This window comes from Mirounga angustirostris, unplaced genomic scaffold (genome assembly GCF_029215605.1).
Source record: "Mirounga angustirostris isolate CCGP_5_RB_7025 unplaced genomic scaffold, mMirAng1.0.hap1 SCAF_12, whole genome shotgun sequence".
Taxonomy (NCBI): domain Eukaryota; kingdom Metazoa; phylum Chordata; class Mammalia; order Carnivora; family Phocidae; genus Mirounga; species Mirounga angustirostris.
The window spans coordinates 13,911,198-13,982,541 of NW_026991720.1; the positions used below are offsets into that span (position 1 = coordinate 13,911,198).

The 71,344-nt window shown below is 47.3% G+C and overlaps 2 long non-coding RNA genes across 3 annotated transcripts; one reads left to right on the top strand and one right to left on the bottom strand.

Annotated features, from left to right (window-relative positions):
* Positions 1 to 33,207: 33,207 nt before the first annotated feature.
* Positions 33,208 to 45,360, top strand: LOC135362051 (uncharacterized). The gene is made up of 3 exons (XR_010406342.1): positions 33,208 to 33,311; positions 41,517 to 42,031; positions 42,578 to 45,360. It is a non-coding gene; the product is annotated as an uncharacterized LOC135362051 (long non-coding RNA).
* Positions 39,010 to 41,768, bottom strand: LOC123835247 (uncharacterized). Of its 2 annotated transcripts, XR_008505224.2 has the most exons (4): positions 41,628 to 41,768; positions 39,926 to 41,134; positions 39,421 to 39,773; positions 39,010 to 39,229 (listed from the first exon to the last, which is right to left on the bottom strand). It is a non-coding gene; the product is annotated as an uncharacterized LOC123835247 (long non-coding RNA). The 2 variants fall into 2 exon arrangements; XR_008505223.2 differs by having other exon boundaries at positions 39,421 to 41,134.
* Positions 45,361 to 71,344: the final 25,984 nt, after the last annotated feature.

Here is a 71,344-nt window from a genome sequence, read left to right on the forward strand (position 1 = left end):
AGTTACGGTCCTGCCTAAGGTAATCAGTCCTGACCATCAGATGAAATTGGGTTGCTACTACACCACGTGGATAAGAAGTGTTTATGCCTGGAATATAGGCAGTCCCTTGGGGACTGTCTCAGTACCTCATGTCCTATGATTAAAGTGGATGGAAAACTACAACAACCCAACTTAGGCAAGACTGCTATTGGCCCAGACCCTTCCAGAATAAAGGTTTGGGTCACCCTGACAGACAGGAAACCACCATCTGCTGAGGTGCTTGCTGAGGGCAAAGGAGATACGGAATAGATGTGGAAGGTAATTAAAAATGCTAGCTATGGGGCAAGCTATGCGTGGCTCAGTCAGTTGAGCGTCCGACTCTTGGTTTTGGCTCCTGTCGTGATCTCAGGGTCCTGGGATCGAGTCCCCCATTGGGCTCCACACTCAGCGGGGAGTCTGTTGAGATTCTCTCCCTCTCTCCCTCTCTCTGTGACCCTCCCCTTGCTCGTTCACTCTCTGTCTCTCAAATAAATAAATCTTAAAAAAAAAAAATGCCAGCTATGACCACATGACCAGTGGTAGAAAAGAGAACTGGAATCATTATAGTTGCATATAAATTAACCAGATATTTTTGTTTTCTTCCCCTCTCCTATGCTCTTCACATCTAACATAAGACATGTTAAGAGTAATTAGCATTAGAGTTCACTATTTTGGTTTTACAGGATCACAAAGCGGGAGTGTGAATCAGTTACCAGAGGGAATACCACCTAAAGACAAAAAGGGGCTCAGCGTCTATTCTGGGGAAGGGCTAGTGTGTTTTGGGTGCTGTGTGGGTGGAGTCATTATTTTGTTATTGTCTTTATCTGGCAGTGAAGGACGGTTTAAAAGAGGCCCCAACTTGAGAAGAAAGAGGGTCCTGTGTCAGTCTGGTGGGCTGAACTACGTGTCCCAGAATCCCTTCCCTGCATGTTTCCAGCTAGGGTGGGCCACAAGACAGAACTGGAAGGTGGGAGTGAAGTCATAGCCATTTCGTAACTTACCTCTTTTCACTTACCTGCTGGCTCACCCCATTAGCCCGGGGCGGCAGCCAGGACTGCAACCGCTCACCTTCCCCAACTCCCTTCAGCTCCTCCAACTCCTGGGCCAGATGCGCAGTTAGCTCCCTGACAAAGGGCACTGGCTTCTTCTGCAGGACACCCAGACCCTCAAGGTTGGGGCAGTGAGAACAGACACAGGTTTCAGTCCATTCTAGTGGGTTCCAACTTGTGCTGTGGGTTACAGCCTGTCTTTACTCTCTTGTATTTTACATTTACTTCCTTCCTAATTTCCTGCCCTTCAGACTTCAGGCTCCAGCATCTGACCTCATGTATGTGAAGATAAAACACACACATGATTGTTAACCAGCTCCCATGACTACTAAGATCAAATCTCTGCAAAATTACACACACACACACACACACACACACACACCCCCTAATGGATCTGTGTCAGTGATTAAACCTCTGCCATCTAAATAACATCTAAATTAGACATGCTAATAAGTTAACTTGATATTTTGTTTTATTTTATTTTTTTAAAGATTTTATTTATTTATTTGACAGAGAGAGAGAGACAGCGAGAGAAGGAACACAAGCAGGGGGAGAGGGAGAGGGAGAGGGAGAAGCAGACTCCACGCCGAGCAGGGAGCCCGATGCGGGGCTCGATCCCAGGACCCTGGGATCATGACCTGAGCCGAAGGCAGACGCTTAACGACTGAGCCACCCAGGCGCCCTAGGGAATGAGCTAGAAGAGAAATGAACATTGTCCAAAGGGACTATGTGGCTTCATATTCTCTTTTGGAAAGAGGGTTAGCGTGTTTTGGCTGTATAAAGAGTAATTGTATTATGTTAGGTGAATGCATGATTTTGCTGTGGTTTTTTGTTTGTTTGTTTTGTTTTTTTGTGTGGGAGTTAAATGTGATTTAGAGAGGCATGTATGGATGATAAGGGGTGGACTCTGGTGGTTTGTATTGTGTCAAATAGGCTGAGCCAGAACTACACTTCCCAGAATCCTCTTCTCTGTAGAGCTTGCCCCAAAGTGGGATTTAAATGATTTTGGAAGGCAGAACATAGCAATGGCCAATCCAACATCAGTGGGGTAGGGGAAAAGAAAATATTCTGCCTCTTGTGAGAAGTAGTGACAAGATACAGGGCATGGGTGCAGGGAAGGTTGAAGAATTAGGAAAATAAATGCCCTCTACCACATGCGCTAATTTAAATCTAAAGCCTATTTAATTTTATCCAAACTTAACAGAAGAAAGTAAAACTGAAGAAATTGCTGAACTTATGAAAAATGTTTCTTCACCACAAGAGATGTTAGTTCCTAAAATACTCCAAGTCTAAAATAAAAGGATTATGAATTCTGAAAAGCATTAGAAGTTGAATTCATTACAGTTTTTGAAATCACACTTCAGTTGTAGGCAGAACTGTTTTGCTCCAAACTGTAGAGACAAAGCGGCTGGTACTGCTCCGTTGCCTTCCTTCTCCCCTCTCCCCACGCCTGGTTTTGCTGACGCTATTTTTCCTGTAGTCCGAACTCTCTCTCTAACTGGGTTCAAAGCCTACCATGTATTCCTCTTTGCACCTCCTCCATTCTAGAGTTCTTTATCTTGATTTGTTGCACGGCTAGATTTCATCACCTATTTTTTTTCTTTCTTTAAAGAAGGGCTCATGGTGACTATAGTTCCTGAATTATTTCATGTGTGAGAGTGTCTGTTGCTTCAGTGTTGGCTTGACCCGCTGGGACATTCTGAGGTCGGAGTTTTCCCCCTCAGACCTTTTTTGTGTCCTCTGGCACTGAATGTTGCTCTAAGGGGAGTCTGAGACCAGCTTGATTCCCCCCCCCTTAAGAGTGATCTGTTGGGGTGCCTGGATGGCTCAGTCAGTTGAGCGTCCGACTCTTGGTTTTGGCTCGGGTCATGATCTCAGGGTCCTGGAATCGAGCCCACACTGAGCTCTGCACTGGGTGCAGAGTCTCCTTGGGGTTCCCTCTCCCTCTGCCCCTCCCCCTGCCCGTGCACTCTCTCTCTCTCTCTCAAATAAATAAATAAATCTTTTAAAAAAGTAAAAGCGATCTTTTTTTTTTTTCCTTCTACCACTATATCTGAATGATTCTTTTTTTTTTTTTCTTTAAACCTCTGAAACTCAGAATCTTAAACAGGTATGTCTCCTGTTGGTTTTACTAAAACAGTTTTCCTGGCCTATGCACTATCTCTTCAGTCTTCAAACTGAATGTTTCATTCAAGTCAGAGAAACTTTCCTATATCATATCTCTGTGTAATTTTAAGTTCCTTTTGTTGAGCTCTGTACACAAGGGACACTGATTATCCTTAATTGATAGAACAGCTCTGACTTCTATACCTGTCACATTCTAACTTCTTCCATCTCTGTCTTTTCCCTCTACCTCCACCCTCATCTTGTCTCTCCTTCATGATGGTGTTAATCTGATTTTTAGCCATGATTCTTTTATTACTTACTTTTCTGATTTATTTATTATATCTGTCATCATGGAATTTTGGTTTTCAATTTATTTCCTTAGCTCTGCAGCCTCTCTTTTGATTCATTCTCTTGTTTTATTATTTCATTTTTGAGTTTTGGTTTTATTATTATTATTTTTAAAGATTTTATTTATTTCTTCATAAGAGACAGAGAGAGAGAGAGAGGCAGAGGGAGAAGCAGGCTCCCCGCCAAGCAGGGAGCCCGATGTGGGGCTCAATCCCAGGACCCTGGGATCATGACCTGAGCCGAAGGCAGACGCTTAACCATCTGAGCCACCCAGGCACCCTATTATTATTATTTTTTAAGTAGGCTCCACACTGAGTGTGGAGCCCCACACGGGGCTTGAACCCATGTCCCTGAGGTCAAGCCCTGAGCTGAGATCAAGAGTTGGATGCTTAACTGACTTAGCCTCCCAGGCACCCCAAGTTTTTGTTTTATTAAATTAAACCCATATTACGTTGTTCTAAAATGTAAAACACTTGTATAGAGTCTGTGTCTCTTATTTGGGTCCCGGCCTCCAGAACTGTGAGACACACATTTCTGTTGTCCCAGCTGCCCACTTTGTGGTGCTCTGTTACGGCTGCCCAAGCAAACCAACACCTTATTTAACCTCCCAGCCAGCCCCCAGCACTCTGTCCCTCTTTGCTTTATTTTCTTCTTTACAACCTATCCCCTTCTAATATATGCTATCATTGTTAAATTCATTTTGTGTATCGCCTGTCTCTCCCCCACTGGAAGGAGGCCAAGGATACTTGCTTTGGTTCACTGATTTATCTCTAGGGCCTCGCACATAGTAGAAGCTCAATAAACAGTTGTTGAGTGAACGCATACAACCAAACCTGATGCTTCCCATATGCTCAGGAATGACCCAGTGTCAGGCCTGTTGAGAACTAATGGAATCACACTGACGATTGCTTTATGATTTTTTTTGGAAAATGTTTTTGGAGTCATTCATCCTTTCGGAGAGTATTTATCGAGAGCCTGCTACACACCAGGTGCTGCTCTTGGTGGTAAGAGTAAAACAGTAAACAGAACCCAGAGGGAGAAAGAGATAATAACCAAACACTGTCGAGATAATGTCAGGTAGTGATAGGTGCTGTGAACATTAATTAAGCAGGGCGAATGTTCCAGAACATTAATTAAGCAGGGTGAATGTTCCGGGTAACCATTGCCGTGAACCAAACCACCCTGAAACCGAGGGGCCAACAACAACCATTTCGTGTTATTGCTTGTGGTCCTTTGGCGGACTGGGCCCATCAGAGTGGTTCTTGCTGGGGTCTCTCGTGCAGTGGAGTCGGCTGTTGACCAGGCCACGGGTCATCTGAAGGACTGGCTGGGTTGGACGCTGAGGACGCTCACTCACTTGGCCGCCGTTGATGTTGACTGCCAGCCGGGGGCTCAGCTGTGCTGACGACCAGAGTGCCCACTTGTAGCCTCTCCAAGTGGCCTGGGTTTCTCAGCCGAGTGGCTCGGTTCTGGAAGGAGCTCTCTAAGAGCAAGTGTTCCAAGCAGCAGGAAGCAGAGGCCGCCGGGCTGCGAAGATCACTGTCACTTCTATCGTATCCTGTTGGTTAAGTCAGCTGCCGCGGGGCCCCCCATTTTCAAGGGGCTGGTGAAAGAACCCATGGGCTGGGCCTGATTGCTGCACACTTTTGGAAAACACAATTGGTGCCGTCTGGGTCTTGTATGTAGGTGGGCAAGCAGGAGAGAGAGCTGTTCTTCGTGCGGAAGTCCTCTCTGCTCAGGGGACCTGTGAGCGCAGGCCTGAGGGGAGTGAGGAAATGAGCCATGTGGGTATCTGGGGAAGAGTGTTCCAGCCAAGCAAGGCAGGTACAGAGGCCCTGAGGCAGAAACCTGTGTGGCATGGTGAGGAATGGCTGAGGCGGGGTGGGAAGGCAGCCCTGGAACCCACACTTAGAAGACTCCGTGGGGGAGATACATGCAGTGTCTTACCCCCAGGACGGAACAGTGCACAGATGCATGAAGGATTTTCCTTGGGCAGGGAGCCCTTGATGATGCTTCTATCCACGCCTGCCCCATGCTCCTCGCCTTCTCCCACCCCACCCTGACCCTGAACCCCCTGGTGCCCTTCTCTTCTTGGTCTCCACCAGCCCATGAGGCCTTGTCAGGAAGTCACTCTTCCTGCCCAGAAGCCTGGTGCCTGGCACCAGGTCACCCATTTTGTTCTGTTTGCTGCTGTGTGACTTAGGATCGGGCGTCCCAGAGCAAGCCCTGGCTCGTGTCTTAGCTCTGGTGGCACAGCACTCTTCCTTTCAGGTCAGGGCCCCTCCCAGACATAAAGCAATGGCTCAGAGCCAAGGGGGCCTAGGTGCCCCTTGGCTGGGACTGCAGCCTGCCCTGTCCCTTGCCCAGCTCTGGCCAGGCCCCTTCTGGGGGTCTGAACTCTTAGCCCACCACCCAACCCACTGGCTGGCTGAGCCCTGCCTCACACCATTGATTATCTGGAACTGTGACAACCCCAGCCTGAATCTAGACTCTCCTGACTCCCCCACTGTGGGGTCATCTGGTTTGTTGGTTTGTTTGTTTGCTTGTTTGTGTTTTGGACCTAAAGACTGGCAGCAGGGGGACGAGTTGCATGGTGAGGGTGCCAATTCGGAAGGCTGCCTGCCTGGGTTTGGATCTGGCTCTGCCACACACTCATGGTGTTACCTTGGACAAGTAGTTTAATCTCTATGTGCTTTTTTTTTTCTTCAATAGAGGGCTTTCACTGCATCTTTAAAATATTATAAATAGGTCTTAAGAATGAGCTGTCGTTTTGTTATTTCCCTGGCTGGACAGCCCTTAGATCTTTTTTTCTTTTTTTTTTAAGATTTTATTTATTTATTCATAAGAGACAGAGAGAGAGAGAGAGAGGCAGGCTCCCCGCTGAGCAGGGAGCCCGATGCGGGGCTCGATCCCAGGACCCTGGGATCATGACCTGAGCCGAAGGCAGATGCTTAACCATCTGAGCCACCCAGGCACCCGCCCTTAGATCTTCTTCATCAGCCTGCTAAACTGTTCCTTTTTCAGAGACTTGGACACCATCCCAAAATATCCTGGTCTGTTTTTAACTTTTGTGGCTTGCAGAATCGATGCAGCAACCTGAATTTGATACAAGTTCAGTGTCTTTTCCTTTAAGCACTGACTCATCTTCCTGGGCTTGAAATTGTGCATAAGCAATGCCTGACTTCATTCAAACGTTGCTGATGCATTTCTCACCCAAGGAATTTCAGATTTCAACAAGAGCCTCACGCTCCAGAATGACAGTGTTGACCAGGAAGTGAGCACACAGATCTCATCTTGTCACAGAAGCCAGGATAACACCTTCCATCATGTTCTTTACACACCACCAGCCAACACAACCTGTAGGGAGTTCCTTACTATTTCCCCACCGTTTGTCCACCCAGAGCCTCTTCTTTTTCTTTCCAAGGAGACAGTTCTACATTGATGTGATTGAAGTCCCTTTGGGGCCCTTCACGATACCTGTGCATCCCTTCCCAGTGATGTCTACATTTTCTAGAATGTCAGTAGTCTGTGTGCTGAGGATGGTCTTTATGCTCACAGTAGATGTGGTGGAGACCCCCTCGACATGCTTTTGTTTCTGCATCTATAAAGTGGGATGTATAACATTACTGACGCCACAGGCTTGCTGTGAGTATTTACTGCGTTCCTGCATGTCAAGGGTTTAGAAAGATGCTCGGCACACAGCAGGTGTTAAGCATTGGCTCTAGTTACTTTACTCTTATCAGAGTCTGGGACTCCTTGCATGATGCTCCAGACCTTTCCATGCTGCTCTCCAGAGCGAGGTCCTGTAGCTGGACCTCATCTCGAAGTCCCACATCCACTGGGCCTCTCAGATTATTTTCCCCTCCCAGCTGGTCTCGCTGTCCTGATAACCCATCACGCCCCCTACCTGGATCAGTTACTCAGAGAACTGAGAAGAGTATAAAATTTCATTTTGTGATAGAATTTGGCAGGAGCCCATTTGAATTTCCAGAGCTTGGACCAGGGACTCCAGATAGGCTTTGGTACGTTTGGAGATAAAACAGAAGTCTTAGCCATTGATAGGCTTCGGCAGTGGCCACACAGTGGGAGCATTGGCTGACTAGCTGGGGAGGGTGGCGTAGGTGCTGGGCAGGAAGGGGGCAGTGTGGTTGCAGGTTGCTAAGAGACCTGGCTTGGGTTTTTCTGTCTACCAGCATGCGGTATTTCGGGGTGCTTATGGATAAGTAGGGGGCCGGGAGGGGGGAGGCAAAGTCTCTGATGTTCCAGTGGTGATGAGCAGACACTGTAGCTTTGTCCCTATTTGGGAATGCTGGTCCGCTGAGTCCAGCTATCACAAAAGGGTAAAGAATCAAGGAACATTTGAAACCTTGAAATAGGCTCTGGTTTCTGTGTTACTTTTTTTTTTTTTAATTATTTTTTATTGTGGGAAAAATTCATAACATTAAATTTGCCATCTTAACTATTTCTAAGTGTTCAGTAGTGTTAAGTATAGTCACACTGTGGTGCAACCAATCTCCATAACTTTTTCATCTTGCAAAACTGAACTCTATAGTCATTAACAACTCCTGCTTTCCCCCTTCCAGCCCCTGGTAGACATCATTCTTTGTTTCTATGAGTTCCACTCTAAATACCTCTTCTAAGTGGAATCACACAGGGTTAGTTTCTCACTGAAAGCCTAGACTTCCTTTTTTTTTTTTTTTTTAAGGTTTTATTTATTTATTTGACAGAGAGAAACACACAGAGAGAGGGAACACAAGCAGGGGGAGCGGGAGAGGGAGAAGCAGGCTCCCCACGGAGCAGGGAGCCCAATACGGGGCTCGATCCCAGGACCCTGGGATCATGACCTGAGCCAAAGGCAGACACTTAACGACTGAGCCACCCAGGTGCCCCGAAAGCCTAGACTTCTTGAAACCTTTATGATGATCGCCAATGCATACACCACCCTCTTACTTCTGCAGCCTCTTCTTCCTCAATCTTCCCCTTCCTGCCTGTGCTCAGCCCACAGGTACTACCTTCCTCCCTATCCAATCTTTGGCCAGCATATCCGCCTGTACACTTTTCCTGGGTGGGCTCCCCCAGCCATGGCTCCAACCACCCCCTAAGAGCTAATGGCTTCTAACCTCCCTATAAGGCTTTATCCTCCCTAAGCCTCTGTCCTAAAGCCCCTTCCCCTGGTTCACTCGTGCAGACACCATGATTTCAGACTTCTAGCCCCTGGAACTGGGAGAGAATAACTTTCTTTTGTTTTAAATCACCCAGTTTGTGATAATTTGTTATAGCAGCCTCAGGAAACCAATACAAGCCCCAAAGCTTTACTAATGCTATATTTCTTGACCTGGGTTAGAAGTACACGGGAGTTTCTTTATTATGGTTTTTAAACTGTACATATAAGTTATATATACATATATGATTTCAATAACAAAATAAAAAAACAGCAAAAAGAACATCTAAGGAGTATCTGGGCTTTGAAAGTGTGTTCAGATTGGGCCCATTTGGCTTGGGGGTTTGCTGGGTATGCCAAGATAGAGGCAGGTCTGTGGGGCACGTGTGGGAGGGGACATTCTGTAGTTGAACTTGAACGTCATAGATAATGGGATACAGCAATAGCCTGAGGGGCTGTGGAAGGTTCATGTATTACAAGCAAGAACTTCATGTGATCATGGACCAGATGCCATTCCAGCAGGTGCGATGTCAACAGGAGGATGAGATGCCCTCCTTCTCGGGTGAAGCAAGCTATGCCCCGTCACAGGGAGGGTCCTAGACGCAGGAGCTTAAGTGGAAGGGCCGTCTGTTGGGCTGGGTGTGCAGTATGTAGCCAGACGGTTTCTTTCTTTGATCAGATGGGGGATGTTTGGGGAATAGCTAAGCAAGAGCCCGGTCTCCCTTGGAGTGGCCAAGGTCTGAGTACCCCCACCATCTCCAAGATGCTCATTACAATGCCGGGCACACCTGGCTCTCTGTTGCGGCCCCTGTGGACCTTCCAGGGAGAGGGGCTCATCAAGGGCCAGAAGCCAACCCCCCACCCCCCCGCCGCTGCAGACACAGTGGCCAGTGGTAGGCCAGCACAGCCCCCACCCACCCCTGGTGTCACGGGACTTCCTCTTGACGTGCCTCCTTCAAAACCCCGTTGGCTTTGTGAAGCTGACCTTCCGGGCAGCTTTCCTCTTCCCTTTTCTCCGCCAGGGGTATCAGGACTGTGTGACTTTTCTCTCTGCTTGGTTCCCTGCCTTGTAGTTAGAGGAGATAATAGCTATCCCAGGAATTGTCAATAAATGTATATTATTTTAGGTGAAAAAAGTTTTTTTAAAAGATTCAAAAGTGAATATGGAATACCTTATGGAACTATGCTAAACAAATAGACGCTGGTTCTGAGTGTACAATAAAAGTGCCCTTTGGAAAGTGGGTAGAGATGGGAGAAAATCACTTTATACCCCTCTTAAAGCTCTGCTAAGTTCTGTTTAATGGATATTCTCGGAAGAGCTGGGCTGCCTTGCGGCTGCAGCCAAGTTGTAAAACTGTTTGGGATGTGGAAAGGTTAGTAAAGAGACCAATTGTACGGTCATTTCTAACGATCTGATGGGAAGGGTATTTGGAATGGCTTAAATGCTGGCTGCCGAGGAAACCAATGATCGGAAAAATAACATCACGGGGCTTTTTATAAGGCCCACTGGTGTCATGATGCAATGTGATTATTTTTTCTGACTTTCTGTTTTTGCCACAGGAAAAGGAAGAAGGGAGGGAATCAGAGGAGTGCTCAGATGCTTAATTACCAGTGCTTTTCCCAGATAAATTATAAACAGGCAGTTAAAGAATTCTCTTGCTACAGCGAAGACAAAAAGCAGCCTTTAAACACTTTGGATATCAACATGCCCTAATTTAAAAGCACTAGAGCTATGTATAACCCCAAAGATAATCCTTTTCTCCAAGGAATTATTAAGCAGAGTATTAAAAAAAAAAAAAAAAGTAACCCCTACTGTCCATTCCTGGGCCTATAGCAGACATCATTAATCAATCAAGGCAGATTCCACCCCCCCTTCCCCCATGGAACTGAGATGCTGCCCCAGAATTCTTCTCAACAATGTGTGCCTGACAGCTACTCTAAAGAGATCAGAATTGGCATGTGAGCTGAGCCAACTAAAGAGGCACCTAGTCTGGTGGTTAAAAGTGTTGTCTTTGGAGCCAAATCTCAGTTCAGCCACTTAAACTTTCAGATAAGTTTCCTGACCTGCAAAATGCAGATAAGAATAGTACCTATCTCATTGGATTGTTGTAAGGATGAAATTAAGTGCCACACCTAAAGAGCTTAGAACAGGACAAAGAGTAAGTGGAAGTAGTCAGTAAAAATTTTTAAAAATTTTTTTCAGGATAAAAAGTTGAAGATCATTTACTGTGTAACCCTAGAGGAAGAACTCGATTAAGATTTAGTTGTAATCTATAAATTAAAGAATTATTCCACAAAGGTATATTTAGCAACTATGAAATGCCCAAGCATGTATAAAATGTTGGGAATTCTGTGGCTAGCAAGACAAGTAAGGCATCATTTTCAGCTAGGTGACATAAATCTTGCTCTGAGTTGGCATCCTTTGAAATGCAATGATATACTGGCAAGTCCTTGGTTTATATTCAGTTGTTTTACTTATTTATTTATTTTATTTATTTATTCGACAGAGAGAGGCACAGCGAGAGAGGGGACACAAGCAGGGGGAGTGGGAGAGGGAGAAGCAGGCCTCTTGCCGAGCAGGGAGCCCGACGCGGGGCTCGATCCCAGGGCCCCGGGATCACGACCTGAGCCGAAGGCAGACGCCCAATGACTGAGCCACCCAGGCGCCCCTATATTCAGTTGTTTTACATCAAAATTCTATTTAATAGAAAAATAATAATTGAGAAGCTAAGTGGCCAATTAAATATGGAAAGCTACTTAACGTCATTAATAAACAGGGGAACAAATTAATACAACAGTGAGAATGGGGGTGGGGAAGAGGAGAGAAGTAGAAGATCAAATGTACGCATTCAGCATCCAACTATAAGGAATTCCAGCAAGAGAGAGGAGAGGCAAATAAGAGAGGAAATCACCAAAGAAATAATATAAAAATATGTCCAGGCCTGAAGGACAGGTGTCTCTAGATATAAAGGTCTCCTGAGGGGCGCCTGGGTGGCTCAGCTGGTTAAGCAACTGCCTTCGGCTCAGGTCATGATCCTGGAGTCCTGGGATCGAGCCCCGCATCGGGCTCCCTGCTCAGTGGGGAGCCTGCTTCTCCCTCTCCCTCTACTGCTCCCCCTGCTTGTGTTCTCTCTCTCTCTGTGTCAAATAAATAAAATCTTTTAAAAAAATAAATAAATAAAATAAAGGTCTCCTGAAGTGCATGGCAAAATAAATGCAAAAGACCTTCACCAAAGTATATTATCGTGACATTTCTGAATTTCGTAAAGAAAAAAAATAACATGGTTGGGGGAATGTTAAGAACTAGTTAAATATACAAAGAAACAGGAATCAAAATGGCAGTAGATTTTTAACCGGTGGTGTTATACCCAGTTAATCTATCAATCAAGTACAAAGGTAGAACAAAGACCAAAGGTAGACTTCAGTGACTTGAAAAGAATACTTCTGTTAAAGGATGATATTTTTTTTTAAAGGTAAAATCATGACTCTCACAAATATAAAGTGAATGTGTGTTAAATATTGTACTTAACTCCTTATTAATGAGTGAACCAGTAAGATGTTACAACCAGTTTAAAGAAGCCAAAGAACACAAAATTTATATGGAATTAAGGAATTTTCTTTCTTTTCTTTTTTTTTTTGAATAAAGGAATTTTCAAATGAATTTACAAACAGGTATGAAACTGCCCTTTTTTGTATGGGGTGGGGGGGAGGGACATGGATTATTTATTTGCAAATCTATAGATCAGAATTATTTTTGCATTGCCATCAGTTATCTACAATTTTCAGAGTTGTAAAATAGCTCTAAGGCAGTGAAAGGCACAGAGCCCCCATACTATCAAAATCACGTGAGTCCAAAGGATGTGCTCTAAACAATACAGAGTTTTTCACTGAAGCACATTTTCCAAGTACACTCCCAAGTGATTTTTATTAGGATACTACTAGAGAATATGCACCATCAGAAGGAAGGAGTAAAATTAAAAAGGGGGGTGGAGGGGAGTCTGGCTGGTGTGGTTGCTAGAGCGTGTGACACTTGATCTCAGGGTCGTGAGTTCGAGCCCCACATTGGGTGTAATTATTACCTTAAAAAATAAAATTAAGGGGCACCTGGGTGGCTCAGTAGTTAAGCGTCTGCCTTTGGCTCAGGTCGTGATCCCAGGGTCCTGGGATCGAGCCCCGCATCAGGCTCCCTGCTCTGCTGGAAGCCTGCTTCTCCCTCTCCCACTCCCCCTGCTTGTGTTCCCTCTCTCGCTGTGTCTCTCTCTTTCAAATAAATAAATAAAATCTTAAAAAATAAAATAAAATAAAATAAAAATTAAATTAAATTTAAAAAAAGAGGGGGACAGAAAGAGAGCAGGAGATGGGATCCTCAAAACAGGGACTAGGTATCCAACACAGGAAGATGTGAAGAGAAGTCCCTGGCTATAGGGGAGCATTAGGTCAGAGCCCAGCCAGCTCTGAGTGCAGGAGGAAGGAGGACTCCTGAGAAGCTCCAAGAAGAAGAAATGGAACTGATGTACTTGAACATATGGAAAGTATCACGGAAAGGCCCTTGGCAGAGATGTGAAAGCTTTTGAGAACACTAATGATAGGTAATAGAAGGCGAAGTGAATAAAAAAGAAGCCATCATTGACTTTAGGGATATTGGAGGGTTGCACAGGAATGGAGCTAAATAATGCTTCTCTGGCTCATCATAGTCATTCTAATGTAAATACGACTATTCACCCACAAAGTGTCATAGGGTTATGTTGGGGCGATAGGGGAGGGGAAGTGATGGGTGTACCTGTGGGAGACTTAGGGACTCACGCACCAACATTCGTGAATAATGTCTAAAAATGATAAATTAAGAAATAGCAGTAGAAGCATAGTATTCCAAAATATGGAGATTAAATGCCAGAGAAAATAGAAGCTTGCCAGTAGCTGCCTCTGGTGGTAAGAACGCTTAGGGCAGGGAACTGCTGTTTTTCATTAAAAACTTATATACATGCATATACACATACATGCATATATATATATATAAAACTCTACATGCATTTATTAAAAATAAATTGGAAAAAAACCGATTTCACCTAAAAAAGGCATATATTATTAAGTGCTGGTGAAGTGTGGGTAATCTCAAACACTCCTCGTGAAGTATAAATTGGCACAGCCTTTTTGGAAAGGTCACTTGGCAGAATCTAGTGAAATTTTACATGTCCAAACCCGTCAACCCAGCAGTCACACGTCCTGACCTTTATCCTCAGAGAAAACACTTGCACACGTGCTCAAGGAAGCATGCCTAAGGATGTTCCCGGAGCATTGTTTCTAAGGTAAAAAAAAGACGATGCTATAAATGTCCAATAAAAGGGAAATGGCAGTACAACAGAACAAATTAAAAGTCTGGTTTCATACCGTGCTGCTGACGGGTACTGTATGTACCATGTACTAATTAGCTCTCTGATGCCTCATTTAGTGAAAAACACAAGTTCCAGAACAACAACATTAATGTTAAAATTGCGGCCACACCGGGGCGCCTGGGTGGCTCAGTCGTTTAGCGTCTGCCTTCGGCTCAGGTCATGGTCCCAGGGTCCTGGGATCGAGCCCTGCATCGGGCTCCCTGCTCGGCAAGGAGTCTGCTTCTCCCCCTCCTGCTCCCCTTGCTTGTGTTCCCTCTCTTGCTGTCTCTCTCTCTGTCAAACAAATAAATAAAATCTTAAAAAAATTAAAAAAAAATTGTGGCCACACCCACACAAAATGAAGCTATATATATATATATATATATATATATATATATATATATATATACACACACACACATATTCATATACACACATATATGGATATATATGTATATGTATATATATATACTCATTTTTTTTGTAGGGCTGTATGACTTTATTTTATGTTTTTTTTTTTTAAGATTTTATTTATTTATTTGACAGAGAGAGACACAGCGAGAGAGGGAATACAAGCAGGGGGAGTGGGAGAGGGAGAAGCAGGCTTCCTGCCGAGCAGGGAGCCCGATGTGGGGCTCGATCCCAGGACCTGGAATCATGACCTGAGCCAAAGGCAGACGCTTAACGACTGAGCCACCCAGGTGCCCCGGAAATCTATTTTTAAATTAAAAAATTTTTGTGAATCATGGTAAAATACATGTAACATAAATTTACTATTTTAACCATTTTTAAGTGTACAATTGAGTAGTATTAAGCACATTCACATTGTTGTACAACCATCTCTAGAACTTTGTCCATCTTGCAAATCTGAAATTCTCATATCCTTTAACCCGCAACTCCCCGTCCCCCCCCCTCCCTACAGCCCCTGGCAACCACCGTTCTTCTTTGTCTCTGAATTTGGCCACTCTACGTACCTCATATCCGTAAATTGTCCAGTGTATGTCTTTTCTGTGATGGGCTTATTTCATTTTGCTTAATGTCCTCCAGGTTCATCTCTGTGGTAGCTGGTTCGTGCTAACTTTTTTGTGAGAATATGTACTTCTACTTGAGTGAAATGAAAAAGAAATACAGTTTTCAAAAGGAAAAGCAAATACACATGTAGAAAAATGAACTGGTAGGAAATACACTAAAATGTTCCTCCTGTATTTCTGGGTCGAGCCATTATGGTCATTTACATTTTCTTTTTCTTTTTTTAAAGATTTTATTTATTTATTTGAGAGAGAGAGAGTGCATGAGTTGGGGAGAGGGGCCGTGGGAGAGGGACAAGCAGACTCTCCACTGGGCGGGGCTCAATCCCAGCACCCTGAGATCATGACCTGAGCCAAAGACAGATGCTTAACTGGCTGAGCCACCCAGGCGCCCCTACATTTTCTTTCATAGTCTTTCTTATCTGGATTGTATGTTATTTTAGCACCAGAAAAAAATACTAAAACTAGAGAGCAAGAAAGCATGCTATTCTGGTTTTGGCCCATCACCCCGGGCAGACCTGCCATTTGGAAAGCAGCATTTGACTCGGTGCCTGGAGATGCAGCTCTGTTGACTTTGGACGTAGGGATGGAGTACTTGAGCCCAAGGCCTGGCCCGAGGGCATGGCTGTCCTCCAGCCTGGGGTTATGGCTCCTGAACAGGTAAAAAGATGCTCAATCTAACTGGAAACACACAAATGACAAGTTCGAGGACAGTGGAGTTCTATTTTTGTTTTGTTTTGTTTTTTGCTTATCAGTTTGCCAGAGTTTGATACTGTTTGTTGGTGTGTTGGCGAAGCCAGAGCAAAACAGATGGCCTCAAACATTGTTGATGGGAGGGCAGATCGGCCCAATCTCTATGGCGAGCAGTAGCCATCAAAATTACAAATGCAGGGGGGCGCCTGGGTGGCACAGTCGGGTAAGCCTCTGACTCTTGGTTTCGGCTCAGGTGGTGGTCTCAGGGTCCTGAGTTCAAGCTGTGCATCGTGCTCCTCACTCAGCGTGGAGTCGGCTCTGCCTTTCCCTCTGCCTCTGCCCTTCCCACTCATGTGCGTTCTCTCTAAGGTAAATCGATCTTTAAAACAAATGACAAATGCATGTGCCCTTTGACTCAGAAATCCCACTTCTAGTAATTCATCTAACAGATAGACGTATGGACAAAATTATATATACAGAGTGATTTTTGTTGCAGTGTTGTTTATAATAGCAAAAGTTTGGAAACGCCAGTAGGGGACCAACTAAATAAATTTCTGTTGTTAAGCCCCCGAGTCTGTGTGTGGAGCTATGGTAACCGTGTGGTGGGGGGAGGACCAGAGTGGAAGGAAGATTTGCAAGGATGTCACCGTATGGCCTTTTGTCCTCTGTTCTGTTTTAGGACAAAATGCCACGCCGCGAAATAAATGAGCTCTGTGCCTCAGTTCCCGAGTCTCTAAAAAGGAAATGATGATTCTAACCTCCTAGGGTCGCTGTGAGGATTACGGGAGCCGATCCATGGCAAATGCTTCTATCGAAGCCTGGCACAGCCACGGGACGGGGGAGCTCCAGTGGTCCAAGTTGCAGCTGCCTGGAGACAGACAAGACATGATGTTGGAAAAGTCAAGTGCAATAGAAATACACCCGAGAGCGTTCTCTCGGGGAGACAACCGAGGACTGTGGGCAGGGCCGGCAGCCTGTTATATTGCTGGCTCTCCAAAGAGCCACATGTGCCGGGCTTCACAGCCTCGTGTGGATCTGATCGAACTGGTGGCCAGTGGTAACAGACGATCCCCCTTAAGCCCCGTCCTGCCCACACCAAGGGCGAAGACCCCAACTAGGCCCACTCCTCCATTTAGCCCTTGGAAGAACAACTGATGTTTAAGGCAGCAGAAGACAGAGGAGAGGACAAAGATGCCCCCTCCTCGTAAAGCCTTCCCTGGGGGCCTCCTACGCGTGCGCTCATATTTCACAGGCTAAATCTCGTCGCAAAGCATCCGTCCGGCAGCAGGAGTTGAGAAAGGAAGTCTTGTAGCTTGGTAGCCTTGCCGCCCTGAGTGACATGAATCCTACGGGTGATGAAAATGTTCTGCAACGGGATACAGCGGTGCTGGTTGTGCACCCTTGTGAGCGTACTAAATACCGAATGGTAGGTACAGTTTAAAGGGGAGAATTTTGTCCTGTGAATTTTATCACAATTGTTAAAAATTGGACTTCCGGTACTAAGGAATAAGAAGAAAATGAATATTGGGCAGTGGCAACCATCAGTCTTTCCATACCTGCTTTTTTTTTTTTTTAAGATTTTTATTTATTTATTTATTTGACAGAGAGAGAGATAGCGAGAGCCGGAACACAAGCAGGGGGAATGGGAGAGGGAGAAACAGGCCTCCCGCAGAGCAGGGAGCCTGATGTGGGGCTCGAGGGATCATGGGATCAGGGGACCCTGGGATCATGACCTGAGCCGAAGGCAGACACTTAACGACTGAGCCACCCAGGCGCCCCTCCATACCTGCTTTTTAACTGCAACCACTTAGTTGCATTCGGTCTCTCTTGGCTTCTGGGCACCAGGGCCGGGGGAATGGCACATGATTGACAGGCCGGGTCACGTGCAACACTCTATGGCTGGGGGTCGGGGGTCTGGGGCTAGGAGAAGCTAGGTAGACACACAGTTGTCCTGACATTTGCTGGGAGGATTTAGCTAGGAAGCCTCTGTGAAGTGAGGCTTTGGGACAAACCAGTATCAGTAGGCGCTGCCTTAATGAAGAGACAAGTGAACCTCTGACCCCTCACCAGTTTTCTCAGGGCAGTCATAGCTAGAGGGCCATTATTTACCTTCCCCATTTCATGACCACTTCTTCTCCATTGTTTTCCTCAGCAGCCCAGGCCAAGCCAGGTGTTTGCTTTCGAACTGGATCTGTCTGCTCTTTGTAAGCTGCACCCCACACCGAGGACGGCTCTGTCCCTGAGATGGCCAGGCAAGTTCTGTCTAGGTGGGCCTGTGTTACCTCTGCACCCCTACTCTGCTCCTAGGAAAGAAAGGGGCGAGCGTAGTGCACAGACCACAAGGGGTGTGACCAGCATGGGGCTTACTTAGCTGCCCTCCTGCCCTGTGGGTGTCCGGAGGCCTGAGTCCTGCCCCGGGGCCTGCAACTCAGAAGGAGCAGGGCAGGGACCAGGGAATGACGAGGGGGAAAGAAAGGGTTAAAGTCTGTCTAGGTCTTTCAATGGGATGAAACCAGGGTAGAGGGTCTGCCAAGAACAGGTCAGGTTCAAAACAGGAAACCCCAGGGTAGTGATAAATGGACACTTCTCTGTAGACTTTACATGGATCCCTAGGGAAAGTGCTGGAACTGATCTCATTCAACAGTTTTTTTGGTGGGGTTTTTTTTTTTTTTACAAATCACATTGAAGAGGAAGTGCACAATGAGCTCTCCAGGTTTGCCAATGACACTAATATCTTCCAGGTGCCGAACTGTTAAGGTAATGGGGGAGGGGCAGGGAAATGGCCACAGTGACGGGCCAGGGGTGGAGCGGCGTTCCAGCAGAGCAGAGTCAGGCTCTGCCGCCCTCGGTTCTCTCAAGCCCCACGGATGCAGTTCCTGGGGTACCTGCAGCAACCGGCGTGGGCGTAGGCCGTCGGGGAGAGGTGGGACCGGGGTGCCCGCATCTCTGGTCCACCTGGGGGCTCCTGGAACCGCCGATTCCCTCCTGGCTTGTACACAGAAGCCGTGCTTCTTTTCTGGCTACCCAGCCTTCCTAGAATTCCTTCAAGAACTGCCCCCTTTCCCTCCCTCTGCTGTGCTTAGCTCTGTGGTCACCTCCGCCAGCTCTCTGCTGTTCCTGCCAAGTCCCTCCTCGCTGGTGCATGAATTGTAGATCTTCCCTAGCTCCTGACCTTAAGCCTCCTCTGCTTGGGTGATGTGTGGTGTGAGCTCAACCTGTCCCCAGCCTGGGGGCTGTGTCCTCTGCCATGTCTTCCCACTCCTTTGAATTGACCTGGCCCACCGTACCTCCCCTTCTCCCCGCCCCCGCTCTCTTCCTACCAGCACTTGCTAGAACAGAGAAGCCCCACCTCAAAATACATTTCCATCGAATCTCAGCAGATGCTCCGCGTCCCGCCAGTTCTCTGACGGGGGCTTCCACATCTCACCCTCCCCGAGTCCCTCATTTCTGCTGCAATCTTCACCTCAACATCAGGTGCCTTCTTCAGCTTAGCCTGCTCTTTTTTTTTTTTTTTTTTTTAAAGATTTTATTTATTTATTTGAGAGAGAATGAGAGAGAGCACATGAGAGGGGGGAGGGTCAGAGGGAGGAGCAGGCTCCCCGCCGAGCAGGGAGCCCGATGCGGGACTTGATCCAGGGACTCGATCCAGGGACTCCAGGATCATGACCTGAGCCGAAGGCAGTCACTTAACCAACTGAGCCACCCAGGCGCCTCAGCTTAGCCTGCTCTTAATTCAGATATGCACCGAGGCACTTCCACTCCCCCACTCCCACAAATGGTTCTGATTCTTATTTTCAGACACCACAACCAATGATACAAAGTGTTCTAGTGTTTACTTTCCAGGCACCGGGAAATCAACCAGCCAGGCCTGGTCTGCACAGACTAAGCAGTGCTCAGAGGTTCATAGGAAAGAGAAAGCCCTCTAAGGGTCCCATCCTGCTCCATACGTTAATCACAGGAGATTAAGCTGTAGCCTTTTGAGGGGCAAACTTTCTCAAGTTTGAATTGTTGGGAGGGCAACCAATGAAATAATTGATTTAGGCAGGGATCCTCAACGAGTACCGAAATCATTCGGTGAAAACTAGTTGAGAAACAGGATAATTGCATGGTGCCTAACCCCACAGAATCACTTGCTAATCATGAGGGGGGAAAAAACTTTATAAAGATCTGTGATCAACTGACCCAATTTAGCATCATTAATAGAGGGACATATTATGGGGTTCCTGATGTCACATGAGTGAACTGTTCTTGCCCCAAATGGTTAATCTTAATCTGTTCACCTTAATTTTTCAACCAGGGTTCTGGGAAAGAAATAAGCCAGTGACCTAAAGCATTTGTATTAGAGTTCTCCAGAAAAACAGAACCAATAGGGGTATGTGTGTGTGTGAGATCTGTTACAAAGAACTGACTCCTGCAATTATGGGGGCTGAGCAGTCTTAAGAGTTACAGGTGGCACGCCGAAGATCCAGGAGAGCCAACAGTATAAATTCCAGTCTGAAAGTCAGTAGGCGCGCCTGGGTGGCTCAGATGGTTAAGCGTCTGCCTTCGGCTCAGGTCATGATCTCAGGGTCCTGGGATCGAGTCCCGCATCGGGCTCCCTGCTCCTTGGGAGCCTGCTTCTCCCTCTGCCTTTCTCTCTCGCTCTGTCTCTCATGAATAAAAAAAAAAAAAAAAAATCTTAGAAAGTCAGTAGGTTTGAGACACAAGAAGAACCAATGTTTCCTTTCGAGTCTGAAGGTAGAAAAATAATAATGTCCCAGTTCCAAGGCAGTCAGGTAGGAGTTCCTTCTGACTCACTGAAGGGTCAGGCTTTTTGTTCTCCTCAGGCCTTCAACTGCTTAGATGAGGCTCACCCACATTAGGGAGGGCAATCTGCTTTACTCAGTCTACCAATTCAAATGTTAATCTCACCCAGAAACACTCTCACGGCTGCACCTAAAATAATGTTTGACCAAAATTCTGGGCGCCCTGTGGTCCGGCCAAGTTGACATATACAAATCACAGTTTCCTTTGTATATAATGAATAAATTTCTCCCTACGAATCTAGAATTGTTTTAGTACAGATGAACCCCAGTTGAAAAAGCCCAGTTTAGAGGAAATAAAGGGATAGAGGGACAAGCTAAATGGCATACAAGGAAATAACCAGAAAAATCCAGAATGTAGGTTATTCTATAAAATAACTAACCTGGTTTCTTTAAAAAGTCAACATCAAAAAAATAAATGGTGGGAGAGACTTTTCTAAAATAAAAGAGACATAACAACCAAATGCAATTTGTGAACCTTGTTTAGATTCTGGTTCTATAAAAAAGAGCTATAAAATGTATTTTGAGGGAAATCTAAATATGGACCGGATGTTCGATGATATTAAGAAATTACTGTAGGGGCATCTGGGTGGTTCAGTTGGTTAAGTGCCCAACTTTTTTTTTTTTTTTTAAGATTTTATTTACTTAGAGAGAGCAAGTGTGTGCGCATGTGTGCACTCTTGCATGAGTGAGGGAGGGGGAAAGAGCAGAGGGATAGGGAGAGAAAGAATCCCAACCAAAGGGGCACCTGGGTGGCTCAGTCGTTAAGCGTCTGCCTTCGGCTCAGGTCATGATCGCAGGGTCCTGGGATCAAGCCCCGCATCGGGCTCCCTGCTCGGTGGGAAGCCTGCTTCTCCCTTTCCCACTCCCCCTGCTTGTGTTCCCTCTCTCGCTGTGTCTCTCTCTGTCAAATAAATAAATAAAAAATCTTTTAAAAAAAAAGAATCCCAACCAAACTGAGCTCAGGGCCCAACCTGGGGCTTGATCCCATAACCCTGAGATGACCTGAGCCGAAATCAAAAGTAGGATGCTCAACCAACTGAGCCACCCAGGAGCCCCTAAACATCTGACTCTTCGTCTCAGCTCAGGTCTTGATTTCAGGGTTGTGAGTTCAAGTCCTGTGTTGGGCTCCATGCTGGGCATGGAGCCTACTTAAAAAAAAAAAAAAGAAAAGAAGTTATTGTAAACTTTCTTAGATGTGAAAATGGCACTGTGGTAGCATTTGGGGTGAAATCGTTCCTAAAACTTATTTTCAAGCATTTTAGCAAAAAAACCCCCAACCCTTATACATACGGATAAAGCGAAAGTGGCAAAATGTCAACAATGGTTAAGTCTAGGTGGTGGGCATATGGGTGAGCATTATGGAATTCTTTCAACTTTCTGTATGTTTGAACATTTTTGTAATAAGCTGCTGGGAGTGAGGCTGAGAGCAGTGGACACCTAGTGAATCTGATTATATCACAGGCATGGGAGAGGTCAATAATGCTGGACTTGGAAAAATCTCTTCATTCTGTGAGGCTGGGAGTAGTATTTTGGGCTGAATTGTGTCCCCCCACCCCCACCCCAAATTCATATGTCGAATCCTAACTCCCCGTACTTCAGCATGTGACTATCTTTAGAGATAGGGCCTTTACAGAGGTAATTAAGGTCAAATGAGGTCACTGGGGGTAGTGTCCTTATAAGGAGAAGAAATTTGCGCATAGACTGGAAGAGAGAAAAGACAATATGCTATGAACTAAATGTTTGTGTCCCCGCAAATTCATATTCAGCCCCCACCCCCTGCCACCCCAGTGTGATTCTGTTTGGAGAAGGAGCCTTTGGGAGATAACTAGGTTTCAAATAATTAGGTTTGCATGGTCATGAGGGTGGGGCCCTGTTATGGACAGGATGTTTGTGTCCCCCACAATCATAAGCTAAAACTACATACCCCTCAGTGTGGTGGTATTAGGAGGTGGGGCTCTTGTGAGGTAATTAGCGTTAGATGAGGCGGTGAGGGGAGAGCCCTCCTAAAGGGGAATAGTGTTCTTCTAAGAGTCTTGAGATTGCTTGGTTCCTCAGCTCCGCACTCTGCCCCATGAGGATGCCACAAGTTAGCAGGTACTCTGCAACCTGGAAGAAGGCCCCGGTCAGAACGTGACCAGTGCAGGCACCTTGCGTCTGGGACTCCCACAACTGTCGTTTGTAAGCCCCCCTCCCCTGTGGGGGGCGGTTTGTGCCAGAAGCCTGAGCTAAGACAGACCCTCCTGATGGGATTAGTGCTCTTCTAAGAAGAGGAGGAAACAACAGAACTCTCTCTACCATTCAAGGTTGCAGTGAGAAGCTGCCTCTGAGCCGGAGAGAGGGCTGTCACCAGCAAGTGACCTGGCTGGCACCCTGATCTTGGACTTCCAGCCTCCAGAGCTGTGAGAAAACAAATGTCGGCTGTCTAAGCCCCCAGCCTGTGGTATTTGGTTGTGGCGGCCCAAGCAGACGAGGGCATGAAGTGAAGACACAAGAAGACAGCTATGTACAAGCCGAGGAGAGAGGCCTCCGAAGAAACTAACCCTACCAACAGCTTCACCTCAAACACGTCGTCTCTGTAAGAGTGAGACGGTCCTGTCATTTAAGCCACTTCATTAGGTCAAACCCACAAACCAATGCAAGTTACAAGTATCATGCACCATTGTTTGCACTTCCTTTAAATGAGACACAGCTCTCCCACAGGAGAAAGAGTTCAAATGAGGCAAAGTTCACACTTTTCTGTGTTTTCCTCTGGTTGGGACAAGACAAGTTGGCAGCTAGAGGCCAGCCACCTGAGGGACAGCGGAACGTGGAATGGGGACACACCCATGGGAGCCCCTTGGGGCTACCATAGTCTTCTACTTTGGGATCTTGACCATGGGCATAGAATTTGCTCTTTAATAATTATTTCCTCTTATTCTCCCATGCTAGGAATAGAATTGTATTTTAGGTTGTTTTGTTTTTTTTTAAAGATTTTATTTATTTATTTGAGACAGAGAGAATGAGAGCGCGAGAGCACATGAAGGGGGGAGGGTCAGAGGGAGAAGCAGGCTCCCTGCCAAGCAGGGAGCCCGATGCGGACTCGATCCAGGGACTCCAGGATCATGACCTGAGCCGAAGGCAGTCGCTTAACCAACTGAGCCACCCAGGCGCCCTAGGTTGTTTTGTTTTTCTAAAGATTTTATTTTTAAGTAATCTCTACCCCCAACGTGGGGCTCGAACTCACAACCCTGAGATCAAGCATCACATGCTCTACTGACGGAGCCAGCCAGGCGCCCGAATGGAGTTGTAGTTTGTAACCAGGCTTCAAGGTGAAAAAGGTATATGCAATATGAGAGTAAGTTTCTCCTGTGGGAGTAAAGCCAGGAAATGGTCAACATTTGAGAGACGAGATCGGCGGTCTGTAGAAGCCCTTCACTCTGAGGGCGTCCACGCCCGTCTTCTAGGAGGGCGCTGTGGAGGGAGTCCCAGACTCGAGCACAGACTCCCCCCCCCCTTCCAAGTAAGAGCGGGAGACTGATCAGTGCCATTGGTAAGGCCCGTTGGGGCCACACGCTCCTCATCTTGTAAAATGCGCCGAACGCCACCGAGCTGGCAGGGACACGGGTGGATCAGCGCTGTTGGCTGTAGAGCCTGGGAACGAAGCCTGGACCCTGCAGACGGTGGCTGTCACCATTGCTGGTTTGTTGGGAACACCCAGTAAAAGGCAGCGGAGGTGCAGCGTGAGGCAAGTAGAAGCACATAGAAAAGAAAGCCGCCATACACCGATGGTAGTTAAAATGATAGAAACAGAAAGTGGAACGGCTCCTAGAGGCGGGGGGTGGGGGTGGGGAGGGGGGTGCTTGTGTGATGGGTGTAGAGTTTCAGTCTTGCAAGATGGAAAGAGTCCTGTAGACGGACGGTGGTGACAGTTGCACCATGATGTGAACTTACTTAATGCCACTGAATCGTACACTTCAAAATGGTTACGATGATAAATTCTGTTATGTATGTTTTTCTACAATAAGGAAAAAAACAAAACAAAACAAAAAGAAGCTACTTTATCACGCAGTATAGCCCAATAGATAAAAACAGGGGAATGTTTAAAAAGCCAACAGTGATAAGCTGTTAAAAAAATGGATGGATGTGGGGCATCTGGGTGGCTCAGTCGGTTAAGCGACTGCCTTCGGCTCAGGTCATGGATCCCAGGGTCCTGGGATTGAGTCCTGCATCGGGCTCCCTGCTCAGCGGAGAGCCTGCTTCCTCTCCATCTGACCCTACCTCCCACTCATGCTCTCTCTCTCTCTCAAATAAATAAATAAAATCCATTAAAAAAATGGATAGACTTGAAAATGTACAAAAATGGAAATTCTACAGGGCAACTATTTCTATAAACAAAGTAAGACTACAGAAAACAAACCGGGAGAAATGTTTTCAATTTCTGTCATTTCCTGACTGAAGAAAAGGAAGTGCGTGTGTTAGGAGAGTGGCCTGCAAGAAGTCTAGAAAAGAGGAGCCCGTGGAATATGCATTCTGCAGACTCCCCGGGGCTTTCCAGGGGCACCCACGGCGGCGCAGGTTGGTGGGACCAACAGTTCCTCAGGCCTCATAATGTCCCAGCTCAAATACCTCTCTGCATGCTCTGGATTTTTATGCTGAGATCTGTTTGGACACATATTAGGAACCAATAAATGTTTATTGAAAGATTTCATATATGAGAGGGTATTCGTTTGCTAGGGCTGCCATAATAAAGTAGCCCAAACTGGGTGGCTTCGAACAGTGGACATTCTACGGTTCGAGAGGCCAGATATTTGAAATCAAGGTGTCAGCGAGACCACACTCCCTTTACATGCTCTCAAGAGGATCCTTCCCTGACTCTTCCTCACTTCTGGTGGCCCCGGGCGCTCCTTGGCCTTTGGCAGCATCCTCCTCCAGCCCCGGCCTCCTCATCTGTTGGGACACCAGTCGTTAGATTCGGGGCACATCATCTATCAAGGGTGATGTCCTCTCAACACTTTTAACTGATTACATCTTCAAAGACCCAATTTTCAAATAAGGTCACATTCCGGAGTTCTGGTTGGGTGTGAATTTTTGGTGGACACTATTCAACCTACCACACAGAACTGTTTCAGTTGCAAATTACAGAAAACTCCATCTAAGTAGCTTAAACAAGTAAAAATGATTATTTTTTTCAAAATTATTATTATTGTTTTAAAAGATTTTATTTATTTGAGAGAGAGACAGAGATAGCGAGAGAGAGAGAGCACAGGCGGGGAGGAGAGGGAGAAGCAGGCTCCCCTCTGAGCAGGGAGCCTGACGTGGGGCCTGATTCCAGGACCCTGGGATCACGACCTGAGCCGAAGGCAGATGCTTAACTGTCTGAGCCACCCAGGTGCCCCTAAAAATGATTATTGGGAGGATTAACAGAAAAGTCTAGGAGTATGTGGAACTTCAAGAATGGCTTGACCAAGGAGCTCAGTGTCTCTCGTTCAGATCTGTCTTTTATATGTTGGTCTCATTCTTAGGTTTCCATCTTGTGGCTTCCGGCAACTCTAGTCTCATATCGTCCTTATTGGTAGCAACCCTAGTAAAAAGTATCTAGTATCTCTGCCTGAATACTGTCAGCAAACATTTCATGGATATTTTTGGTTTTGAAGGTTTCATGCCCATCTTTAAACCAATCACTGTGGCCAGGCCTGAGTCTATACCTCAGGTCTAGAGCCAGGGGCAGATTCAGTCCTACTGGAAAGCACACAGAGGACGAGGGAGGGGTTTTCCCCAGAGTGAACTTGGGGTACTGTTTCCAGAGGCGTGAGGAGGTTCGAGGTAGTAAAAAGTGTAGCCGTCCACTAGAATGTTTATGGTCTTCCTCCAACATCAAAGAGTTCCTGAGAGGCAACTCTGGTCTTCACATCTGTATTCCTGAGCCCTGGATAGCAGCAAACACTCAAATAAGTATTTGCTGAGTTGTTTTGCATTTTTTTTGTTTGTTTTGAATTTTTAACATAATTTAGTTTCTGAGGGCTTATCCACTATAAATCTGAGACTCAGTTCCTGAACCAGCGTGACTCCACTCCATTGAGATACTGCTCTTTGTAAAACCCTATCTGGGTATACCAGTTGGTCACCTGTTGTGAAATTATTCTTAAAAACTTCCATGAAGGGGCGCCTGGGTGGCTCAGTCATTAAGCGGCTGCCTTCGGCTCAAGTCATGATCCCAGGGTCTTGGGATTGAGCCCTGCATCAGGCTCCCTGCTCAGCCGGGGAGCTTGCTTCTCCCTCTCCCACTCCCCCTGCTTGTGTTCCCTCTCTCGCTGTGTCTCTCTCTGTCAAATAAATAAATAAAATCTTAAAAAAAAAAAAAAAAAAAAAAAACTTCCATGAAAGGGAACTGGAAAAAAAAAAGCTCATGTTTGGGTCAACGTGGCAGCAAAGAAACACACGTAGTAGGCGAAACGAAGGAACAAAGAAACACATCTCCATCTCACCCCTTTGTCCCAATACACACACACAAATCTCAATGTCTGCAGGGGAGGAGTATTGTTACCCTCACATACCCTAGAGCCCTGGTGGAGAAAACAAGATTCTGAGTGTAGGCATATGTCATCTAGTGGTTTAGGCTTGACGTGTTGTACCTTAAACACCCTCCGAGGGGCCTGGTCTCCCAAGCACCAAAAGAGCCAGTGCCCAGAGGCTGAAGTCAGACAGCCCTTTAGTAGATGGAGCTGGACTCTGGAACCACACCGTGGAGTTTAATTTGCTGACCTAGATGTAGTTTGCAGCCCACAAAACCTCATACCACAGCAAAGCTTTCTTGTGCTGAGACAGCTGGCTGGGCGTGATGTTGCAATGACTCAGTTCTTAGCAAAGGGTCTGAAGAAATTAGGGGCAGAGCTAGAGCCCTAAGACCACAGCCCCAAGAGACCTTCCTGTTTATTCCAGGGCAAGAAAAGGGGAACCTTCTGTTTGTGGGCACTGGTGTTTCATCAAAAGGGACGAGGCTGGGGCTTTGGGTTTGAGCTGTGTATACACATGATGGTCAGACAATTATACTTAGGCTGATCATTCAGACTTAGCCACACAGACCCACGCATTTTTGGAAAGTGGTCTTCAAACTATGTGAATCAAGTCCTATTTCTCCTTGACTTCCATTTTGAAATTGGGACTCCGTTTACACGAGGAAGCTTATTTCAATAAAATTAGAGTTGAAAACTTTGGGTTCTGAGGACTTCCCATTAAACATAGCAGATTGAACATGTGCATAAGCCTCAGCCTCCTCCCCAAACCCCACTAAACTGTGAGTAAAGAGAGTTAAAAAAAAAAAAAAAAAAGCATATACCTGTAAGAGAGATAAGAGCAGAGAGGGGAAGGAAAAAAATCCTAGCTGAAGCCTATTGATGCTCAAGAGAAATAAACTTACTTTGGCTGTATCTCCTACTGTGAAGTATGCATCTAATAATAAATTGTTACACATTGTTACATTGGCCAGTGTTCACTGAAATACTCACCATGTTTGTACTGAGTGTGTGTGCATGTTGATACAATTTTATATAAATTTATACTCTGAAAAGAATACATCTTAGAGTATGTTGGTAGAAAGAAGGGGCAGGGGATTTAAATACATCCATGTGCGTTCATATTTTTAGTATTTATGATATTTATAGTATCTAATATTATAAATATAAAAATAGTGTTTAGTGTTTATGGTAGTTAGTATTTATATTTCCTAAAATATATTTAGTGTTTTAGTGTTTTAGTGTTTATATATATTTATAATATATTTAGTATTTCATATTAGTAGTGTTTTTAATAGAATAGTGTAGTATAGTATTAACATTTATGGTATTTTTTAACCCTACTGTTGCGTTAGGATCACCTTCAAATGCTTATTAAAAATGGGAATTCTTGGGGTGGCTCAGTAGGTTAAGCATCCAATTCTTGACTTCAGTTTAGGTTATGATCTCAGGGTCCTGGGATCGAGCCCCAAGTTGGGTTCCATGTTCAATAGGGAGTCTGCTTAAGAGTCTCTCTCTCCCTCTCCTTCTGCCCCTTCTCTCTCTCTCGCCCTCTCTAAAAAAAAAATAATAATAATAAGAGGGAATGCTTGTTAAAAATACATATTCCTGGGCTCTGCCCCAGATATATGAAACAATAGGGTTGTGGACGGCAGAATTGTCAGCAATCTGTTTTTCTTCCAACTTTTTATTTTAAAAATTTTCAAACATATAGAAAAGTTGAAAGAATACAATGCTCACCCTTATATCTTCCACCCAGATTTCACAATGATCACATTCACTACATTAATTATTTTTCCTTTCTCTCTCTTTCTCTAGCAATAATTTTTTTTTTCCTGAAAGAGCTGAAAGTAAATTTCAGACATGCTGACATTTCAGCCTTGTTGTGGGTTGAATTATGTTCCCCCAAAAGACAGGCTCAAGTCCTAAACCCTGGTGCCAGTGAAGGTGACCTATTTATAAGTAGGTGTAATCAAGTTAAGATGAGAGCGTCCTGGAGTAGGATGGGCCCCTCCAAAGCTGGTGTCCTTATAAAGAGAAGAGATTTAAAGTCACAGAGAGACACAGAGAAGAGGACATGTGACTGTGGAGGCAGAGATAGGGGTTAATGCTGTCCTAAGCCAAGAAACAGCTAGGATTGCCAGCAACCGCCAAAAGCTGGAAGAAGCAAGGTCGGGTCTTCCCCAAGAACCTTCAGACAAAGCACAGCCCTGCCATTATCACTATACAAAAACTAACAATTTTATAATTTTGTAATATCCAGTCCATAATCAAAAGGATCCAATTGTCTTCCAAAGATCTTTTGTAGATTTTCTTTTCCTTTTTTTTTTTGGCCAGAATCCAATCATGGTATCTTTCTTATATTCATTTGATTGTTATGTCCTTTTAACTTCTTTTATTCTAAAGTAATGTCATTTAAAAAAAAATGACATTAACTTTTTGAAGTGTTAAGGAAAAAATTATTCTCAAACGATGGGAAAGACTTTATTCAAGATTATTGTAACAAGGGAGGGAGATCAGGCTCAACTCTGAAACAAGGACAGGTGGGGATTTCTAGTCAATGGGCAGGACGAGGGGGTCAGTGGATGGGCAAGTACCAAGGGCAGATGTCATGGGGATAAGTAAAAGCTTAGAGCTTAGACATCAAAGCTGGGGGATGAGGACCTTGATCAGAAGTCAAGGGGGACCAGATGTCCACGGTGGGGGATGATTTAGCAAGATTCTTTGCTAAGACTGGCTGGGCAGGCCCAGGACAGAGTGGGGACCAAGGTCAAGGCCTAATCAAAAGATGTTCAGAGGAGCTGGACAAAAGTTTGGCTGAGGAGAGAGACTTTGTCACAGTGAAACACACGTGAGGTGATATATTCTTGATTCCTCCTGGTATAACTTAACTTGTTCTCGTGTGTCCATCTTTCCTGTACACTGGAATATAGTCATGAGGCTTGGTTAGATTCATGTTAGTTACGTTGGCAGGAATAATTCACAGGTGACATTGTGTTTTTCACATTCTGTTACATCAGAAGGCACATAATTGTTGCACCATTGGTGATGCTCAGTTTGATTGCTCAGTTAAGATGGTGACCCCCAGATCTCCCTATTGTGAAGGGAAATTTTCCCCCTTGGGAACACATAAGTCATCTGAGGCGATGTGAACATCTTTTATCCAGTGGCTCCGTTGATAATCTTTGTGTAAATCACTTATTTTATTGGGGGCTGCAAAATAGTGATTTCCGATTCTATTATTCCTTCCATTTTTATTAGCTCTTTCCCTTCCTTTCCCTCTTGTATGGAGTATCACTATGGACACATGGATTTTGTTTTATTCGTTGTGTTACCAATTGTAGTCATTATTCATCCTGATGCTCAAACTGTCCCAAATTTGGCCAGTAAGAATCCCTTCTGTATCTCTTATGTTTTTGAACACTTCCTAGTCTTTTGGCACAATCTGATGCCCCAGTTTCACTTTCTCGGCCCCAGACAGAGAATCAGATATTTCTCCAAGGGACAGAAAACATTGTCATCCTTCTCGATTACCCTGAAGTAAGGTGTCGTTTCCTTACCCGTTTAAAATAAGCTTCGCAGTAGCTAATGGTTCTTAGGTGCTGTGTGCCCAGCCTCAAGGGTTTTCCGTGCCTCGCCTCATTTAATCCATGGGCCAATTCTTTATGGTAAATACTTTTACTTATCCCCATTTTACAGATGAGCAAACTGGGGTGTGGAGAAGTAAACTGCACAGGGCCACTCAGCGAACAAGTAGGGGAGTTACAATTGGAACTTAGATCATTCTGACCCCAAAATCAAGCTTGGAACCAACATACCATATTGCCAATTTTGCTACCGAAACCAAAACCAAAACAAAACCCTACTTAAAAAGAACGGAACTTCATGATATCTACAATTAAAAACAAAAACAAAAACCATGCTTGAAGATGACAGTCATGAGGCAAAATTTAAAGAAGGAAATCCTGGAGAAATCTGGTACCTTTCTCATGTATTCTAAATTGCCAGTAATCACAGTTTAGGATAATCCAGGTCAGGCCTGGAATGTGATGAGAAAGCTTTCTTATAACTCCACAAGAAGCCTTATCATGGAATGAAATGGAGCAGGGACTTTGGACCAAGTTAGTGTTAAAAGCCTTTCAAGCTTTTCTCACACCTACCAGCGGTTTTCTCTGCTTCTGGGGTGGTCTATTCAGAGCTTAGGCCTGCCAGGTTAATGGAATGGGCGGGGGGGGGGGGGGGGGGGGGGCGAGGGGAGGGAGGGAGGGAGAGCTGCTAGGATTATGTAATGTGTCCTGCTTCTCCTTTCCCAGGGTGCTGGGAAGCGAGAGGGGGAACTGCCTGGAGGAAGGGGCCCCTTTTTCTAAACTGCACAAAGGTGCCTTATTGGCCAGCAGGGGCCGTATCTGAGTGAAGTTCTTCCTGTACGAAACTGTTCTGGGTTCAAGGGCAAGTGACCCTCTGTTATCTCTTCATGAGAGAACACTTCCTCCTCCCCACAGGAATTTCCAGTTGTTGTTATTAGCCTAGGTGTAACCTGAAATTTAAATGTAATTACATTTCTCTTAGAGCTAAGAGCTAAAGTTGTCCCTAGCAACCTGCCAGTTTCCTGCTTTCCTTGTCAGGAGGAGAGTCTTCGGCCTTTTATTCCTCTTGCCCTTTGCCGCTCTGACCTTAGCGTCCCGTTGACCTGGGGTGGTGCTTAGTGAGGAGCCTTCACCCAGGACACCAAGTCTCCAGCCTGTCCCTGCCCCTCCCCGGCCCCGAGAGTCTTTGCGTGGGACAGCAACAGGCACCTGTGCGCTCCGGGGGTGGTGAGGGGTAACAGGGAGTGATAGGTGGGGGCCTGTTAAGATAAGGAGAAAGAATAAACAGAAGCAGATGTGCCTTCAGCCCGGGTCCCCAGCCCACTGAAAAACAAACGGATGGCAGCTGGTCTCCGGGGCCGGACCTGGCCTCCTTGGAGCCAAGAGCTGGGCTGGGCTCCTCAGTCCTCATCTCTCCACTGGACCTTGTTTTCCTCCCCTGGAGACAGGCCGGGGGCTCTTTCCCTCCACACGATACGAACCACATATATTCACATTCTATCTATTATCAATGCCAGTGACTCCTCTCCATTTTATTTTATTTTTTAATATTTATTTATTTTAGAGAGAGAGCACACATGTGTGAGCGTGGGGAGGAAGGGCAGAGGGAGAGAAAGTCTTTTTTTTTTTTTTTTAAGATTTTATTTATTTGACAGAGGGAGACACAACAAGAGAGGGAACACAGCATGGGGAGTAGGAGAGGGAGAGGGAGAAGCAGGCTTCCCGCGGAACAGGGAGCCCGACACGGGGCTCGATCCCAGGACCCTGGGATCATGACCTGAGCCGAAGGCAGACGCTTAACGACTGAGCCACCCAGGTGTCCCGACTCCTCTGCATTTTAAAAGATGTGCACAGACAGTCATTCTCCTGTGAACCACAGAGGTGGAGACTGTGCGCCCACATGTCCCCTTCTAGGCTGAGATTAAAAAGCCAGGAGGTGACTTTAATCCCCTGGAGTGATGGTCCCCTAAAGTTATGGGGTCCCCTCCATAGGATGGACCCTCTGGCTCTAAAAATCCTCTGGCTCCCTGGGCAATTTTGGACTTTCCACCCCCAATCCAGAGGGAATCAAAGCAATAGACAGTCTGGACATTAAGGGTGTGCAGGGCTAGGGCTGCAGCTGGTGGTTCTTTGGGGTGCTCCTGGAGCATATCATTCTACAGCGACGTTTCCCTTTCAAAAGGGACCTGGACTGACTTAAAATTTTTAGTTGTTTTTTTTTTTTTAAGATTTTATTTATTTATTTGACAGAGAGGGAGAGAGCACAAGCAGGGGAGTGGCAGGCAGAGGGAGAGGGAGAAGCAGGCTCCCTGCTGAGCAGGGGGAGCCGATGCAGGGCTCGATCCCAGGACCCCGGGATCATGACCTGAGCTGAAGGCAGATGCTTAATGACTGAGCCACTCAGGTGCCCCCAAATTTTTAGTTTTAAATAGTACCTAAATATGTGCAAATTTAAACCTGGGTATACACTCTGTGTGCTTGTAAGTAGTCTATAATCCTAAAATTGAAGGAGGAAGGAAGGGAGGAGCCAGGATCTCACCCACCCACTCCCAGCTTCAGGGCTGTGTGTCTCCAGGAGAGGTTTTCTCCTCCCAGACGGACCTGCCGTGACCCATTGTGGTTCTTGCTTCCGCTGGGCGATCCCCGGGCTCAGGTAACACTGCCCCCGCCCTTCTGTCTGTCCAGCCTAGGGGTGCCGGTGGCTTCCGCTGTTGCTCATCTCTGGTTTGCCTCACCCTCTCTACTTGGATTCTGGATGCTTCCATCCTGGCAAGCTTGGGGTGGGAGGCAGCATTTCATAGAGGTAGGGAGTGCAGGGGTCTTAGGCGGGATGTGCCAAAAGCCAATTCTAAGAGGGAGATTTGCATGCAGAGAGTTTATCGGGGAGCGTGCCCCCCCAGCAGCAGCTCTAAGAGTGAGGGGAGCAGGACTGGGCAGAGGGAGATGTGGACATGCAACAGTTGCAACAGAAGCTCAGACACCAGGATGGCCCTTCAGAATTGTCCCAAACTGGAGCAAGGGACTAGAGTTTTGCACCCCTCCCCCTCCCCAGCATGGCTGAGTTGGACTGGGGTTGCCCCCAGGAGGGGGCCAGTGTGGGATGGGGTGGCTGCCTTTAGGCAGGGCTGTTCCTGGGGAGGGACTGGCTGTGAGGGGTCATCAGCCCTGAAGGGGAGCCTGGGCAGGGGCCATAGCATCCGCTTCAGGTTCAAAGCCCACTTCTGCAACTTACTAGTTATGTGACCTTGACCTACTTCCTTATCCTTGAGCATGCGTTTCGGGGTCCTGACCGGTGAAAAGGGAAATTGTGAGGGCTGAATGAGACCGTGTTCCCTGTTCCGTAGGGGAGAGAAAGTCTCCGCCCCTCTCCTCTGCTGGCTTCCCTCCAGGTGGCTGCTGTAATCTGTGTGGTCAGGATCCAGGACACTGTTTCCGCCACGTTTATGAGGGGTGGGGCTCTTGTGCAATAAAGGGTCGTGTGCCCGGGTGTGGCCTTTTCTCCCACTTCCTGCTCCCAGGGGCTGGGTAGACCTTGCTCTCCTCACGGGGGTTGGGATGAGGAAGCTGAACCAGGTTCTCTTGCAGGCTGGCCTCCTTGCCCTCCCTCTTCTTCCCCCCAGGAGCACTGGCTGGTTGGGACTGTGCAGGGCACAGGGGAGTGAGGGCTCTGGATCCTGGTGTCCTGAGCTTGGTCCCGTCATTGAGCTCAGAGCCCTGTCCTGAGGTGGTGCATCAGGCTCTGTGCTGTAGAACAGTGCCCCAAATTTCTTCAGGGTCCCCACGGTACCTATGGAGACTTGATATGAATTAGAAAAGGTCCTTCCTCTGGGCAGACACAGCCTCAGGAGTGCTCAGTTAGCAAACAGAAAGTGCCTTTGTGCAAACTAGAAAAAGGCACCCAGTCTTCCCTGTGCACTCGAGCTGCAGTGCACAACCTGCCCAACCCTATGGGGCGACCTTGAATGAAGGCTCCACCTGATGCCACAGGCTCCTGGGCCTGTCTCTGCCTTGCCCATTTTCTCAGTACATGCCAGATCTAAGGTGTAACCCAGGGTTTTGCACATTCTGTGTGCTTTATGTGTGTATTAGAGACTATCAAGCTATATGCCACAGAGCCAATCTTCCCACACATCCAACCTCTCTCTCTGCGTTAGAGCCTTAGATGCTGCTTTCTGTGATGGCACTCATGGATTCACTGGGTCCTGGAACTGCCAAGGGAGCAGAGAGATTACCAGTCATTGCTTAGTGATAGGGGCACCAAGTCTGTTCCATTAGGGACAGAGCCCCAGTCACAGAAGCATCCCAGCCCCACGAGTCTGTCCTACCAGGCTCCCCTGCTCTGCTCAGAGCGCATGCCTAGTAACTTGGTTGCCCCCGGACATGGACAACAGCATCCTGTCTGTAAGACATGGAGGGCTGGTGTGGGTAGAGCCGAAGTCAGGAGCCAGATGACTTTAGGCTGGATTTAGCCCGGTTTGTTCAATCCAGAACCGAGTGCTGACTCTCAGGACTTTTCTTGAAAACACGCACATGGTCCCAATGGGCTTGCCTTCCTTCATGACAACACCCGACTGGAGCTGAGCAGTGTCTTCCTCAGCAGAACTGTAGGAGTGGCCTTAACCCCAGTTTCATGGGGAAATGATACACTCCAGAGTCAGTCAGCCTGAGTTTGAATCCTGGATCCCTTACTAGCTGTGGGACCTTGAAAAAGTTATTTCTTTGTGCCTCAGTTTTCCCATCTGTCAAATAGGATGAGGAAATAATAGTACCCATATTACAGGGTCGTTATGAGGATTCAATGAATAGGTACTTATAACAGCACACGGTACATGATATGTTAGCTGTTGTAATGACAACAGGTGAGTTTCCACTGAGTAGACATTTATGTGAAGTTTCCACAAACATCATTCCACTGTCTCAGTGACCTCCAGATTCCCAGCAATAGATTGTAGCTGGCCTACAGAAACCCAAGTTGGGAAAGTCACTCTTTTTTTTTTAAAGATTTTATTTATTTATTTGACAGAGAGAGACACAGCGAGAGAGGGAACACAAGCAGGGGGAGTGGGAGAGGGAGAAGCAGGCTTCCCGCAGAGCAGGGAGCCCAATGCGGGGCTCGATCCCAGGACCCTGGGATCATGACCTGAGCCGAAGGCAGACGCTTAACGACTGAGCCACCCAGGAGCCCTGGGAAAGTCACTCTTTGATCCGTGAGGCCCCCTACCCCTGAGCAAGGTGATCTTCCAGACTGCCCAGGCCGTGGGGTAGAGGGCAGCCTTGCCTCCTGGTCTTGTCCTGCTTAGAACTCTGTCCCTGTTGGGGAGATGAAGGGAAGCCATGTGAACAGCAAGTTACGCCCCCTGTTGGCCGCTTCTAAGAGCCCATCCTGATATCCCAAGGCATTTTCTCCTTCCTCTTGGAAGTCCTTAAAATCTGTCAACAGCTGCCTTCCACAGCCTTACTGGGCATTTTTATTTCCTGCCTGACTCCTACTTGGGGTAATGAGTTCCATGAGCTTACCACCCACCGAGTGAAGTCAGATTTTCTTCTATTCTTCCTACACGCAATTCTCTCAAGCTTTAAGTAGAGCACCCTGGTCTGGTCAGGATTTGGTGAATGAGTTCATGACCACCCTAACCATAACATTCATGATCCAACAGATGCTACTCCTTCGTAGCCTTTGTCTTCCCAGATGGAAGAACCCTCAACATATCACTCTGTGTTTTTATGGTAGCTTCCCTATGTCCTTGACAACTTTGGCTGGCCCTTTTTCCAGTTTCCCACAGTCTTTCTTGAGGTGGAGTAAGCACACAAAACAGAAATCCCTCCCCAACCACACACTGACCCTGTACCACACGCTGTTACACTTGGTTGCAGTTCCAAGTACCGAATGAGAATTTCACTTCAATACATGCAAATGGCAGTCATTTTGTGGAAAACTGGAACAAGAGGGTGTTGGGAGTTGGTGAAAGAACAGAGAATCAAAGCAGCAAGCAGAGCACACGCATAGGATTTTGCCATAGAGGTGTGGGAATAGTATCAGAAGATGAGATGTTAGAACTCTTGACTCAGAACTCCACCCCAGAGCCTCTGTACACGATCCAGTGCTCACCCCCCCACCACGGTCCTGGGGGCAGGGCTGCACCAGCCAGAGGGGTCACCTTTTCCTGGTTTGCATAAAGACATCTCATGGACCAGCAGCAGTCCTGCCCAGTAGGGGACAGGTGTGTCCTCTAGACGGGGAAGGCAGAAAAAGCCAGGCCAGAGCGAGGCACTGGGTCCTGCTACTCTGCCATAAAGGTTTGTTTTTTTTCTGCTTTGTTTTGTTTTGTTGTTGTTGTTGTTGTTTTAGAATTAGAGGGAGTTCTTTTTTTTTTTTTTTTAAAGATTTTATTTCTTTATTTGAGAGAGAGAGAGAGAGGAGCAGGAGGGAGGGGCAGAGAAAGAAGCAGATTCCCCACTAAGCAGGGAGCCCGACACGGGGCTCGATCTCAGGACCCTGGGATCATGACCCAAGCCGAAGGCAGACGCTTAACCAACTGAGCCACCCAAGCACCCCTGCCATAAAGTTTTTATCGTCATTCATCCAGTGAGTATTTATTGAGATCTCTGGGCACAGCACCATTTTAAGTGTTGAGAAGACAGTGGTGAATAAGACACACGGTTCCTGCTCTCACGGAGCTTACACTGTAGTCAGGGGAAACAAATTAATAAGGTCAATTTGGACATCCCAAGCATCACAGTGGTCTAGATCAGGGTTGGCAAACTGTGGCCCTTGGGTCAAATCTGGCCCTTGGCCTATTTTAGTAAGGCCCATGAGCTAAGAATGATTTATGTATTTTATTTTATTTTATTTTTTTAAAGATTTTATGTATTTATTTGAGAGAGAGACTGAGAGAGAGAGAGCATGAGAGGGGGGAGGGTCGGGAGGGTCAGAGGGAGAAGCAGACTCCCTGCCGAGCAGGGAGCCCGATGCGGGACTCGATCCCGGGACTCCAGGATCATGACCCAAGCCGAAGGCAGTTGCTTAACCAACTGAGTCACCCAGGCGCCCTGATTTATGTATTTTAAAGGATTATAAAACAAACAAACCCTCAGGAGGCTCACAAACACTAATTATCTACTATTTTTCTTGACAGAAAAAGTTTGCCAAGCACTGGTCTAGATAGTGACTTAAGGTGGTAGGGTGGTCTAGTGGACACATCAGCTGCCTCCCCAGCACCCATTCGAATCGCTCAAATACATGGTAGCCTTGAGATGTGGGTGGCATGGGGCTTTCATGGCCTAAGCCTAATTAGGGTCCTATGAGCAGTGACTGGTTCAGGGTTACACCAGTGAGTGTGTGGGGTTCTCCTGGGCTAAGGGATTGGTTGGGTGAAGTTCAGGACTTTCCTTTGAGTGTTGGAGGACATGACACTCTCTCCTTCTGGATGAGGTGGAATAGGGATGGGAAGCTAGGACTCGTTGAAGCCATTTTGCTAACATATAGGAGGTCAGCATGAGGATTAAGGTGACCTATTGAGGGGAGCCCCGAGAGAATCATAGTAAAAAGGATCCAGCGCCCTGACTATACCCTGGCTGGAGTCTGATTTGCTTCTGGACTTCATAGTTTCACAGCCAGTAAATTCCCTTCAATGTTTAAGCCAATTTGGGTTTCTTGTTTCTTTTGACCAGAAACATCCTAACCAATATAGATAGTCAGGGAAGAGGGAGGTATGTTTGAGCTGAGACATGAATGGGAGCAAAGAAGATCTGGAAGAAAAACCTTCCAAGCAGAGGAAAATGCAAATACCCAAGATGGGTATGGGCGAGCACATCTGAAAAGCGTCAAGGTCAATGAGCCATGGGGAGAATGGTGTCCGGTGAGGGAGAGGAGTAGGCCAGGTCTTGGGTGGCCACGGAGAGGAGCTTAGCTTTTGTTCTAAATGCAACAGGAAGCCATTGTTAGTTTGTTTTTAAAATTTTTTATTTTTTTAGATTTTATTTATTTATTTGTCAGAGAGAGAGAGAACACAAGCAGGGGGAGTGGGAGAGGGAGAAGCAGGCTCCCTGCTGAGCAGGGAGCCTGATGTGGGACTCGATCCCAGGACCCCGGGATCATGACCTGAGCCAAAGGCAGACGCTTAACAACTGAGCCACCCAGGCGTTCCTGTTTTTTAAATTTTTTAAAACTGATTTTTATTTATATACAGCAGTGCAGTACCCAAGGCTTAAGGGCACAGTTAGTTGAATTTCAGCACGTACACACATACATGTGTATCTCCATCACCCAGATCAAGAATGCATTTAGCCCCCACAGGCCATATATGCAATTTAAAGTTTTCTAGGAGCCACAGTAAAAACACGTAAAAAGAAACAGGTGAAATGAATTTTAATTATGTATTTAACTCAGGGGATCCAAAATATTCTTTTAACACATAATCAATGCTAAAGGTGTCCATTAGCTGTTACTTTTCCAAAGTCTTTGAAATCCAGTGTGCAGTTTACATGGACAGCAATTTCAGTTTGGACTGGCCCCATTTCCGTGCTCAGGATCCACACGTGGCTAGCGGTTACTAGAGGAACAGCGTGCATCTAGAGAGTAAGGAAATGAAGCAAACACAGCCCATTGATCAGAAGTCACGCAAATATAAGCCACTGACCTTATCTCTATTTAGAGTACTGACTCTTTAATTTCATTTTAGTGAAAATAAGTCCCCAACCATTCTCAGTTCCCTAGCCCTATATTCCTCTAAGGTCGTACACTCAACACAGAATTTTCCTACCGTGAGCAGTTTTAGTTCCCTTTTGGACTCTCCTATGAATGGTGTTGTCATTCTGCCCATTCGTATGCAATTCGAACATCTCAATGACAGGCTCCTCGCTTGACCAATAATCCACCAATTCAGATGAAAGTCGTTCCAAACCTGGCCGATCACCTAAATCACTTCAGGGTGTTTAAAACAAAACAAATAGGGGCGCCTGGGTGGCTCAGTGGGTTAAGAGTCTGCCTTCGGCTCAGGTCATGATCCCAGGGTCCTGGGATGGAGCCCCATATCAGTCTCCTTGCTCAGCGGGGAGCCTGCTTCTCCCTCTGCCTGCAGCTCCCCCTGCTTGTGCTCTGGCTCGCTCTCTCTCTCTAGCAAATAAATAAATAAAATAAAACAAAACAAATAGCACACATCCAGGACCTCCTGAATCCCAACCCAGAGACGTGTTCAGTGATGTGCATTTTTAAAAAGCTTGACTGTGAAGGCCATTCAGCCTTGGGGACCACTGAGGATTACCCACTTTGCTGAACACGCCAGAGTCTTCATCTGGGACTGTGGCAGAGACGCAGTGAGTGCTGAAGTGACCGTCCTCTAGGAGCAAAACTCATTTTAACAATGTTGTCATGGCCGTGGGAGGGGGGCGTGTCTTTGTTTCCTCAGGGGTGGGACCGTGGCCGTGACCGAGGTGCAGGCTTCAGACGGCCCCTTGGGTGTAGACTATTTTGTGCAGGCAGAGCCCGGGACAAGAAAATACCTCTCCAGTGGGCAACCAGTATGAGAGAAGACAGAGGGCCACAGATCTTGAGTTGACCTAATGATAGGTATGGCTAAGGAAGAAAGCCACAGTTGGTGACCCATCTTCACCCCCTTTCCCCCCCAATCTGTTCTTACCTCCAGCACTGGCTTTTCTCGCAGTGAGTCCGTCACATCTCTTCTTCACACCCAGGTGTATAATGGCAGAGCCAACCGGTGTTTCAAGGGGACAGTTTGAAAGAGCGATGACTAAGAAACAAAATTAACCTCATCCTTCTGGATTTCATTTTAATTGCTGGGTGTGCCCTGGGCACCAGAAATCATAAAGCAGGCCTGGTTTCCTTCCTGGGATGCATTTAAAGAGCCCTGGGTTTGCAGTCAGGACCCCTGAGCTCTAGTCCCACCGTTATCACTGGCAGCTGCATCTCTTTGGGTATATGGTTGAACACGCCTGAGTGTCACTTCCTCCACTGGTTACCTATGAGTACTATAGGTTAGAGTGATTACCAGCTAAATCACTCATGTGAAAGCCGTCTGGAAACTGTAAAGCACGACACAAATGCAAGGTGTTAAACTTTATCGCGGGGAAAATGACTGAGGGCATAGGACAGTGGGAGGAACCCTTCACCAGCTTCTACGATGGTCGGGTCAGCGAGCACGTTTCTTCCCGCCTGCCCTCCTCCCTTTCTTCTTCGCTCCCTCGCCCTTTATAATGGCGTTTGTATGTCTTTACAAGCAGCAGGGGCTCTGATCCTAAAGAATGAGTACTTGAACACGCTCCTGGGATTTTGGCCCTTGATACGCACCTGTCCTGGACTTCTGGAAAGGCAACCCCCAAGGGAAGCCTCTTGGCCAGGTGTCCATAAATGTTTCCAGTGGCAAGTCCTCCGCAGGCCGGGAGGTTTCCATTGGCTCGGGGGTCCCCTGCGTCTATCTTTCATTGGCTGGCTGCAGCTGGGACGAGGAGCGACAGGCCCTGTGCGGGTCACAGCCGAGAATCACTGAGGGCTGCGGGCGCCTTTGCTGCCTCCTGTCCCCAAGTAGCCCGTGGGAGCTCCCTCCTCCTTCTCCTCCCCCTCCCCCAGTCCATCCCAGGCTGCTCTTCCAGTCCTGCCCAGTCCTGGGCCGGGCACCTACAACCTCCGCTCAAATCGCCTCCTTTGGGGAACCTTCGGGGGCTAAGCCCAGCCGTCACCAGTCCCTTAACGGACACATTTCTGGTTCCCTGAACAGAGGGGGGGAATCAGTCCCCGAGCCACGGACAGGAGCAGTGCCTTTGTCACTCTCTCAAGCCCCGCCAGCTGCGGTAAAATGCTCAGGCTCCTTCTTAACTGTCCCCCCCCCCCCGAAATTCACAGGTCGGAGGATGCAGTAAACCTCCTGGCTCCTTCCCGAAGAACGCTGGGACTTAACTGCGCTGCGCCCCAGCCGAACAACCGCATAAAGCGGAAAATTTTTTCATCACTTACAGAAACTATTTCCACCCGTTTGAAACAGCATCTGCAGCTCCTCGGAGCAAGCTCGTCTTAGCACCGCCGAGCGAGGGAACACGGGTGCAGTCGGGGCGCTTCCTGGAGGCCGCGCCCCCCCCTTCCCGTCGGGCGGTCATTGTTCCCGCGCCGCTGGGGCCGGCGGACCCCGCAGCCCCCGCCCTCCGGACCAGCCGCAGGCGCGGCGGCGCGGGGCGTCCCTGGGCGAGGCGGGCCCGGGAGCTCGGCGGGCGCGCGGGGGCGCGGGCGGGGCCGGCGCTGCCAATCCCCGCGCGGCGCACGTGCGGCACGTCCCCGCATCCGGGCCCCCGCCCCGAGCCGGCTCGGCTGGGGGGGGTGGGGGGGGTCCGGAGCGAACCGGGGGTGCGCCCGCCGAGGGGGAGGTTAGAGATGGGACCGCGGGGGGGGGGGTCGGGAATGTGCTCGGGGGTCTGGGAGGGGCGCGTGGGCCGGGGGTGAGTAGGGTGTTGAGAGGCTGTGAACGCGCGGGGGGGGGGGCAAGGGGGATGCTTGAGGTCTTGTGGGGGCGCGGGCGCGCGGTGGGGAGGAGGAGTCCGAGCGGGCCAAGGCGGTACCCCGGGGCCCACGAGAGGGTCAGCCGACGCTTGGCCATGTCCCCAACCGATTGGGGAGCGCCACGAAATTCCCCAAGCCGTCTCAACCTGTCTCTGTTCCTCTCTGTCACTGAAAAGTGGGCCACCCACGGGTTGGGGCCGGTCTGTCCGCCGCCAGCTTAGCCGAGGGCCCACGGCAGGAGGGCGGGGGGCCGGGGAGGGGGATTTCACATGCTGGGCCCAGAGCACCCGTGCAGGAGAAAGCAGATCATTTTAGGCACCTTCTTCACACCCCCTTCCTCCCCCCCGCCCCCCATCCCTGCCATCTCCGCCCCCAAATAGTGCTTTATTTCTGGTTGTGATTTTGAAACCTAGCCATGCCATGCGTCAGGCACCCGGTGGAAGCACAGGCATCAGAGCTGTCCGAGTGGACTTGACGGTGCGCAGAAGGCAAGAGAGGGGCCACCGCCCGCAGGGGCCGAGACTTCGCGGACGGTCCACTCTGAGTCGGAGCCTGCTGGCCGCGCGTTAATGTCCTGCTGCGGGAGGAAGGCATCGGGCCAACATTCTCTATACAGGGCGGCCCCTTGGTTCCCCGCCGTGCTGTTTGGACCCCGGGCGGGAAGTGCCAAGTCCCAGCGTGGAAGCCGGGGGGATGTCTTGGAGGTCGCTGTACCTCGCGGGGAGTCCCCGGAGCGGAGCTCTTGTTTACCCTGCCTGGGAGGCCCTCGCAACTTCCGGAAGAGGACTGCCTTTGAAGTGTGGGCAGCACTTCGGTTTCTCCCACTACTCCTTGTCTCCTTTGATGTGGAATGACGCTAGCAGAGACTGGCTCCCGGGACCAAGAGATCAAACACCACTCCCAAGTTCACCTCCAGCAGGACGGACATCTTGAAGGGCAGACTGAAATACTCTAGAATCTTAAATTTTCCCATTTCCTGCTGTGTTTTAAAAAATTAATATAGTGCCTATTTTTCAAATATGTCATTCAAATCTCAATGCCTCTGAAATGACAGTGGAAAACCTTGGGCTCACCTGCTCTATCTACATGATTTCATCTAATCCTCACAACCACTGTCCCTGGCTGGTATTATCCCCCACTTTATAGATGGGGAATTGAAGGCCTGGGGTCATTACAGCTGTCCCACTGAGAGCCTTCCTTCCTTCCTTTTTTTTTAAAAGATTTTATTTATTTGAGAGAGCGCGAGAGAGTGAGCAGGGAAAAGAGCAGAGGGAGAGGGACAAGCAGACTGCACTGAGCATGGAGCCCGACATGGGGCTCGATCCCCTGACCCATGAGTTCACGACCTGAGCCAAAACCAAGAGTCAGTCGCTCAACCAACTGAGCCACCCAGGTGACCCGAGAGCCCTTCTTCTTGAGCACCTCCTCCGCTAAAAGTTAATTGCGTGAGTAAAATGAATCAAATCCCACGAAGCACAACAGTGCGGGGCACCCAGTAACCGCACAGTGAAAAGTTACTGATTTTTTTGGATCGCTGTTATCATTACAAATAATAAGCATAAAAGTTCTGTCTATCATGATAGCAAGTTCGGCAGTGATTGTAGGCAGTAGACCTTGATGCATTCTTTCAGAAATGTTCAGGTTTTGTTTTTCCTTGGTTAGAGCTATCTCTAAATGGTACTGGGATTTCGACTCTGGAGCAAGTTGCTCCAAGACAAACTGTACTGTGGTTTTCCCACAGAGATTTGCTCCCAGACCTGATCTGTCCTTCCTTCCCAACTGGAGACCGTTAGCAAAAACATGCTGTTCAGACCTCAGCTGGGTGCTTTGATGCCTATGAGTTTAGAATGGAATGGAATGTGTGTGTTTGTGTGTATTTTAATGACATGGATAAGGTAACTTGGCTTTGTCCTAAAATTTCACAAAGCAAATCAACATTATTCACCAAATTGTTTACTTTTTTAAAGTGTTTGTTTTTTGTTTTTTGTTTTTTTTTTTTTTACAAAAAAGTATTTTAAAAATGCTTTGGAAGTGGAGAGATCCTCCTGAAGGCCCCTCTAAGTTGAGAGAATGGCTAGGAATCATCTGAGTGAGGCGGTGCGATGGATGCTGACCTGGGGACGGATGTGCCCTGGGAGACCTGGGAGGACAGGCGAGCTGCCCTGTTGCTTGGCTTTTTGAAGGACAGGACGGGGAGGAGGCAGGAGCCACAGAAACACTGATAACCGAGGCACCGGGAAGCCCCGATGAGGCCTCTCCTTAATCAGAGGCTGGTGGGAGGCGGAGCCTAGCCAGGCTTTTGCTTTTAACACGAAAAGATGGAGGAAGGTATAAAAGAGTAACACATGGTTAAATAATAACAAATGGTATTTCTTGAATACCTATCATGCTGCAGGCACTGTTCTGGGGGCTTCACCTGCTTCTCATCATTTCGCCCTACGAGGTAGGTTACATGCTGTTATTCCCAGTTTCCAGCCAAGGAAGCAGCCAAAGGAAGGTTAAGTGGCCCAGCGTCACCCAGTTGCTAAGTGGCCCAGCCAGGGCTCGTGCTCATGGCCGTGTCACTCAGACACGTGGGGATGGAAGTGTTTTGCTCTTTTTTGCTGAGATTCAGTTTACAAGTTCTTATCCTGGGGGATGTTCGGGACTTCCCGGTCTGAATCCATCTGAGGAGAAACCTTTGAAAAGTAGTTGGCTGAATCAAAGGGAAGGGGCAATGGCTCAGGGTCGACTGGGCAAGCAGGGATCGGTGAGAGGAATCAGGACAGATGACACGGTGGGACAATGCCGTGACTGGATCGCTGTTGGGGGAACAAGAGTGCCGTTTCGTGGTGTGTGTTCGGAGAAGGACAAAGAGAGATGGGCCCTTGCTGAGTCGGATGGGAACAGAGGAAGGCAAGCATGGGAATCGAGGTATCATAGGAAGGTGCCCATGGTAAGAGGTGGGACCTGCAGGGTGGCCACTTTGTTTCAACATATCACAGTAACACGTCACAACTGACTTCCAAGCAGCAGGAGAGAGGAAAGAGAGAAGGGCCTATACCTTCTTTTAAAGAGACTTTCCTGGAAGAACCATACTATACTTTTTGCTTGCAATTCACTGGCTAGAACTTAATGGCTGGATCCAGCTGAAGGGAGGTGGGAAAATTAGTCCATCAACAGGGTGTAATGCTACTCTGAATAAACTTGGGGTTCTGTTACCAAGGGGGAGAAACAGCGTTGCTGTTGGGTTGGGCGGGCATCTAGCAGTCTCTATCAGAGAAAGCTGGATTTCACAGCTGTGAAATAAACAGGTTATTGGGATTTGTAATGCACTTAACTCTCTGGTGACCGGCCCTAGGCAGATCACTTCTTTGGGCTTCAGTGTCTTCACTAAAAAAGGAAAAAAGCTAGACTTTCTGACCAAAAGCCGTGGCTGTTAAACGGTGTTCCACGACGTCCTGGGGTTTCTTGGAGGTGCCTCAGAGATGAACAGGAGCACCTAGAACTGTGACCTCTTGGCTAGTCTCCCGCTCTGTTGCTGGAGCCCCTGGAGGCCCACGCCAAGACCTGCTCTTCTTTTATCCACTTTCTCAGCAGTTCTTTTTTTTTTTTAAGATTTTATTTATTTATTTGAAAGAGACACAGCGAGAGAGGGAATACAAGCAGGGAGAGTGGGAGAGGGAGAAGCAGGCTTCCTGCGGAGCAGGGAGCCCGATGCGGGGCTCGATCCCAGGACCCTGAGATCATGACCTGAGCCGAAGGCAGATGCTTAACGACTGAGCCACCCAGGCATCCCGCTTTCTCAGCAGTTCTAAAGCTCCATGGCCTGGGGGAGAAATTTCAGGAGCAATGGTGAAAAGTTTCTGGGTTTTGAGAGAAGCAACTCGAACAGGTTATGTGGGCTCAGGTTTCTGTGGTTCTAGAGATAGAAGCACCCATTTCTGTAATTCGGAAAACCCAGGGAGGTGTCAGCTAAAAAGCTTGGTAATAACTATCGATTTTGTAGGTAATCGGACATAATTTTCTTAACTCGGGGGCATTAGAATATATTTCCCAAGGGCTGGAGTGAGGAAACAATGAACTTTGGGATAAGGTCCAGGCTTGTGTTCCTCCTCTGCTATTTGCTGCTTGTTCTTCAATCTCTCTGAGCCTCAACGTGCTCATCTATAAAATGGGGGGTAATGCCTACTTGGGGGCTGCTGTGAGAATTAAATGTAACCAAGTATATGAAGGTTGGCCATGAGGAAGCCTTAGTCTAGTGTCACCTGTTGAGCAGAGGGTCCCACACCACCAAACAGAAAAGGTAGAGGAGAATGGCTTGGTCTTAGTGACTCAGCCAGTTGGTTCCCAAGGCTCAAGATAAAAATGATGATGCTGAACTCTGGAGCATCACCCGGATGGTTTTTGGACTGAGCCCCTATCCTGTAGGGGTTTGACATTCTTTCCAATGAGCAATGCCCTAGAACCAACCAAATCTCACTGCTGTTGTTTAGTTTCTCCCCTAAATCTTCAGTCTTTCCCTCCTTACTGGCTTTCCCCCTCACTCGAAGTCTTTCTCATCTTGAGACAAAATTCTGTTTCTAGGCAGACGACTCTCGCTAGCAATGTCCTCCTCCTTTTCACAGCCATAAACCTTGAATGAGTTGTACATAGGCTGCCTTTCCTTTCTCCCCACCTGTGCTCTGCTGGCTCTCTGGAGGGGGTTTTTGCCAAAGCTCTGTGCTGAATCTGCTCTTGCCAAGGTCATGGACATCCCCAATAACCGGTTTCAGTTCTGTGGCCTGAATGTCCCTAGTTCCTTTGACTGCCCGAGGTCACTCTTTAATTAACAAAGGAAGATTCAGCATGTGGGTGTAACATGTATAAGTGGGGCATGATCCCCAATATTCCTGAAGGCATATGGTTTGCATATGTTTTTAAACTCTTGCAGTTTTCTCTCTGAAGTATTCCCGTCCTGTTCCTGTGGCTGTCTCAAGCCTCACTCTCTGATTCGAGTCATTCCCAGATATGAACACAGCCCTTGTCTTCATGTCCAAGGACACCACTCGGCCAGCAGCACTGGGTGGAAGAGGCTATTATTAAATCCTGGGAATGATGGCATGGAGAGCGTGGAGAACACCAGGTGTGAACCCACGTTCCTGATGTCTGCTGGCCAGTGGCCCAGGGGAACCTCTTTCCAGCAGCCTCTCTTCTTGGCCGGTCTCCTGCTCTGTTGCTGGAGCCTTCTTGCTCCCTACAGAGAATTTCCTCCCACATTCATTGTTTCCCATAATGCCAAGGTCCATCCCAAGGTCGCACCTCTGGGGTCACCGGGGCACCGGGAGCCCATGAAATAACACTTACCCAGCTCTACACAGGGTAACTTCAGTTCCCTTTGGATTCAGCTCTCCTTCTCAGGTGAGGGTGGTGAGAGGGGTTACCGGGGGGTGAGCCGTGGGCCCATGAGACACCTTCCAAACCAAAATGCAGGCTACCCCTTGGTCTCCACCTTCAGCCACAGGGAACACCGGCAGAAACTCTGCAGCCATCTTCTCTTTCATGGAGTCAGTGGTGTCAAAGAATATTCTAGGCTTCCCTCCCTACCAGTAGCACCCGTGGATGGAGAATGGAGAGTTTTCTAGAGCAAAACTTGCAGGGTTTGTTTGCCTTGTCTCCCCCTTACATTTATGTGGCCTTTCCGCAGCATTGACCCCTCGGACCACAAACATCCCCTTGACACTCTCCTCCCTGGGCTGTTAGCACCTCATGGTCCACTGTTTCTCCTTTGCATCCATCCGTACCTTCTTTCTGTCTCCTCCTTGGGCGCCGTTTCTGCCTTCTTTTCTTAACTTTTCTTTTAAAATAATTTCAGACTGGGGAGCCTGTCTGGCTCAGTCAGTAGAGTATGTGACTCTTGATCTCAAGGTTGTGAGTTCGAGCCCCTGCATTGGGTGTAGAGATTACTTACAAATAAAATCTTTAAAAAAATATAATTTCAGACTTACAGAGATCTGTTGCACAACAGTGTAAATATGCTTAACGCTACTGAACTGTACCCTTAAAAATGGTTAAAATGGCAATTTTTATGTTATATACATGAGAAGCACAATTTTTTAAAAAAAAGATTTTATTTATTTGGCAGAGAGATAGAGAGCACAAGTAGGCAGAGAGGCAGGCAGAGGGAGAGAGAGAAGCAGGCTTCCTGCTGAGCAGGGAGCCTGATGCGGGGCTCGATTCCAGGACCCTGAGATCATAACCTGAGCTGAAGGCAGACGTTTAACGACTGAGCCACCCAGGCGCCCCTAGAAGCACAACTTATAAAAGAATGCTGGGATGAGCTCCAAAAGAATGAAGGGATAGTTACATTGCAAAGGGGAGGAAGGGGTGGAGATGGAAGTTGAAGTTCTTAGAGAAACGACAAGTCAGTTTTCAACTCCGTTTAAAAAGTATTTAGCACTTGGGGCGCCTGGGTGGCTCAGTCGTTAGGCATCTGCCTTCGGCTCAGGTCATGATTCCAGGGTCCTGGGATCGAGTCCCGCATCGGGCTCCCTGCTCCGCGGGAGGCCTGCTTCTCCCTCTCCCACTCCCCCTGCTTGTGTTCCTGCTCTCGCTATCTCTGTCAAATAAATAAAATCTTTTTTAAAAAAAGTATTTAGCACTTAATACAACCTCAAATTAGTTTCAGATTTACAGAAAAGTTGAAAAGAATGCCACAATGAATTCCAGTCCACTTGTATGCAGCTTCCGCAAAGGTTAACATTTTATCACATTTGCTTTATCATTATCCATCTATCCATCTGTATTACCTTTTTTCCTGAACCATAGAGAGTGAATTGCTGACATGATTCTCCTTTACCCCTAGATACTTCTATTGGTTTTTCTTTAAAAGGGCATTTTCTCACACCATAACAATGGTTAGACTCAGGAAAACACTGACACAGTGCTATTGTCTAATTTGTGAACTTTATGTCAAATGTTGCTAATTGTCCCAAAGTAACATTAGTAGTAAATTTTTTAAAAGACTTTTTTCTTCTGGTCTGGGATTTAATCCAGGATTATACATTGAATTCTTTAGTTTTTGTTCGTTCCTTAGTATCCTTTAATCCAGAACAGTTTCTCAAGCTTTCTTTCTTTTCTTTAAGAAAAAATTTTTTAAGTAATCTCTGCACCCAACGTGGGGCTTGAACACTCACGACCCCAAGATCAAGAGTCACACGCTCTTCCAACTAAGTCAGCCAGGTGCCCCTCTTTCTTTGTCTTTCATAATCTTGGCGTCTTTGAAGAGTACGGGGTAGTTATTTTGTAGAATGTCCTTCAGTAAGGGTTTGTCTGATGTTCCCAGATGATTAGACTCAGATTCTGCACTTGGGGCAGGAATATTACAGAAGTGATGTTGTGTCCTTCTCCATGCATCATATTCGGAGGCATGTGATGGCTATTTGTCCCATTCCTGGCAATGGTAATGTTGATCATTTGGTTAAAGTGGTGTCTGCCAGGTTTCTCTGTTGTAAAGTTACTTTTTTTCCATCACAATTGCTAAGTATCCCGTATGGGAGATACTTTGGACTATATGGATTTCTGTCTGTCTCTAAATGCTGATCTTTCCTCGGCTCCATCATCAGTCTCTGCTCTTCCCATTCAGCCGTGCTCCTGGCTTCTGTTCCTCCTCTCTTGCTGCTATGTCGTAGACATCCGTCTCTGGCCAAGACAGCTCCTGAAGACACAGCTCCCTCACAGGATGTGCCTCAGCTCTGCTCTTCCTGCTGCCCGTTCCCCTGACCCCTTCCTCCTCTGTCCCCTGATGACAGTCTGTGACATCACCGTGCTCCCAGGCTCCTGGGCATCATTCTAGACTCCTCCCTTGCCCTCACACTTGGTGCACAATCATAAGTCCCATTGATCTTAGGCTCCCAGTACATTTTACTACTTCTTTGGTTCAGGCCATTATCATCACAGGCATGGAATCCTGCCACAGTCACCTATTCCTGCCCAGAACCTCGCCTTCCCTCTAATTTATTCTCCATGATGATGGTGGAGCGAGCTTCCCAAAGTGCGGATCTGAGCATGAAGAATAGAGTGGGTGAGGTGGGTGCTACTTAGAATCTCTCAGTGCCTCCTCATCGCCCTCAGGATACCAACCGACTCCTTCTGGATGATCAGGTCCTGCCTACCTCTCCAACTGCCCCAGTCACGTTGACGATTTTTCATTTCCCAGTTGAGTTGCTCTCTCTCCTTGAGGTTTCACAGCTGAGATCTGGAGCGCCACCTCCCACTTGGACTCACCGGCCATTCAGCTTAGACTCACTTCGGGAGACATTCCCTGCACCCCAGGGCAGGAATTATGCCCTTCCCAGGCGCTCCCTGTTACCTTGAATTTGCCCCAACCCTACTGTGACACTGTTTACATGGTTGAAATGAATTAGATCTACTTTGATGCTTCTTACTGTGCTATGATGAGCTCCAGAAACCATATAAAATAAAGTTTATAGGTTAAGCAATCGCACTGTATCAGTGTTTTTCTGAGTTTGACCATTGTTATGGTGTACGAAAATGCCCTTTTAAAGAAAAACCAATAGAAGTATCTAGGGGTAAAGGAGAATTATGTCTAGGAACCATGTCTTGCCCATTCCTTATTTGGAACCTGAGCTAACGCATTATCTGGCTCTAAACACATGCTTTCTGAACACTTGTGAATGGATAAGTGGGTGAATGGGGGGGCAGGGTGAATGAAGGCAGGACTCTGACACAGCTACAGGGTTTTGTTGATCTAGGGAAAGGCACCAAGATTCTGGTGACTCAGAGACTTGGGTTCTAGGGACAGGGTGGCCAGCTCTTGGGGTCCAGCGCTCACAGGCCTAGGACATCCTGGAGGAACACCAGGAAGAGGATGAAATATTTCAGAGTACAAAAAGACTTAATTAATGCAGGACACTCATCCGAGGTCCAAGGTGCCCGTGACCCAGAAGGACTGGGTTTCCAAGTTGCAAATGACTCCAGAGGAACAGGTTTCTAAGGCCCGGGTGACTCAGACAGGGTTGGGCTTCAGAGCTCACAAAGGGGAAGTGATAGGTAAGAAAGCAATCAGCAAGGGTTCTGCCCAGGTGGCCAACCACATGGCTGAAACCCTCCATTGACTTGGCAGCCAGTTCAGCCTACAGTTTCCTAGGGAACCAAGGGCCAATGCGGTGCCGCTCGGCATGGAGCCAGGGACACTCGATGAGGGACAGATGGCTGGACTCCGGGCGTCGTCAGTGTTGCAGGGTGGGTGGCTGAGGGTCCTGGGGGTGGGGCTCAGCACGAGGGCTGGGAGAGTCTGAAGAGGGCTGGAAACTCACATGAAGCACACAGGGGAGGGGGGCTGGGGAACAGATGAGACAAGAGATGTACGTCAGCATTGGCAGTTAGGGAAGCATGGCCCCAGAGCCCAGTGAGCAAGTTGGAGCCAGGGGCCATTGGTTCTAAAAGTCAAGAGAGGGAGCTAAATAGAGACCAGGAGTGACCACATGGTTGGAATCTGGGTCAAAAATATTTGCCTTGAGACGCCTGGGCGGCTCAGTTGGTTGGGCATCTGCCTTCGGCTCAGGTCATGATCTCAGTGACCTGGGATCGAGCCCCACATTGGGGTCCTTGCTCCACGGGGAGCCCGCTTCTCCCTCTCCCTCGGCCTATCGCTCCCCCTGCTTGTGCTCTCTCTCTGTCAAATACATAAAAATAAAAAATCTTTAAAAAAATATTATTTGCCTCATAAGAGCAGGAATCTGGTCATGACCTGGAACAGGAGAGTCACACAGGTCAGACTGAGAGCTGGGATCGGGAGGGCAACTTGAAGGTCAAGGTGATGGTGATTCTTTCAGCCTTGGAGGAGAGAGAATTCTAAGGAGAGAACTGGCCATACATTGTTTAGTTTATTTACTAGGATTAATGCCTCCAGGGAGTACTAGTGGTAAAAAATCATAAGGAAGAGACAGGTAAACAGTGACGGTACTAGACATCTTTGCCACAGGCTAGCTCTCCAGCACCTTGGACACCTAACCCAGGTGGAGGCGGTGAGGCAGCTTGTCTGGATGGCCCGCCGTAAGCGGACCCAGGGCAGTGAGGGGCTTCAGTGGGAAGCTGAGGGGCCAGGAACAAGCTTCTACCTGACTTGACCCGAGAAGGCAGGAAATGACTAACACTGAACCTAATCACCAGATATTTTCTGTCTTGATTTTACTCAGTAGATCTGTCGATTAAAGGCATTCAGAGCATGCGTGCCGGCAGGCTGAATTTGGCTGAGTTACGTAAGAGGGAGGAGAACCCGTTTGTTGCGATGGGTGCAAAATGCTCCATCTGTTGGATTTTTTTCCCTGATGGCAGCAAGACCTGGGTTGTGGGCACATCTGGGCAGCGATCTGAGGAGCTGACAGACGAGTGGCAAGGCCTGGACTGCTTACAGTCAGGAACGTGAGCTGGAAGTGAACCCCGACCACCAGCAACAAGGGACTCTGGACTCGGAGGCGAGCTCGGGGCAGGATGCCTCTGACACCCATGGGAGGGGCTGGTCCGGGGCTTAAGGGTGGGGGGCAGGGAGACAAGTTAGAGGACGGAGCAGACCAGGTCCTAAGGAGGAGGCAGGCATGAGAAGGGAGAAGACACGTCCCCGTCTGCTGCCAGCCCAGAGCCTGCCCATGGCTCCTCGTTTTCTGTGGCAGCATCAGTGACTCCTCTGCTTGGGTCCCCAGGCTCCTCCGCAGCAGCACCATCGCCGCTGTGATCATCGGTATCCAAGTACCACTTCCTGAGCGCTTCTCACAAAACGCAACGGGGCAGGAACGGAGGCTCAAAGAGGCTCAAGCACTTGCCAGAGGTCACTGTCACTGGGTCATTAGTAGTAAGTGGCCGAGCCGCATTTTGAATTAAGGTCTGATGGATTCCAACCTCTGTATGGTGGCTTAGAGGTTAGGAGCACAAGCTGGGGCGACGGACTTGCTAGTCGTGCGGCCGCGACTTCGTTGCCGCGTTTGTAAAACGGGAACGATGGCGGCAATGGAACCACCTCGTCAGGTACTACAGGGGAGCAAGTGAAGAACTATAAACTATAAGTGCTTGAGGAGTAGGGTTGCCCGAGGTAGCACCTAAAAATACAGGCTGCTCAATCCCATTTGAATTTCAGATAAACAGTGGATGGTATTTTAGAACAAAAAGTCTTGCAATATTGGGGACATGCTTATACTAAAAATGATTGTTTATCTGAAATTCAAGTTGAACGAGGCGCCCTGTGTTTTAGCTGGCTATGCTGTTGAGGAGGCTCCCTAGGCTGGCCTTGACCCATCCTCTGGCTTGTTTGGCAGGACCCTCTGGTCCCGTGCCTCCCTGGCCTCCCTGCCTCCCTGCTTCTGCTCCTGCACTTGCAGGGGGGCCCCCACGCCTTTTCCTCTCCTTTTCTCCTGGCTTCCTGGGCCTGTCCTTCCTTCGAGCTTCTCCTCGGGCTCTTCTGCAGCCTTCGGGGCACGCTCCTTCCCGACAGATCCCGCTTAGATCCCCATCACAGCCTCTATCACTGCCCGTGGCTCCTCGTTTTCTGTGGCAGCATCAGTGACTCCTCTGCGTGAGTTATACAGGCTGGGTCCGTGTGTCGCTCTGGCAGGTGGTGACCCCGCTCCCTCTAGCCAGGCTCATGCACCCATCAGAGAGGGCTCTGTCTTCTGGGAGCGCGTACAGTTTTCCGTAAATCCTGGCTACGTGAGCAGTGGCAGGAACTGAGCAGATTTTGCAGGGAGCCACTTCTGTTTTCCTAGCATGGCTGAGGTGGTGCTGTCCGACTAAACCAGAAAGTCTCGGCCTCTCTAGAAACCCCAGTCAGCCCCCCTTCCTCCCCAGCCCACAGCCCGTTTCACTTCTCCTTCCCACAGAGGGGAGAGGCTTGGGCCGAAGGTTGTTTTTTCTCTGCCGAGGAAGTAGCACCCAGCGCGCCTCCCTTCAACTGCAATAAGGAAAACCACAACGAGCCCCGAGACCTTTAGAACGCAGCGACAGTCAGGGTGCCAACAAAGACACCCTTCCACATTTGTCACGCCTCAGCTCAGGTGGCATCGGGTGTGGGCTGCGTGGCGGGGCCTGCCTGGCTTCTTCCCCTGTCCCTTGGGCCAGAGAAGACACACTGGGTTCTTGGATGGACCCGGTGACCCTTGACACTCTCTGTCGTTCCCGCTCTTGTCTTTCTCTTCTTCCCTGGCCAGGTGTGAGCCCTTGCAGAGGCATGATTCATAGGCTCCCTTGATTCATAGGATCTCTTGCCTCCCACACATAGTGTGCCACGTTATTAACACCGTGCTTCTCAAATTAGTGAGCCTGAGTCACAGGGTGGGCTTGTCAGAACACACATCACGGGACCCCACCCCTGGAGTTTCTGATTCAGTAGGTCTGGGCAGGGGCCCGAGAATTTGCATTTCTATCAAGTTCCCAGGTGATGCTGAGGCTGCTGGCCCGGGAGCCTACTCCGAGACCCGCTGTAGGAGTTTCTAGCTCAGCAGGGTTTGAGGTTCGGATTTTCAGGATTCTAGGAAGATGAGGCATCGCCAGCCAGGAGGACAGTCCTCCTCATGCCCGTTTATCACGGTTGGCATCCCTGTAGCATAAAGGACTTTGGTAGTAAGAGGCCCAGTTGGTAATCCTGTCCAGGGAGCCTTCAAGAGGCAGGGCGTGGTGGGGGACACTTAGAGCGGCGTGTTTATCACCCAACATAGGAACAAAATGAGAAGTTCAGGTAACGATGGACTGTTTATCCCCCTCTGCAGTGGGGTGTTCGCATGCTCATTCCCCCAGCTGCTGGGATTAGCTGGCTCATGGCTCTGAGTTGAGTCCCTTTCCAGAAATTGCTGTCCTTGCTCAAGGTCACCTCCTTCTCCTGGGGCAGCCCACGTCCACGGACTGGTCAGTGCTGGGGTATGGCTCCCTTGCCCCAATTCTAGACACTGAGGGGCCATCCCAGCTCCAGAGCTCCCCACGGGGGAGTGGAGGCCTTTGTTGTGACCATATCACAGCTCAACGCCTCCCCAGCCCAGTCCTGTTTGCCTCACTCCCCGTCAGCGATGGAACCCGAGGGTGTTCCCAGTCACCTTCCCGTCCATCTCCGAGTCTCATTCCCTGGGAACCTGATTTCTAAACCTGTTTGTCCCTAAATCTGGGGAGCTAGTACAGATGATAAATGCTTCTAGAAGTTAGAGGAGGGCACTGTGCTCAGCACCTGGTGTTCACATGGAGGAGGAAGGGGACGGTTGTGGCCAAGTCTGACCGCCTTTCCCCACCCGCTCTGTACCGGTTCCTTGCTCCTGGAACCTTGGAGGCCACTGAGGTTCCATAGCTTGTCTAGCCATGACCTAGCCTGTTTGCTCACCCCCTTCCACCTGGACTCCTGTTCCCTTCACCCCCTTCCTCGGCCGTGACCTTGGGTCATCCCCATAAAAGCCACTCAGGTGGCTACCATCTTCAAGAAGAAATACAAAGAAAAGAATGTCTGGGAAAGACCCCAACACCGGAACTCTGTAGGGAATCTTGGTGAGGGTCCCCTATAAGTTGCTGCGAGTGTTTGTAAAAAGCAAGGCATGCTTTTTTTTTTTTTTTTAAAGATTTTATTTATTTATTTGAGACAGATGAGAGAGAGAGAGCACATGAGAGGGGGGAGGGTCAGAGGGAGAAGCAGACTCCCTGCCGAGCAGGGAGCCCGATGCGGGACTCGATCCCGGGACTCCAGGATCATGACCTGAGCCGAAGGCAGTCGCTTAACCAACTGAGCCACCCAGGCGCCCCAGCAAGGCGTGCTTTAATGTTAAATGCGAGGTACCCAAAAGACTTTTACATATAAGGAAGATCATTGTCCTTGAGAAGAACGACTTCTGGGTTCCCCCTGGGGAGCTCCCTGAAGGAAATGAGGATAACTAGTTACAGGGGTGCTTGGCAGGGAATCAAATACTGACTAGGTGAAGAAGGAGGGGCTGGGCTGAGCATCTCTGTCCGCTATTTCTTAAGCAGTAACGCTGATGATATCAGCTAATTTTGAGACTGTAAAAATATTCCCACATTTTTAAAAAAGATTTTATTTATTTATTTGAGTGAGAGAGAGAGAGATCATGAGCAGGGGGGAAGGGTAGAGGGAGAAGCAGACTCCCCACTGAGCAGGGAGCCTGACGTGGATCTCCATCCCAGGACCCTGGGATCATGACCTGAGCCCAAGGCAGATGTCCAAACGACTGAGCCACTCAGGTGCGCCCAATATTCCCGCATTTCTTTTTCTTTTTTTTTAAATTTTATTATGTTATGTTAATCACCATACATTACATCATTAGTTTTTATTCCCGCATTTCTAAGAGGCCTTTGCAAAGTAGTGGTCGCTGATGACTTCAGAGGCCCCCAAGCCCTACAGAATAGGACAGAAGGAGGTCTATTTGGAAAGCATATCTGAAAAGGAGTCATCAAATGTGTCCCCTGAAAACATTCCTAACCCTCACAACTGATGGGCAGACTTAGCCTCTTGTCCCTCTGGATGGGCACTGTCCCCGAGGGTCCCCCCTGGAAGCACCAGGCACTGCTCCCATAACTTTCCAGTACACTGACTTCTCCGCAAGCCTCCCTCCCTCCCAGCCTGTGAGCAGCTCAGGGTCAGGGGCTATGTGTGTCCTTATGCCCCCCACCTCGCGCCTGCCACGCGGGAGGGACTTAATCAGTATTTACTGAGCGAACGAACAAATTACATGTATTTGTTCTAGAAGTAATCTAGCGTGGGAAAGATAGGGCGATTAATTTTAGTTGGGACAAAACTTCATTCTTCCAAAATCCTTGAAGGTGATAAAAAAGAAACGAAAGGGCAGACATTTATGTTAGTGACACCACACAAAACAAGACTAATGAGAGCTGTGGGGGGGAAAAAAAAGATGTTCTCTGTGAATCTGGGTTCATTTTATTCTCAGCTCCTTTTCTGGAAACCAGGGCTTTCTGTATCTTTTTTGAAACAGTAGAGGACCCTGAGTGAAGAGAACATAATGGCTTTCTTTGTTTTACTGTAAGGCTGACTTTCTCCCCCGGTTCTTAGGTTCTGTCTGATTCTCACAAATAGGCACAAACTGACAGCTCAGATTCCTTCAATGTCTTGTAGCCCCATTCACAACAAGAATTCAAGACATGTAATAATTAAGTCAACTGATAGATTTATAGTTAATGCTGAGATCAGCTATGCTTTTACAGTTGTTTGTATAAAGCATTCTAAGAGCAAGCTATGCATAGGACATGTCATGTTCCCAAACATCAAAGTGATTTTAATTTTTTAAAGGGCATTTTTGTATCTTTCCCATTTCATATATTTCTCGTTCCCCCCAGTTTCCCTGTTCCCTTTTTTCCCCCCAGAAATATTTGTGTCACCACATCTTCAATCTTTCATAACAAACTACAACGCTACCCTCATAATTTCTTTAAATGAAACCAGGTAATTAAAGGAACATACAAGGAGAAAGATCTGGAAAATAAAAGAATAGCAGCTCGGATTTTCTGAGATTTACCAAGTAGCAGGGCCATTCTAAATGCCTTACCTCACTGGGTTCGTAGCAACCTCATGAGGTAGGTGCTACTAAATACAACTCCCCTTTGCTCATGAGGGTCTTGCCCAAGGTCACAATGGTGTTAGGTGGTGGGACCAGCTTGCAAACTCTGGTGTGTAACTTTATGAGCCTATGCTCTCCGATACCCTAATATCCTGCCTACCTTCTGTGACTGAGATGAGAAAGAGGGAAAGTGGGGACTCTCTCAAGCCCTGTCAATGAGAACTGAGATTTAAAAAAAAAAAAAGATTTTATTTATTTATATATTTGAGAGAGAGAGGGACCACAGCAGGGGGTGGGGGGACAGAAGGAGAGGGACAAGCAGGCTCCTCGCAGAGAAGGGAGCCCGATCGCTGTGGGGCTGGATCCCAGGACCCTGAGATCATGACCTGAGCTGAAGGCAGATGCTTAACTGACTGAGCTGCCTGGGCGCCCTGAGAACTGAGGTATTATTGCCATGTAAGGTGTTCTCCTGTGTTCAGCTGAGCTTATTTGATCTGAGGCTGCTTGGCCGTCTCCAGCCTCAGGGTCACTGGTGTTCAATGCAGAAAAAAAGAATCTGATTCATTCTCTCTCTCTCTTTCACCCCCACTGTATTCTCTTGCTATATATTTTAAGGCTTTTTACTGGATTTTTATCAAAGGAGAATTTCATCTACTTCTGCTTGGTAGACACTTGAACTAACTTCCACCCCTTATCTTCCCCTGTTACTCCCAGAGAGTCACCAAAAACAATTGAGAGGTCATAGGTCAATGTCAGGAGTCAAAGGACACTGGTCTGGTCCCCTAAACGATAGTTGAGGGTCAGACAATTGCAAACTGGAAGTGTTTTTTTTTTTTTAAAGATTTTATTTATTTATTTGAGAGAGAGAGAATGAGAGACAGAGAGCATGAGAGGGGGGAGGGTCAGAGGGAGAAGCAGACTCCCTGCCGAGCAGGGAGCCGGATGCGGGACTCGATCCCGGGACTCCAGGATCATGACCTGAGCCGAAGGCAGTCGCCCAACCAACTGAGCCACCCAGGCGCCCGCAAACTGGAAGTGTTATGAAAACTTGTGCATGTGTGAACCTATTAAGTACTGGACCTCTGTCCCTGCTCAATGAGTGTGAGACACCTCAGATCCCGTGTTTGCAGAGCTACCAAACACTTTGCTAAAGTGAGACCCTCACGGAGAGACAAAGCTTTCCAGAAAAAGATCTGGCTTCTCAGAGACATTCTATTACTTTATTTATATATTCCGTTCACTATTCCAACCAATAATCGTGGTTGGCCTTCGATGAGCAAGACGCAAAGAGGAAGGAGTGAAGGGCATTATATCCATGAAGTCAGGAAACTCGGGATGTCCCTTTCTCCCTGGGGTGTGGTGGGGCATCACCTCGGCAGGACTGAGCACCTTTGACCTCTCAGATCTATTCTCCCCTCCTTCCAGTGAGCCATTTCAGGCTAGACTCCCTTAGCACGCAACCAGACGCCTTGTTTTCCTTTTCTGGAGGGGCAGTAGTTTTTGTTCTGGAAAGACATGTTTTGGGGGCTGCCAACTGAGAACAACTCACACCTTGGAAGCTGCTCCGGTTTGGGCTCTCTGTTCCGACTCTGGTTGTCCAAACTCCTTAAGTAACCTCCCACAGAAGGAGATTCCTTGTCAAGCAGCTGCATCTGCCTGCCTAGTAGTGATTTGCTTCCCACTTAGGAGGACAGGGGGTTCTCTGAGAACTCGTGCCTGTGTGATCCCTGACTATCTTAGCACCAATTCACACATATTCATTCAGAAGTGTTTATTGAGATAATAATAAAATAGTCATAAATATATTCACGAAGAGAATAATATATTCATAAAGAGAGGAAGATTATGCAGCCAAAGGTGGGAGGTTATGTGTAAACTATTTTTTCTTTTGTATTTTTCTGTAGTTAAAATATTTTCTATGATAAACAGATTATTATTTTTTTTTTTAAGGAAAGAGAGAGAGCATGCAAGGTGGTGGGGCAGAGGGAGAGGGAGTCTTTTTTTTTTTTTTTTTAAGATTTTATTTATTTACTATTGAGAAAGAGAGAGAGAATGAGTGAGTGCACAAGCTTGGGGAAGGGAGAGAGGGAGTAGAAGACTCTCCACTGAGCAGGAAGCCTGATGCAGGGCTCGATCCCAGGACCCTGGGATCATGGCCTGAGCCTAAGGCAGATGCTTAACCGACTGGGCCACCCAGGCACCCAAACAAATTAATTTTCAAATTAAAAATGCTATTTTATGAGCATGAGCCTAGATGAACAAAGCACTCTTTTTTTTAAGGTTTTATTTATTTATTTATTTATTTATTTATTTATTTATTTATTTATTTATTTATTTGAAAGAGAGAGAGCACGAGCAGGGGGAGAAGCAGAGAGGGAGGGAGAAAGACTCTGAAGCAGATTCTGTGCTGATCACGGAGCCCTATGTGAGGCTTGATCTCACGACTTCGAGATCACGACCTGAGCCGAAACCAGGAGTCAGATGCTCAACCCGTTGAGCCACCCAGGCACCCCTTAACAAAGCACTCTTCATAGCATGATGTAGAAATAAACTTCTGCCATGGGGACTGGATTTACCCTCCCACCTGAAACGATTTAAAAAGCAGACAAAATATACGAGAGAACAGTTTTCAGACATTGTACAACAGGCAATGCAAAATAGTGATACCTGAAAGAATTAAACCAATGAGGGGCACCATTGAATTCTCCCAGATGACGATCTGGAGAGAGTTCTTACCTGCTGTGTAAGGAATGGAATCCAAATGGAACCTAGTGGTGTCTTGAGTTGAGGAAGCCAACGTCAGAGTTTGGAAAGACTATGATAGTTAATATTATGTGTCAACTTGGGTAGGCCACAGTACCCAAATATTTGGTCAAACACCATTCTAGTTATTTCTGTGAAGGCATTTGGTATGAACAAAATTTTGTGTTCTCCTAAAAATCATACGTTGAAACCCTAATCCCAGTGTGATGGTATTTGGAGGTGGGGCCTTTGGAAGATAATTAAGTCATGAGGGCGGAGCTCTCGTGATGGGGTTAGTGCCCTTATAAGAACAGCATGAGGGAGATAATTTCTCTCTCTGCCTTGTGAGGACATAGCAATAAGACATCCATCTGTAAACTAGAAAGTGGGCTCTCACCAGGAACAGAATTGGCTGGAACCTTGATCTTGGACCTCCTAGCCTCCAGAACTGTGAGAAGTGAGTGTTTGTCACTGAAGCCCCCCAGCCATGGTGTTTGTCATAGCAGCACAAGTTGGTTAACTCAGTATTTTGGGGATGGGATTAACATATAAATCAGTCTTTGAGAAAGCAGATCACCTCCATAATGTGGGTGGGCCTGACCCAATCAGTTGAAGAGCTTAAGAACAAGACTGACCTCTCCAGAGGAAGAGGGAATTCTGCCAACAGCAGGCTTCAAACTTGAATTCCCACATTAACTCTTCCCTGAGTCTCCAGCCTGTCAGCCTACCCAGATTTTTTATTTGTCAGCCTCCATGATCTACAATCATATGAGCCAATTTCTTAGAATAAATCTCCCGCCCCATCTCTCTCTCTCTGTGTATGTGTGTGTATATATATATATATTAAATATATGTACATATTGAAGGGATGATGGGGACCTGCTGAAGTTTTACAGCAGGGCAGTGCGGATCACTGAGGTGCCTCAGGAAGATGTCTCAAGCTGAGCTGGAGGAACGAGAGGCTGAAACTCGGGAGAATCCAGGCCTGCGGTAGGAGGGAAGGAAAAGGATGGGAGGGAGGCAGGGGTCCGTGAGAAAGACAATTTTAAAGAAAGAACTCATAGGGCCTGGTGAAGACTATTTCTTATTCACATGACTGGGCTGAGGGTGTCGAAGGTGGGGTGGCGAGGCTTGATGAAAATCGCAGAAGGCACGGGTCGAAGCGGCACGACCGGAAGACAGGGGATGCGCGGGAACAAGGAAGTGAGGCGGCCATGTCTGCGCAGAGTTGGGACGGGGATGCGCGGGAACAAGGAAGTGAGGCGGCCATGTCTGCGCAGAGTTGGGACGGGGATGCGCGGGAACAAGGAAGTGAGGCGGCCATGTCTGCGCAGAGTTGGGACAGGGGATGCGCGGGAACAAGGAAGTGAGGCGGCCATGTCTGCGCAGAGTTGGGACAGGGGATGCGCGGGAACAAGGAAGTGAGGCGGCCATGTCTGCGCAGAGTTGAGACGGGGATGCGCGGGAACAAGGAAGTGAGGCGGCCATGTCTGCGCAGAGTTGGGACGGGGATGCGCGGGAACAAGGAAGTGAGGCGGCCATGTCTGCGCAGAGTTGGGCACGGAGGCTGCATCCAAGGCTCCAAGGGGGAGCTCTCTGAAGGGAGAGGAGGTGTGAGATGTGCAGAGAGTGGCAAGAAAGGAGTCGGCAAAGAAGACTAGGCCAAAGAGAAGGTGATGCAGCCGAAGGGCCGAGCAGACGTTGCTTGGTTGAATTGGGAGGAAAACCAGGGCTGCTGCAGCCGACAGGAAGGACACCTCTTGTAGAGAGTGAGTCATCGTCGCTGCCCAGTGTTGCAGAGACCGAGCAGATTGAGGACGGGCAGAGGGCCCCCGTTTGGCATCAGTGGGCCCTTGGTGCCATTCCCGGAGCCCTTTCGGTAATTCCCCGGCGGTGCCAACCACAATATCAGGGATTGGAGGGGGATGGGTCAGGAGGGGGCCGGCCGGGCCGGTTCCTTTAGGAGTGACGAGCTCAGGAGCCGCTTATTTGGAATTCCTTCTGTTCGCGTTGTCACTGTCCCTGGTCAGACCTTTCTTGAGCAGTTACTGCCATCAGACGCTCCTCTAGGCAGTGACAGGGAACGCTGGACTGGCAGGAAGCGGGGGTGGGGGTGGGGGTAGTTGCTGATGGGAAGCAGGGAAGGAAGGATGCGCAAGGAAGGGGAGAAGGCACAGACAGGGCAGGGTTGGCAAGAAGAGGGAGAGCAGGGGGGGAAGGGTGACGGGTGGAGGGCTAGCCTGCTGCTTGCTGCTGAGTCTAGAGAAAGACACATGGCCTGGGAGGTGACGGGAACCCAGAGGGTGGACGAGGGGGTGTGGCCTTCTTCTGCCCTGTGGGTTGTGAGGGTCTCCCGGGAGCCTTTCCCACCTTTGTCCCAGGCGACTGTGGGTCGAGTCCTAATCACGGCTCACTGAGCACATGACTATACTCTGCCCGGTCAAGGCTGTTTGTGGTTCTCACAAAGCCCCCGATTTCTGGCCCGAAGGTATCCCAGGACGTGAGAAAAAGGAATGTTGGGTGATGGAAAGAATGCCTCATTACAAAACTTCCCTGGGGACATGGAATTTAAATGTTTTTCACCGAGGGGACTTTGCTCCTCGTTTTCCTGAATGACTCAAATGTTTCCTTCAGACAATGGCAGAGTGTATCTTGCTTGAATCACTGGATTTCTGTTATTTTTATAAGATGTGGGTGGGCAATATGACTCAGTATTTTTCCAAGAGATGTGAAAATTATATTGCCTATTTTGGATCATTTCATGCTGAGATCTGGAACATTTTTCTTGAATTTCAAATCTTGGAGCTTGGGGAATTTTTGTTTTTATTTTGCCTTTCAGTCATTTCAGATCTTTTCCAGATAGAAATTTAAAGGAAAGCTCTGTAGCAATCACTCTAGGTTATGAAGTATACTTTGAATTATAATATTCCACGTTTTTTAAACATAAAAGATTTGCTAAATCTAGTGGCGTGGTGGCCATGTTGATTGTGAAAAAACTGGAGAACGTGGGGGTAGTCGAGTCTGGAAGGTCATCTAATTTAAAACCTTACCTAGTGCATGAATACCCTCCGGCTGGTTTTCTAGCGTCTGCTTGGGCACCTCTCACTCTGATGCATCGGGTGACAGAGGGCTCTTTGGGTACCAGCCACTACCACTTCGGCAGGGCACTTTCATACCATCATACCCTGTCTCCCTGTAGCTGCCAAACATGGGGTCCTCCTTCTCATCCCTATTCTCTATGAATCTCTTGAATAATTCTGTAACAGAATGATAGTTTTTGAAATACTGCTACATTTTCCTTTTATTTTATTTTTTTATAAAAAGATTTTATTTACTTATTTTATTTTATTTTAATTAATTTATTTATTTTTAAAGATTTTATTTATTTATTCATGAGAGACAGAGAGAGAGAGAGAGAGAGGGAGAGAGAAGCAGAGGGAGAAACAGGCTCCCAAGGAGCAGGGAGCCCGATGCAGGACTCGATCCCAGGACCCTGGGACCATGACATGAGCCGAAGGCAGACGCTTAACCATCTGAGCCACCCAGGCGCCCTTATTTACTTATTTTAGAGAGAGAGAGAGCAAGCATGAGCAGGGGAGAGGGCGAGGGGCAGCGGGAGAGGGAGAAGCAGACTCCCTGCTGAGCAAGGAGCCTGACGTGGGGCTCTATCCCAGGACCCTGAGATCATGACCTGAGCGGAAGGCGGACACTTCACCGACTGAGCCACCCAGGCGCTCCTGCTAAATTTTCCTTTTTGATAAATGAGGTCTTTTTCCAGCAGTCTTGTTACTATTTTTTTTTTTTTAAGATTTTATTTATTTGACAGAGAGAGACACAGTGAGAGAGGGAACACAAGCAGGGGGAGTGGCAGAGGGAGAAGCAGGCTCCCCGCCGAGCAGGGAGCCCGATGCAGGGCTCGATCCCAGGACCCTGGGATCATGACCTGAGCCGAAGGCAGACGCTTAACGACTGAGCCACCCAGGCGCCCTGAAACTAGTTTTTTTTAAATGTATGGAGCCAGAGGCCAGTCAGTGGAAAATTCTTTCAATCTTCAGGTATGTACGTTTTACACAAATGATTGGGTTCTCATCAAAGCCTCATTAAAATCTATCGAGAACATGCTTGATAATGCGGGCTAGAGCATTCTAAATGCCCCATATATTTAAAAGAAAATTTTGATGGTGTATTAGTTTTCTTTGGCTTTGTAACAAATTACTCTGAAATTTGGTGGTTTAAAACACACACTTTTATTATTTCACAGTGTCTGTGGGTCCAGAATCTAGATGTGGCTTAGCTGGGTCTTCTGGCTCAGCGTCTGTCACAGACTGCGATTCAGGTATTCGATAGGGCTCTAGTTGGCTTGATGGGGGCTCGATTCTGTTTCAAGCTGACTCAAGTGTAGTTGGCAGGATACAGTTCATCATACGTTGTTGAACTGAAGACCTCAGTCCCTTGCTGGCTTTTGACTGTAGTCAAATGAAAGAACCTGTTCAGTCTTTAGGTATTATTTACCTGGGGCAAATAACTCTATCTGGCCATATGAATAAAGTCTCTAGTGCTCAGAGATGTTAAAGTAGCATGTCCGCCTCTGTTGAAAGCTGTCTAATGAGGCTTGTTTCTGCTTGGGTGAGCTACTCTTGCTAGTTCTCAGACCAACAGTGCTGTATAAACAGAGCTTTTTTTTTTTTTTTAAGATTTATTTTATTTATTTGATAGAGCGAACGCGAGAGAGGGAGCACAAGCAGGGGGAGTGGGAGAGGGAGGAGCAGACTTCCCGCTGAGCAGGGATCCCAATGCGGGGTTCGATCCCAGGACCCTGGGATGATGACCTGAGCCGAAGGCAGACGCTTAACGACTGAGCCACCCAGACGCCCCAACTGGAGAGCTATTGGAAGAACTGGAGAATCTCAGTGCCCACCTCAAGCCTACTGAATCAGAATCTGCATTCTCACATGCCCCTCAGGTGATACAAGTGCTTGTTAAATATATGGGGCATTTAGAATGCTCTGGCTCTTGCCATCTCGTTCACAAGAAAAACCAAAGTCCTTCAAAGAGCAGATGAGGCCTGTGTGACCTGCCCCTACTCCCATACCTCTCTCATATCATCTCCTACAACCCTCCCTTTTGCTTTTGCCACCTCAGCCACTTGGGTTCCTGGAGCTTACTGGGTATATTCCTGCCCCAGGGCCTTTGCAGGTATCCACTTGACCACTCCCTTATCACTTACATGTCTTTAGTCATTTAATCACTTTTGCAGTGAGGCCTTCCCTGGTCACCCAATCCAAAACTGCCACACACCCAGGCATCCCTTGGCCTTTCCCTAATTGAAGTTTCTTTAGACCTTATCACCTAGGATGTCAACCTCCTACACTTGGATGTAAGTTCCATGAGGACAATTTTTTGTTTCATTTTCCTCTTTAAGGTTCACTTAATGTATCCCCAACTCCTAGAGGAGGGTCTGAAACATGGTAATAATGGTTTTCTTGATCTAGCAGTCTAGTAACCAGGAAGAAAGTCAAGTTCATTGAGCCATATTGGCTCCTACTGATTAGTATTGCTCCCGTTTCCTTTCTTGCTGAACTGATTTTTTTTTTAAGATTTTATTTATTTATTTGACAGAAACACAGCGAGAGAGGGAACACAAGCAGGGGGAGTGGGAGAGGGAGAAGCAGGCTCCCTGCTGAGCAGGGGGCCCAGTGTGGGGCTCGATCCCAGGACCCCGGGATCATGACCTGAGCCAAAGGCAGATGCTTAACGACTGAGCCACCCAGGCGCCTGAACTGATTTTTAATTATAGAAATAATGCATGCACATGGCAAAATTAGAGTGATACAGAAAATTATAGAATGAAAGTATAAAATGAAAAATAGACATTATATTTCTTCCCCAAACTGCTCCCTCAGTCTCACTCCTCAGAAGCCCCCGTTGTCAAGATTTCCTGTTTAAAATATTTATAGTGGTTATTATAGAACCTGAAATAATTTGCTTATACCTTTGTTTCTTGATTTATCAATGTAGAAAGGGTCTACTGATTCCTTGCTATGAAAATGAAAATGAAGAATCTAATACATCTTATAATGCCACCTACTTTCCCTGACCAGTTTTTATTAGATATATTATTTTTAGTTCTTTAGTTTTTCTATGGGGTATTTTACAACTTCAAATAAAATACTAAAACCTTTAATTCTGGATCTATCAAATTCAAGCAGATCCTCTTGACTCTCTGCTTTTCTTATCTGCCTCTTATTTCTTTTTATGACTTCTTATGTTGCATTGCCAAGGTTTATAATATTTACATTCTGTTCTGTAATCATAATGATGGTTTTTTTATGCGTTTTGACTATAGATTGATTCTAAGAATAAAAATCATCAAAAAAGCCATGACAATATTATAATTATTTAAATATTAGTTACCACTGAACCACCAATGATTGGCTCTACAGAGAAGGAACATAATCCAATGTCCCTAAACCTTTGAAGCTTAAAGAAAAATCACTTAAGCCTTAATACCTAATGTATTCCCCTGCTTTCTTTTCATCTCCCTTTACTTCTAGGTCATCCCTAGCTACCACTGTGTCTGGTATTTTAAGTCACTTTATTTCTTGGAGTCTTTGTCTGGAAGCTCTAAGTTTTTTTGAAAGCGACTCAAATACCTTTTCCATGTAGGGTAGGCGTCAAGTAAATTTTCTAAATTCTCATAAGTCCAAAAACATCTCTGTTTGCCCTTCTACTTAGTTAACAGTTTGGCTGAATAGACAATGTTAGGTTCAAAATCTTTGCTTCTCCAAACTTGGAAACAAGGCTGCCTCCATTGGCGTGGGACCTGTGCTCTCCAAGAAAGAAAACAGCATGAAGTACTACAGGCCTTGTCGCTGGGAAGGATCAGGAAGTAAAGGAAGTGCTTAGAAGGGCCCTGTGCCTAGAAGCACCCCCTTCCCCTAGCCCCCATTTGGTTTAAGACTCTATGGTTGCCATCTTGAAATTCTTAATCATTTTTTATCGTGAAGTCCCACGTTTTCGTTGTCACTGAGCCCCGCAAGTTATGAAGATGGCCTTGTTTAGAAGACATTCAAGCATCTAGCAGTGTTGCTAAGTCTGAAGTCAGCCTGATTCTTCCTCCTTGGTAGGTAAAGTGCTTTCTCTTTTTAGAAGCTGCCCACATACATACACATAGATAATTTAATCTGACTTTTATTCAAGGTTTTCACTGACATGCACCTAGTTCGGGATCTTATTACACTGCTCTGGTTTGGCATTCTGTGGGCCCCTTCACCCTGAAATCATTCATTCTTCAACGTAGGGAATTTTTTCCTTGTTGTTTCTCTGATTTTTTACCCCCGTTCTCTGTTTTCTTTACTTGAGGAGCTTCCGTTTGATGACTAGGACTTCCTTCATCTTCTGTCTCATTTTTTCTCGCGTATCTTGTATTTCTCCGCCTTTTGTATCATGTTCTGGGGGACGTCCTTAGGTTTATCTTCCAGATCACTAATTTGGCCTTTAGCTTCGTTCATTCGTTATTCTGCTCATTCACTTTTTTTTTTTTTTAACTTCAGCAGTTATATTTTTTAGGTTCCTCAAACTCTATGAGGAGCTAGGCTCCTTTTTCATAGCAGTTTGCTCTTGTTGCTTGAAATTTTCTCTCAAGTTTATCTCTGAGGCTAGAATTAAGAAAAACGAAATATTTCCCTAATGTTCCTGAATTATGCTTCTTTTAGGGGGAGTTGTTTTTGCGTGTGTCTTTCATGCTAATCCTTTTCTTGTATGTTGTTGATTTTCCTCACATGCCTTTTTATCCCTTCACATTTATAATATATGTTCCTGTTTGTTAGTGTGTGGCTTCTTTGGGCTTTTTCTGTGGTTTATTGACATGGTTCTTGCCCGCATGGGAGCCCAGACTGTGACTTTTAGGTTAGTGGGTGAGGAGTGTTTACAGGCCTTCTCCTGGTCAGGGATGTGGGTAGCAGGCCAGCAGACTGGGTACCTCTTCAATTATCAAAGTAAGAAAGGCCTTATTCTGCGAAAATAGCACTTCAGTGTGTTTCTATCCTTGTCTTTTACTCCTCCTCCTTCTCTTCTTTTTCCTAGCAGCTGTTGTGGAGGCCTGGAGTTAGCTTAAGCTCTGCTGCATTCCTGTTCCAGCCCTCAGTCCCCTTATTAAGAGCCCTCCTTAGGCACGCTGCCTGTTTTCGTTAGAGAGCCCTTGTAGCTTCAGCCTGGATCCCTGGTTCTCAGTGGGGTCCCAGTCCAGCAGCAGCATCACCTGGAAACTTGTTCAAAATGCGTGTGCTTTGCTGAGCCCCACCCTAGACATACTGAAACTCAGGGGTGGGGGTGGGGGTGGGGTGGGGCTCAGCCATCTAGGTTTTAACAAGCCCCAAAACAAGCCCCATAGTTTGCCACCTATTGGCCTAGGGCGATGCCGCTGCTGCGAGCAGCTCTGTTTCGGAGGAGGAGGGGAGAGGGTTGTACACCTGCCCCGGCGGGTTCCCAACTTCTTCAATGAGTTACTCTGCTGATTGTGCCCTGGCTCACTCCTTCTCTTTTAAATGCATTGACTGGTGACTCACAATTACTTTTGGTGTGGTTTCTTTTCTCTTTTTCAATCAGATCCCATCTGCTTTTTAAAAAATTAGCCATTTCGTCATAATGATGTAAGTAATAAATCAAATAGTACAAAATGACTTGCGATGAAAAAAGCGGTCTTCTGCCGACATCGCTACCCGCCCCCCCCTGACCCATTCTCTGCTGGTGGCCGCTTCCAACTCTTTCAGCCACTTTGCTGTTATTTCACTCCGTATTTCTAAATAACATACTTATATGGCGATTTCTCAAGTTATCGACTTCGGACATTATGTATTGATTTCCTGTTACTGTAATTGAGCATTTTAACTCTTTCATCCTGTCCACCCTTTCTTCTCCTCGGCCTATCTTCTAAGTACACTTATATTACTATTTTTTTAAAAATCAGTAGTTAAAAAAAGAAAAAAAATCAATAGCCAGAGTTTAAATAGGATTCACTACAGAACCCCATAATGTACTCTGTTTTTCTCCTACAATTTGAGTTTATCCTAAAGTTAAAATCAACTTATTTTTGAATTTGCTTATTTTTCTAAGGGCTTATTTATTAATCCACCCCCCCCCCCCAAATGCTCCAATATGTTTGCCACACTCTCATCAGTTGTGTTTTGTTTGGTTAAAAGGCTACTTCCAGCAATCTGTCAGTTTTATTGTTTTTAATCCCTGGAGACCTTCCTCTTGAAGCTCTCTGTCGGACTCGCCGTCTGACAGGTTGCTCCTCCGGCTTCTGCTCAGCTGCGGTCCTGGGGTTTCCCTCAACTATTCTCCCACATTGTAGGACTCTTAGCAGGAAGTACTTAAGCAGGTCAGCATCAAGTCATCCTTCCTTGAATTGTACGTGAAATTCCTGGCCTTCTGGCCTTGTCCCTGTGATTAGGTCACTCTTTTGATATATCGAAGACAATGTAGGCCTAGTACTTCACTTTGTTCTTATCAGTCTCTTTGCCCAGGGAAGGCCACCCTCCCCGCAAACTCCAGGCCCAAGAAGGGGGCTCTCATAGCTGTCACGGACTTCCTTGATGCCATTGGGCACCTCTGATTCTGGAGTTTGTTATCCCTTAGATGCTACATTCTTCGGCCATCTTGAGCATATAGAGGAAGAGACTACAAAGTCATAAGGACCTGGGGTAAAACCTCACCTGCTCCTCTTGCTTGCTGCCTCACCTTAACTTGCCAGTTAAGTCTTATTTTCCACAGTAGAAAAGTCCAGGGATCATACTACTCTCATTAAGAGTGTTGAAGAGATTAAATGAGAGGATATATAGTAGGCATCTAGAATGGTTCCCACACAGAAATACTAGCTCTGTTCTCCATTCCTTATGACCTTGCCTCTGATCCCACCGTAAACAGCTTTCTTTGCATTTTCACCTGGCCTTATTGCTTCCTTCGGACAAACTGACCCTCCGTGCATCTGTCCCTCGGTCTGTCTCTGGCACCACCTGCCGCTGCCTCTCTCATGCTCTGATACTTCCCTTTGGCCCACTCAACGAGCTAAGTTGAGTTTTAAATAGAGAACCTGTCTTGTCTTCCCAATCCTGGTACAAATAAGTGGGTCAAATCAGTACTTAATTCCACGTGCCATCTTCCTTGGCGAAGAGTATTTTTTAGCTCAAAGATGTCTTCTGATAAGAGGGATGAAAACAAAATAGATATTGAACAATTTTGCTTTATCATCTGTCAGTATTACACCACCAGCCCCAAGCATCATGCCTACACCTACCTTGTTCTTTTTTTTTTTTTAAAGATCTTATTTATTTATTTGACAGAGACACAGCAAGAGAGGGGAACACAAGCAAGGGGAGTGGGAGAGGGAGAAGCCGGCTTCCCATGGAGCAGGGAGCTCGATGCGGGACTCGATCCCAGGACCCTGGGATCATGATCTGAGCTGAAGGCAGACGCTTAACGACTGAGCCACCCAGGCGCCCCACCTACCTTGTTCTTTTTCTCACTTTAAATATAGATTAAAGAGTCCTTTTCGTTGTCCTTAACTTATTTTGGCAAGGCCCAGCTCACCCTATGCTTTAATCTTCCTCATGCCTTTTATACAAGTCTGTGCTGCCATTCTGCATTAGTTCTTGACGGAATGGCCCTTGGTCCAAGTTCTCTGAAAATCTTGGCTTTACAGGGCTCCTTGTGTACCACACGATTAGCCCTTTGCCCACTATTTTTACTCTTGTAAATTATAAGTTACTTAAAAGCAGGAGCCATTTGTATATTTCTTTCATTTTTCCCCATGACATCCAGCATGGTACTTCTCCATGAAGCAGACCTCAGTATAATCTTATTAATCCAACTTATTTTTGTTATTATACACTAAGGTAATTCTTA